Genomic DNA, 67,362 nt, shown 5'->3' on the forward strand with positions numbered 1-67,362 from the left:
GTGAATTTATCTTAAATCAAGTGGGAGGAGACATTTAGACTAAAAATAAGACAAACAGACTTGGTAAGATTTTGAGTTTTTGCAGTGAGAATGACATTGACTTTGTTCTAAATGACTTGAAAATGATCCCAAAGACACAAAAATGATCCAGAATGATGAGAAAGGCTTCAAGTTGACATAAAACTTGTTGAAATTGACAAGAAAATTGTCCAAAATGACTCAAAACTTGTCCAGAATGACTTGAAAATCAATACCTAGGTAAGTACCCCAGAACAGTACTGACTGGTAAATATTTTTTGTTACTTTCCACCACTGGTTGGCTGTAAATCGGACGTCTCTGGCGTAGTTTATGTAGAAGTAGAAGCTCAGTCCTGCAGCAACTTTCTGCTATAAACAGCTAAACCTGAAATGCTGCCACCCGGTATTATCTTCACAGAGCAGCAACCTGCTGAGCTTTATTCCAACATGTGTCTCTGTGAAAGTGTTTCAGAGCGGCAGGTTTTTAATGCATTGATGCTGGAACTGAGAACGCTGACAACACTTCTGTCTTCATTACAACCACATCAGCCTGGAACAACTGACTGACGGCCAGAAGCTGTCCAGACTTTAGGGACAGTCTGTATGTATTAGCAATAAGCTAGCTGACAGAGCTGGTGCTCCATATGTTTTGTTAACATTATATTAAAAGGCATTAGAGGAGATTTAATTTCCTACGACTTTGAACGTAGCATGCGCACATACAATCTCTCCCTCACCCCCCTCTAACCTCCCCCCTCTTAACATTTACGAAGAAACGCCCCCCTCCAGAAACTTGCGTAGCACTCGTGAAGTTGTCTTTTACGGCTGGGTCCCCCTGGATCTTTATCTGCCATTATGTCAAAAAAGATGAGCAAAACAAGTCGCCAGCTAACTACGAAGCTATACCAAAGCAACACATACAGAAAACACGTAAGTCCAAGGCGTACGTAATCTACGTAACTAGGCCTGAGCTGGAAGATTTTTGATTGACAGGAAAGGGAGCAAACCAAACGCCTCGGTCCGAGTGCGTTGATTGGCTGATGTTTTTCAGGTCCTGCCATGTCCACAGTTATTTTTTTTTTTTTTTTTTTTTTTAGAGACCATACATACAAGTCCACTAAAGGTCAGTATATTCATTTTATGTGAATCAGACAAATTAAACAAAAAAAACATCCTCCATAATGCCTTGAAGTAAAGCAGCTAGCCAAGATTCACTCTCACAGCTGCAGTAAAAAAAAAAGAAGAGGAAAACAAGGTAAAGGAAGAAATAAATGTTTTTTTTTCTATTTTAACACTCCAGTCCAATTATGTAACTAATAGTGTTGGACGGCTTCTGTAAGGACGTATTCACACTGAGGCAGATTTTAATTTTATATAGGATTAAAAAAACATGAGTTAAATTCCATTAACGATGGCTCACTTCCATGGGGCGTCCCAGCGAGCCGTGACAGTAAACCAGCTCCATGTAAGGACCCTGATACTGGCTCACCTCCATAAGGAGCCAGCTGTCCTAAATGTTTTTAATTAAGCGTGCTTTTCCTGCTATGACGAGCCAAAATGTCCGCTGAAGGTCTCGTGTAATCCCCAGAATCACTCCACACAGAGTACAGCTTTAATTAGCTTTACTGGAAATCCCTGCAGGGCCGAGCTGGACCTTTGAAAACGCACAAACACTCATCAAAACGCATGAACACAAACATTTCAGTAAAGAACAGCAGATACAGTATATAACTGACAGGACTGTATAAAAACTCCCATACCGGCAAATTGAAAACATGATATTTATCTCATTTCCATCTCAGGTTTTTATCGTATACCTGAGAATATGTGATTCAATTACGCTGCGACATAATTAAATGTTTTAAAGAATGAAATACGTTTGGCTGTCAGCAGTAGCTTGAGAACGACTGCTGACAAAATAATTAAATTATCGACATGTAGCAGCATTTACTGCACATAGAAGACACAGAGTACAGATAATACTGAGGATGGATTCTGTCCACAGCCTGACCAATACATCTCTTGGTTTATAACAGCCAATACTGGCATATATGTCGTACAATACGTGCAAATACAAAACATTTTGGTCTACTTTCAGTTTTACAACGCATACTTGTTCCTAGATTACAAGTGAGAGTCCTGAAGTACAAAAGTATTAGTAGAAAAATATAGTAAAAGTATTTTCCATGGCATAAAAATACCCTACATTACTCTACATTACATTGTTGGATCATTATTACAAATGTTTTTTTTATGTATAATGAGGATATTTCACGGTTGTAATTACTCATTTAACCTACTGTTGGATCATTTACCAGATATGATGTAATGATTTGTAAAGTAAAGTAACTACAGCCTTAAGTAAAGTATAAAGTAACTTCAAATAGTAATACTTAGGTAAAGTACCTCAGAACAGTACCAAATGGTAAATGTTTTTTGTTCTTTCCACCACTGGTTGGTCGTAAATCTGACTTATGGCCCTTTTCCACTGGTACCTACTTGGCTCGACTCTGCTCCATCTGTGAGGTTTTTCATGGTACCAGGTACTATTTTAGTTCCTACTCAGCTGGGGTTCCAAGCGAGCTGAGTGCAGTCGATAATGTGATGTCTACAGAGCGCAGGCCACTGATTGGACAGAGGGTGACGACACACCAGACCTGTACGATGGGCGAATGAAGAGGTCAAGACTTTTCAGTCTTTGACCAAAGAATCCAGAGGGAGCTGGACGGTGCAACGAGAAAGTTTATCAGGAGGTCTCCGAGCAGATGGACGCCCACGGATACAGCAGGACAATGAAGCAGTGTCGGTCCATCAAGGACCACAACGGCCGGAGTGGGTCAAACCGGAGGTGTTGGAAGTGGTTTAACCAAATGGACGCCATTTATAGGCACTGACCGGTGAGCAATGGGAGGGAGAGTAGAATCGAGACCATGTCTGAGGACGGTGAGAGTTTTGTGACTCCACCCACGATGAGGTGGTACTCAACTGTAAAGGAAAACGACCTCAATCGAATCAAGCCGAGTCAAGCCAAGTAGCTACGAGTGGAAGAACGCCTTTTGAAGCACATTTCCACTAGAAACTGGAATCATGCCGCGCTTTAGATTGCGCTAAATTGTGGCCTTTTTCAGACGTTGATTAAGAAAAGCTACCGACTGAGAGCGTAGATGTGGATATTAGGACAGACTTGGTGCCCAAGAGAGGGAAAAAAACGACATTATAAAAGACATTGATTAGCTGTCTTAAAATACCCCAAAACAGGGTTTGTGAATCACCAAATCCCCCTCTTAATGGCAGGATCTCCTCACCAGAATAAATACTGTTAGAGAGAGCAGGTGCACTTCCTTCCTGTTTGTAATTTAAAGTATGGCATCCTTCCAGTTCTGGCCTCTCTTTGTGTATCGTAGCAGCACTGCCAGGAGCACCTGGCTCTGGTTCCCCTGAGCGGTTAGCTGATGGGTGCTCCGGTGGTGACCAGCTTGTAGTAGGCTCCGTTCAGGGCCATCAGCTGGTCGTGAGTTCCCTTCTCGATCAGCAAACCTCTGGACATGACGGCGATGATGTCGGAGTTCTGGATGGTGGAGAGGCGATGGGCGATGACGATGCAGGTCCGGCCCTCTCTGGCTTTGTCTAAGGCTTCCTGCACCGTCTGTCAAACAACACACATTAATCACAGACTCACAAACACACCACAGGCAGGAATCATCATCAGTGCTCCCACACTACAACAGGCACACAAGCTAACAAATACAACAATTTCACAATCACGCGTTGATTGCTGTCGTTACTATCATTGCTTTTGTTGTTTTGTGTCATTTCTGTCGTTTTGTGTCTTGGTTTTGTTTTTTGTCTTATTTTGGTTGTTTTGTGTCTTCTTTTTGTCATTTTGTGTCTTGCTTTTGTCGTTTTGTGTTTAATTTTTGTCATTTTGTGTCTTGTTTTTGTCATATTGTCTTTTTTGTAATTTTGTGTCTTGTTTTTGTTGTTCTGTGTGTGTCTTTTGTATCTGTTTTGGTCTTTTGTGTCTTGTTTTTGTCATTTCGTGTCTTGTTTTTGTTGTTTTGTGTCTTGTTTTTGTCATTTTGTGTCTGTCTTTTGTATCTTTTTTGTTGTTTTGTGTCTTGTTTTTGTTGTGTGTCTTATTTTTGTCATTTAGTGTCTTGTTTTTGTCATTTGTGTTTTTTTTTTTGTCATCTTGTGTCTTGTTTTTGTCGTATTGTCTTTTTTGTAATTTTGTGTCTTGTTTTTGTTGTTCTGTGTGTGTCTTTTGTATCTGTTTTGGTCTTTTGTGTCTTGTATTTGTCATTTCGTGTCTTGTTTTTGTTGTTTTATGTCTTGTTTTTGTCATTTTGTGTCTGTCTTTTGTATATTTTTTGTTGTTTTGTGTCTTGTTTTTGTTGTGTGTCTTATTTTTGTCATTTAGTGTCTTGTTTCTGTCATTTTGTGTCTTGTTTTTGTCATTTGTGTCTTTTTTTGTCATCTTGTGTCTTGTTTTTGTCGAAGGCTTCTTGCACCGTCTGTCAAACAACACACATTAATCACAGACTCACAAACACACCACAGGCAGGAACCATCATCAGTTCTCCCACACAACAGACCCACAAACTCCCAATTATAGCAATTTCACAATCACGCCTTGATTACTATCATTAGAATGTTCCAGTTGCTCCTCAGCGTGGTTCAGACATTTGAGCTGGAAAAGCTACTGCCTCGGCCCACAGAGCACATTCATCCTAAAGAGGCTCTACTGGAGGGTTGCTATGAACTGTGAGCCGCTGCTGATAATAATAGAGATGATGAATGATAATGATGTTAATGATAATAATAATTAACTGCCTGCTCTCCTTGCTCTCTGCACCCAGAGAATATCAAGCAGCTGTGATGTGAAGCGTTTAGCATCAGCAGGCGAGGAATTTACTGGAGCGTACCTTCTCGCTCTCCGTGTCCAGGGCGGAGGTGGCCTCGTCCAGGAGCAGAATCTTGGGGTCACGTATGATCGCCCTGGCGATGGCGATGCGCTGCTTCTGGCCACGAGACAACTGAGAGCCCTGAGCGCCCACGTTGGTGTCGTATTTCTGAGGAAGGGAGAAAGAACGAGATCTGTAGCTGTGTGGAAATGATTTGTTCATGTAGTCAGCAGACCACACAAACGGTTTTGAGAGTTTATATTAACCTTCATGTTAATCTGGCTACTAACCTGCATCTATCTATCTAGCTATCTAGCTATCTAGCTGTCTATCTAGCAAGCTGTCTAGCTATTTTTCTATCTAGCAAGCTATCTATTGATCTATATGTCTAGCAAGCTACCTAACAAGCTATCAGTTTATTGAGCAAGCTATCTATCGAGCAAGCTATCAGTTGAGCAAGCTATCTAGCTATCGAGCAAGCTATCTAGCTATCTATTTAGCTATCTATATATCTAGCAAGCTATCGAGAAAGCTATCTATCTGGCAACCTGTCTAGCTATTTCTCTATCTAGCAAGCTATCTATTGATCTATCTGTCTAGCAAGCTACCTAGCAAGCTATCGATCTATCGAGCAAACTATCGAGCAAGCTATCTGGCTATCTATTTAGCTATCTATATATCTAGCAAGCTATCTAGAAAGCTATCTATCGAGCAAGCTATCTGGCAGGACACAAAATGACAGAAATGAGACACAAAATGACAGACAAAACAACAAAAACAAGACATGACTAAAACAAGACACGAAATGACAAAAAAAAAGACATACAATGACGACAGTAACACACAAAATGACAAAAACAAGACACAAAACGACAAAAACCAGACAAATAACGACAAAAACAAGAACACAACGACAAAAGCGAGAGACAAAACGAGACATTACTAAAACGAGATACAAAATGACAAAAACGAGAGACAAAATGACAAAAACAAGAATACAAAATGACAAAAACGAGAGACAAAAGGACAAAAACAAGATAGATAGATACATGGACACCACTTCAAATACAACTCTCTTAAAGGTGAGCTACAAAGGTGTGGATGATTGAGAATCTCAGTCTCACAGAGTTGTTTTTAAGTTGGAGTGTGGACAAACCCCTGCGGACTTCAGTAGATGTACGACTCCCTGCTGCCACACTGATACAGAAAGCATGAACTGACCTTATTCTCCAAATATTCTACAGTGATTAAGGCCAGAGAGCTCAGTGGGAACTTCAGCTGTCCTCAGAACTTGTTTGCAGACTTGAGATGCTGACTGATGTGATGAGGTGGAGGTAATGTCTTCTGTCTAATGTCTAATGACGCTCCATCACTCCTCTGTCAGCGCCTTTGAAGTCACGTGCATTTGCTTCTCCTTCCCATCTTTTCTTGACTCCCACACTTCCCTGCCTTTTCTTAATGACATTTCATACAGTGGAAACTGAAGCCGGAAGCACTTTGATGTCTTTTTATAGCCTCTGCTTTGTAGCATCAGTTAGCTTCATTTTTGTGATGCTCAGTCAGTAGCTTGGAGGAGACTATGGAGGCTGGAACGTGGGTCTGACAACAACCCTGTTGATGATGTTATAGTTGATTTGTGTCTCATTTTTGTCTTTTGTGTCTTATTTTGTCGCTTTGTGCCTTGTTTTTGTCATTCTCAGCGCTCGATTTAAGGCCGAGAGGTCCGGTCGCCCAAATGACATTTTTTGGGCCACCAACATACGTCAATGTAGACATTTTTAGGAGCCAAAATCAACTTTTAGTGGCCAAAAAAATTAATCCTACTTTTTTTTTTGGAGGGGGGGGGGGGGGGGTGGAGAAAAAAAATCCAGTTCCTCCTCCACGTCAACTTGTTAGCTGGAGCCGCCGAGTTATCACTGGTCGCTGGGCAAAGTGTGCCTTAAAACCCCCCACGGCCGTGAAAAGTCACCCACGAATGAGCAGCGCATTGTCCGGAGCTCCTAGCGGGCGACTGGGAGGTTGACAGCCAGAACAGGTGCGGTTTGTCCCGGGCAGATGAGCGGCGAGGAGCGGCAGGTGTTAGCCGAGCAGCTAGCGGGGGATAGCTAGCCAGCCGGGGAGAGCAGCCGGCGGACCCGCCGAGTTAAAAATGACAGCTCCGGTGGCTTGGTGCTTTCCGTTCGCGGTGCTCAGGCTCAGTTGGTGCTGTCCTCCGGATGCCGCCACCACATTCTGTTCTGGTTCTGGATCCGACGGAGTCTCGTGGACTCCCGCGGATGTTAACGACGTTAAAATCAGCGACAATAAAGTGTTCAAATTTGAAATTAAATCGGTGGAAATCCGCGGATTCGTGGAAAATTGCCATCCCTGAAACTTGGATTTGGAGGTCAGTAGCCCAAATCAAAATATTTGGGCCCCTAACCAGCGTGGTTTTTGTCATTTTTGGTTGCCAAAATCATTTTTTAGTCGCAAATGGCGACCTGGCGACCGTCTAAATCGAGCGCTGCATTCTGTGTCTTGATTTTGTCATTTTGTGTCTTGTGTTTGTTTTGTTTTTGTCATTTTGTGTCTCGTTTTTGTTGTTTTGTGTCTTTTATGTCATTTTGTGTCTCGTTTTTGTTGATTTGTGTCTTGTTTTTGTCGTTTTGTGTCTTGTTTTTGTTGTTTTTGTCGTTTTGTCTTGTTTTTGTTGTTTTTGTCATTTTGTGTCTCGTTTTTGTTGTTTTGTGTCTTGTTTTTGTTGTTTTGTGTCTTGTTTTTGTCGTTTTGTGTCTTGTTTTTGTTGTTTTTGTCGTTTTGTGCCTTGTTTTTGTTGTTTTTGTCATTTTGTGTCTCGTTTTTGTCGTTTTGTGTCTTGTTTTTGTCGTTTTGTGTCTTGTTTTTGTTGTTTTTGTCGTTTTGTGTCTCGTTTTTGTTGTTTTTGTCATTTTGTGTCTCGTTTTTGTCGTTTTGTGTCTTGTTTTTGTTGTTTTGTGTCTTGTTTTTGTCATTTTGTGTCTTGTGTTTGTTTTGTTTTGTCATTTTGTGTCTCGTTTTTGTTGTTTTGGGTCTTCTTTTTGTCATTTTGGGTCTTGTTTGTTTTGTTTTTGTCATTTTGTGTCTCGTTTCTGTCGTTTTTTGTCTTGTTTTTGTTGTTTTGTGTCTCGTTTTTGCCTTTTGTGTCTTATTTTGTCGCTTTGTGTGTTTTGTCGTTTTATGTTGTTTTTGTCGTTTTGTGTCTCGTTTCTGTAATTTTGTGTCTTATTTTTGTCATTTTCTGTCCGGTCTTTCTCGTTTTGTGTCTTGTTTTGTCGTTTTCTCTTGTTTTTGTCGTTTTGTGTCTTGTTTTGTCGTATTGATTCTCATTTTTGTCATTTTGTGTCTTGTTTTTGTCTTTTGTGTCTTATTTTGTTGCTTTGTGTTTTGTTTTTGTCGTTCTGTGTCTTGTTTTTGTCGTTTTGTCTTATTTTTGTCATTTTGTCTTGTGTTTGTTTTGTCTTGTTTTTGTCACTTTGTGTCTTTTGTCATTTTGCATCTTGTTTTGTCGTATTCCTTATCATTTTTGTCGTTTTGTGTCCTGTTTTTGTCGCTTTGTCTTGTTTTTGTCGTTGTCTTGCTTTTGTCATTTTGTGTCTTGTTTTGTTGTATTGTTTCTGATTTTTGTCATTTTGTGTCTCGTTTCTGTAATTTTGTCTTATTTTTGTCGTTTTCTGTCCTGTCTTTGTCGTTTTGTGTCTTGTTTTTGTCATTTTGTGTCTTGTTTTGTCGTATTGTTTCTCATTTTGTAATTTTGTGTCTTATTTTGGTCTTTTTCTGTCTGGTCTTTGTCGTTTTGTGTCTTGTTTTTGTCGTTTTGTGTCTTGTTTTTGTCATTGTCGTTTTGTTGTGGAGTATTACCAGACAGGAGAATTTATCTGCGCCAATCCTAACGATTCTATTGAGACTTGGGATGTGAAATTCAAGAACTTTTTTTAACAAATAGTGAGCTGGGCTAAATGAGCAAGACGTTCAGGCAGGACTATGTAATTCACTAAACTTTTAGGTGAACAAAAGTGATGAAAATAGGTCTAGAAGTGGCGAAAACAGAAGAGCAGTGAATGTGTCAGAGTGGCTGACTATCGCTACAGTGAGTTTATGCATGTGATTACAAGGCTACCTCCTTTATATGTTACACATCTAGAGTGTAAATATTGCCCATAAACCTTTGTAAAAGTCCATATTTTTGTGGACTTTCAGCAGCAGGGTCAGCTCCTCCTCAGCAGTAATTCTTCAGAGCAGCTTTGTGATTAGGTCCAAAGAGGAAACTAGTCAGGAAAGTTTATTGGCAGGTAGGAGGACTCGCAGGCCCAATCCAATCTCAGCACTCCCTGGCTCGGACGTCTGTTCCCACTAGATGTATGAGGGCTCAGGGCTGTCAAACTGTAAAACCAGGAAGGCTCTGAAGCAGACTTTTCTATGTCATGATGCACCTCTTCAGTGAGTTTGCATATCTGGAGGCTTTTATAGAAGAAATGGTGACATAAATGTGGTTGTTCTGCCAAGATAAACGGAGTAAACGAGCTGCTCGCTGTGGTGGTGCTTTAAGTAGTTTGTATTTTCAGTCACTGTCCATATAGAATTCAAAAATCTTCATGATTTTTCGTGACTTTTGGTGTCTAAGCATCGCAAATGTCACAATGCAGTGACACAAACGCGGAGCGACGGCGATGACGGCTTTCTTTGGAATGGTTTTCTCTTTACGCCTTCATGAACTCACACTGGCTGCACATGCAGTGTTTAGAGATCAGACCTAAAGGTGAGGACATGGACACACCTGCTCCTCATTTCCACATCGAGCCACACCTGTCCTTCATCCCAGCTGCCAGATCATCTCCTGCTTCTTTTGACGGTCTCTGACTGTCTTTCCCTGCTTCCCTTTTTTCCTTTTTGTTTGTTTTGCTGACCGACCGCCTGTCGCCAGCTAACTAAGCTTCACCTTAACCTCAGCCGCTCCGCTTTTGCTTTCGAGGCTCAAACGTCACACATAAAACGTCCACAGTACCTCGGGGAGAGACATGACAAAGTCGTGGAGCTGGGCCTTCTTGGCGGCAGAGATGACCTCATTCATGCTGATTTCCCGCGAGTTGTCGCCGTACTTGATGTTCTCTGCGATGCTGCAGTCAAACAGGATTGGCTCCTGCGACACGATGCCGATCTTGGAGCGCAGGAAGGACACATTGACGCGTGTCGAGTCGTGGCCGTCAATCAGCTGCAGGAAGCAATTGATTTCTCCATTAGTAGAAAGCAGTTTAATAATCAAAGACTGGAAATACAATCCACCTAATGAGCTATCATACGACTATCTCTGCTGTAATTTCTCTCTGAACTGTGTAGAGGTGATTCTGTCCTTTTTAAAGCTCAGACAGGGAATCAGGACGATGTGTTTCCAAACCACTTCCAACTCAATTAAGGCCATTTGAATCCTGGCAGGGATCCCTTACTGGCACAAAGGCAAACCTCCATCCTGAGTAGAGTGCCTGTTTTTTTTTTTAAAATACAGCACAGCGTCAGCAGAAATGTCTGAGTGGTAGATGAATTGAAGTGACATGAAATACCTCCATCACCACATACACCCAACGTCCAGCAATTATTCTCTGACTGTGACGAATTACACATTTCACTTTCACAGCGATGCTCAAGGTATAAATGAGCCTCATGAGAGTAGAAGTTAAAAGCAGTCGATACATAAGACTTTTTCATCTCAAAATGAGACGTCTGACATTTTAAAAAAGGTCGGCATCTGCTGTGACAGTCTAATGTTGGCTGGCAGAATGCCACAACTCTCAGTTGAACATTTTCCTGGAGAAAATATCCCTCCTTGCCTGGTTAAATTTTTCTAAACTTTACAGTATGTCGATGCAGCTGTAACGCTGTAAACAGGGAAGTAAAACTCATTTATTTCAGGTTCAACGTTCAGCCCAGTTTGATCTCCAGTGACCACCAAAATCATAACGTAACAACCTATAAATAACCACAACTCCACATTTTTCCTTTGCTTTAGTGCAAAATGGGCCGTTTTGAAAATGTTCACATTTAAGGAATTATCTTTTTATAAACAACCTGAAATTTCTTCACAAAAATAAGTGAAATTTCATCAACATTCTGCCTCAGTTTATCATTTCCACATTAGATTAGAGTGTCTACAAAGGAACACAACATTAAAGGCATTAGAGGAGATTTAATTTCCTACGACTTTGAACGTAGCATGCGGACATACAACCTCTCCCTCACCCCCCTCTAACCTCCCCCCTCTTAACATTTACGAAGAAACGTCCCCCTCCAGAAACTTGCGTAGCACTCATGAAGTTTTCTTTTACGGCTGGGTCCCCCTGGATCTTTATCTGCCATTATGTAAAAAAAGATGAGCAAAACAAGTCGCCAGCTAACTACGAAGCTATACCAAAGCACCACATACAGAAAACACGTAAGTCCAAGGCGTACGTAATCTACGTAACTAGGCCTGAGCCGGAAGATTTTTGATTGACAGGAAAGGGAGCAAACCAAACGCCTCGGTCCGAGCGCTTTGATTGGCTGATGTTTTTCAGGTCCTGCCATGTCCACAGTTATTTTATTTTTTATTTTTTATTCTTTTAGAGACCATACATACAAGTCCACTAAAGGTCAGTATATTCATTTTATGTGAATCAGACAAATTAAACAACAACAAAAACATCCTCCATAATGCCTTGAAGTCACAGCTGTCAAGAACTGAAAACAGGACAAAATATTACAGAAATGAGACAAAAAAAATGACAAAAACGAGACACTAAGCAACAAAAAATGAGAAAACGACATGAAACAAATCAAAAAAGAGACAAAAAATTGACAAAAAAGTTACAAAGCAACAAAAAAACGGACAACTGACACGAAAAATGACACAAAAAGGCAAAAACGAGACAAAAAATGACAAAAGCAAGAAACAAAATGACAAAAAATAGACAACACAAATGAGACTCGTTTGTTGTCTTACCCTGTGTTACAGATTAGCAACCATACACAGATACACCACTATGCCCCCTCACATCCACGCCGTGCAGCCCAGAACAGAAACCATTCATAATAATCAGCATTCGGTCCGTATGCAGCGTGCTCTGTGTGTTCTCACCACTCTGCCGTGGTCCGGATCGTAAAACCTCTCCAGCAGCTGAACACTGGTGCTCTTCCCACATCCACTGCTGCCCACGAAGGCCAGCGTCTGGCCGGGCTTCACCGCCACGTTCAGCCCGTTCAGCACCTGGATGTCTGGCCTGGTGGGGTAGGTGAACTTACAGTCAATGAACTCAATGTTGCCTTGGAAGTTATCCTGAAAACACGGCAAAAAAAGAGGAGGGGGGGAGGACAAACATGAGCGCAAAGGTTAGAACAGGTTCTCTGGGTGTAATGGTGCCCCCTGCTGTTCATAAAGGGCATTATTTGATTTCAATGTAACACAGGAGTGTCAAACTTGTTTAGTCCAGGTTCCACACTCATGATCTCAAGTGGGCCGGACCTGTAAAATCACAGCATAATAACCAAGAAATAACCACAAATCCATATCTTTTGTTGTTTTTAGTGCAAAAAAAATCACATTTAAGGAATTATTGTTTTTACAAAACACCGTGAATAACCTGAACCTCAGACAAGAAAAGACTAAAAAAGCAAAAACAAGACAAAATATTACATAAATGAGACATAAAATGACAAAAAAAGACACAAAAGAAGAAACAAAATGACGGAAACAAGACATAAAACAACAAAAATGAGATACAAAACGACAAAAAAGTGCACAAAAAAAGCTACAAAGGGTCAAAAAAAGGGCACAAATGAGACAAAAAATGACAAAATTGAGAAACGCAATGACAAAAAAATCGACAAACAACACAAGCGAGACGTAAAAAACATAAAAGAACAAAATGGCACACAAAACAACGAATAAAGCAGAAGACAAATCACGCAAAAAAGACAAAAAACACAAGCAAGACACAAAGGAAACACAAAATGACAAAAATGAGAAAGAAAACGACAAAAACATGAGACAAACAACAAAAGTCAGACAAGAAAAACACAAAAACAAGGTAAAATATTACAAAAATGAGACACAAATGACAAAAAAATGAGACAAATGACACGAAACAAAACAAAAAAGTGAAAAAAACTTTGAGAAAAAAGTTACAAACACACAAAAAAATCAGAAATTTGTCTTGTTTTTTGTTTGTTTTTTTTCTCTGACTTGTCATTTTGATCATAAAGTTAAATACTGTATCATTCAGTTCCAGATTGCTGGTTATTTCTAGGTTATGATGCTGTCATTTTACTGGTCACTGCTGATGAAACTGGGCTGAATGCTGAACCTGAACTACATTCAGTTTGACGCTCCTGTTCTGTACATTCTGTGTGATGTGGCAGGATTCTGGTTCGCACATCTTTACCCATTTGTCCCCCTTGTCGCTGTAGATGCTGATCTGAGGCACGCGGTCCAGCAGCTGGAAGAAACGTGCGGCCGATATCTTCGCCTTGGCGTAGTCCGGCGTGTAAGAGGAAGCTCTGCCGAGGGCCGTGCCGCTGGTGACGATGGCCGAGATGACCCTGAGCACAGACACACACTTATCTGTGACCAGGAAAACAGAACAGCTGACGCCGATGTCACCTGAGCTCCAGCAGATGAAGCCTTCAGGTAGCTCTCACTCAGTTTCAGGACTGATCAGATCCATTTAGTCTCTCTCTAGTTGGGTCATTCCACAATTAGAGGACATTTGGGCTTCAAATTTTCTCAAAGGTTAACCTTCTCTGCTCCATATTGATCAATAATAGGTATTGATTGGCTCAGTTTACACATCAGTGGTAGCATTTTTATTCCATGTTTTATGTGTTGTTGCTAACCCTACTCTAATCTATGCTAATGTGATCTTTTTCTCAGCAGTAGAAGCTACATGTTTAGCTAGCTGTTACTGCTGACCACTGATGGAAAACAGTCCAAAGAATGAGTCTGATCCTGATAATATGAGGTAGAGAGAGACGTTCAATCAAGACTGATAATAGGTTGAAAAGATGGAAAATAGAAGAGAGGACATAGCTTTGCTCTGCCCATAAACGACAAAAATAAGACATAAAATGACAGATATCAGACAAAATGACAAAAACAAGACACAAAACAACAGAAACGAGAAACAAAACAACAAAAACGAGAAACAAAACAACAAAAACAAAAAATAAAATGACAGAAATGAGACACAAAATGACAAAAACAAGATGCAAAATGACAAAAACAAGACATAAAATTACAAAAACAAGACACAAAATGGCAAAAACAAGACACAAAATGGCAAAAACAAGAGACAAAACAAGAGAAACAAGATACAAAATGACAAAAACAAGACACAAAAGGACAAAAGCAAGACACAAAATGACAAAAACAAGACACAAAAGGACAAAAGCAAGAGACAAAACAGAAACAATACACAAAAGGACAAAAGCAAGAGACAAAACAACAGAAACAAGATACAAAATGACAAAAACAAGACACAAAAGGACAAAAGCAAGACACAAAACAACAGAATCAAGGTGCAAAATGACCAAAGCGAGGCACAACATGACAGAAATGAAGCACAAAAGACAAAAACAAGACACAAAATGACAAAAACAAGACACAAAACAACAAAAACGAGAAACAAAACAACAAAAACAAAACATAAAATAACAAAAACAAGACACAAAAAGACAAAAACAAGAGACAAAACAAGAGAAACAAGATACAAAATGACAAAAACAAGACACAAAAGGACAAAAGCAAGACACAAAATGACAAAAACAAGACACAAAAGGACAAAAGCAAGAGACAAAACAGAAACAAGATACAAAAGGACAAAAGCAAGAGACAAAACAACAGAAACAAGATACAAAATGACAAAAACAAGACACAAAAGGACAAAAGCAAGACACAAAACAACAGAATCAAGGTGCAAAATGACCAAAGCGAGGCACAACATGACAGAAATGAAGCACAAAAGACAAAAACAAGACACAAAATGACAAAAACAAGACACAAAACAACAAAAACGAGAAACAAAACAACAAAAACAAAACATAAAATAACAAAAACAAGACACAAAAAGACAAAAACAAGAGACAAAACAACAGAAACAAGATACAAAACTACAAAAACAAGACAAAACAACAAACGAGAAACAAAACAAAAACAAGACATAAAATTACAAAAACAAGAGACAAAAAGACAAAAACAAGAGACAAAACAACAGAAACAAGACACAAAATGACAAAAACAAGACACAAAAGGACAAAAGCAAGACACAAAATGACAAAAACAAGACACAAAAGGAAAAAAGCAAGAGACAAAACAACAGAAACAAGACACAAAATGACAAAAACAAGACACAAAAGGACAAAAGCAAGACACACAATAACAGAAACAAGATGCAAAAGGACAAAAGCAAGACACAAAATGACAAAAACAAGACACAAAACAACAAATATAAAATGACAGAAATGAGACACAAAATGACAAAAACAAGACATAAAATTACAAAAACAAGACACACAATAACAGAAACAAGATGCAAAATGACAAAAACAAGACAAAAAATTACAAAAACAAGCCACAAAATGACAAAAACAAGACAAAACTACAAAAACAAGACAAAACAACAAACGAGAAACAAAACAAAAACAAGACATAAAATTACAAAAACAAGAGACAAAAAGACAAAAACAAGAGACAAAACAGAAACAAGACACAAAATGACAAAAACAAGACACAAAAGGACAAAAGCAAGACACAAAATGACAAAAACAAGACACAAAACAACAAAAACAAGACATAAAATTTCAAAAACAAGACACAAAAAGACAAAAACAAGATGCAAAATGACAAAAACGAGGCACAACGTGACAGAAATGAAGCACAAAAGACAAAAACAAGACACAAAACTACAAAACAAAACAAAACAACAAACGAGAAACAAAACAAAAACAAGACATAAAATTACAAAAACAAGAGACAAAACAACAGAAACAAGACACAAAATGACAAAAACAAGACACAAAAGGACAAAAGCAAGAGACAAAACAACAGAAACAAGATACACAATAACAGAAACAAGATGCAAAAGGACAAAAGCAAGACACAAAATGACAAAAACAAGACACAAAACAACAAATATAAAATGACAGAAATGAGACACAAAATGACAAAAACAAGACATAAAATTACAAAACAAGACACACAATAACAGAAACAAGATGCAAAATGACAAAAACAAGACAAAAAATTACAAAAACAAGCCACAAAATGACAAAAACAAGACAAAACAACGAAAACGAGAAACAAAACAACAAAAACAAGACATAAAATTTCAAAAACAAGACACAAAAAGACAAAAACAAGATGCAAAATGACAAAAACGAGGCACAACATGACAGAAATGAAGCACAAAAGACAAAAACAAGAGACAAAACTACAAAAACAAGACAAAACAACAAACGAGAAACAAAACAAAAACAAGACATAAAATTACAAAAACAAGAGACAAAAAGACAAAAACAAGAGACAAAACAACAGAAACAAGACACAAAATGACAAAAACAAGACACAAAAGGACAAAAGCAAGACACAAAATGACATAAACAAGACACAAAACAACAAAAACAAGACATAAAATTTCAAAAACAAGACACAAAAAGACAAAAACAAGATGCAAAATGACAAAAACGAGGCACAACGTGACAGAAATGAAGCACAAAAGACAAAAACAAGACACAAAACTACAAAAACAAGACAAAACAACAAACGAGAAACAAAACAAAAACAAGACATAAAATTACAAAAACAAGAGACAAAAAGACAAAAACAAGAGACAAAACAACAGAAACAAGACACAAAATGACAAAAACAAGACACAAAAGGACAAAAGCAAGACACAAAATGACATAAACAAGACACAAAACAACAAAAACAAGACATAAAATTTCAAAAACAAGACACAAAAAGACAAAAACAAGACACAAAACTACAAAAACAAGACAAAACAACAAACGAGAAACAAAACAAAAACAAGACATAAAATTACAAAAACAAGAGACAAAACAACAAAAACAAGAGACAAAACAACAAAACAAGACACAAAATGACAAAAACAAGACACAAAAGGACAAAAACAAGACACAAAATGACAAAAACAAGACACAAAAGGACAAAAACAAGACATAAAATTACAAAAACAAGAGACAAAACAACAAAAACAAGACACAAAATGACAAAAACAAGACACAAAAGGACAAAAACAAGACACAAAATGACAAAAACAAGACACAAAACAACAAATATAAAATGACTGAAATGAGACACAAAATGACAAAAACAAGACACACAACAACAGAAACAAGATGCAAAATGACAAAAACAAGACAAAAATTACAAAAACAAGACACAAAATGACAAAAACAAGACACAAAACAACAGAAACTTGATGCAAAATGACAAAAACAAGACAAAACAACGAAAACGAGAAACAAAACAACAAAAACAAGACATAAAATTAAAAAAACAAGACAAAAAGACAAAAACAAGAGACAAAATGGCAAAAACAAGAGACAAAACAACAGAAACAAGACACAAAACAACAAAAACAAAATATAAAATGATAGAAATGAGACACAAAATGACAAAAACAAGACATAAAATGACAAAAACAAGACACACAATAACAGAAACAAGATGCAAAATGACAAAAACAAGACAAAAAATTACAAAAACAAGCCACAAAATGACAAAAACAAGACAAAACAACGAAAACGAGAAACAAAACAACAAAAACAAGACATAAAATTTCAAAAACAAGAGACAAAAAGACAAAAACAAGATGCAAAATGACAAAAACGAGGCACAACGTGACAGAAATGAAGCACAAAAGACAAAAACAAGAGACAAAAAGACAAAAATGAGACAAAATGACAAAAGTGAGACAAAACTGAGACACAAAAGTGCCAAAGGTTTTGTGTGTCAGTTCTGTAGAAGTGAAAACAGCTGAGAATAAAGTGTTTGTGCAGGAACAACAGATCCAGACGTGGTCAGCTTCACGGCCTCCAGCTCCTGCCCTCACCTGAACACCAGGCTGAAATGGAGGCCCTCCTGCCTCACCAGGTAACCCCCAAACCGGTAGGAGGCGGAGTTGGTCAGGAAGACGACGCACTGGGCGAACCCGTAGCAGGCTCCGTACACGTTGGCCTTCTTCAGGGCGGCTCGGTACGGGGCGTCCAGCTGGGCTTCGTACATTTCCACAAAGTTCCTCTCCTTCCCCAGGCCGGCGATGGTGCGGATGTTGTTTAGGGCCTCGCCGGAAATCTGCAAAAACCAAGACAGGCTGTTTGTGATTCCATGCGTGAGGGAGGATAAGACATAGATAAAGGAGCTGCTCTTATCTATGTCCTGTTCTATGCTGCTGCAGTAAGCCAATATCCCCCCCACAGGGATCATTAAATTTTCATCTAATCCACTTCACTGGGATGGGTGGGGTTTACTGCATCGGGAAAATTAAGATAGCGTAAAGGAAGTTCACAGGAAATCGACTTCTCAACACTTTCTGTCTTTGTTTGAGAACTTTCTGGCTCCAGAGGTTTTTATCCACTCCACCTTTCAGTAGCGTTGGTCTCCCCTGGCAGCGTTAACTCCACGTCTAACTTCACAAATTAGCTAAAAAATGCTGCTGGACCCTGATGGAAAACAGTCCAAAGAATGAGTCTGATCCTGATAATATGAGGTAGAGAGAGACATTCAGTCAAGGCTGACGATGGATGAAAAGATGGAAAATAGAAGAGAGGACATAGCTTTGATCTGCACATTCTTTAGGAAAACTGTCTAATGAGGTACACAACAAAAACAGGACACAAAATGACAGAAAAGAGACACAAATGACAAAACAGGACACAAAATTACAAAACCAAAACACAAAATGACTAAAACGATACACAAAACGACGAAACAACGACACAAAATGACAGAAAAGAGACATAAAATGACAAAAATAAGACACAAAATGACAGAAATGAATCACGAAATGACAAAACAAGACACAAACGAGACATAAAAAGACAAAAACAAGACACAAAACACCAAACGACAAAAACGGGACACAAAATGGCAAAAACAAGAAACAAAATGTCTAAAACAGAAAACAAAAACAAAATGACAAAAACAAGAAACAAAATGTCTAAAACAAAAACAAAATGACAAAAACAAGAAACAAAATGTCTAAAACAAGAAACAAAATGGCAAAAACAAGAAACAAAATGTCTAAAACAAGAAACAAAATGTCTAAAACAAGAAACAAAATGTCTAAAACCGGATCTGCGCTGTCGAGCATTTCTTTACTGGGGAGAAGAAGATGAAACATGGAGCCTAAAATAGAAGCTGCTTCTGGTCTGCTTTCAGTCGATCAGCTGAAGTTTACCACCATCATCACCATGATTCTTTTAACTGGAAGCTAAAACTAAAACACAGATGGGTGAAGGCAGATGTTCTTCTGACCCGTCCGGCCGTCTCCATGGCCTGCTTGTCCTGCTTGGCGAAGCCGGTGAGCATGCTGGCCTGGAAGCCTCCTGAGAGGGCGAGGAAGGGCAGGAAGCAGAGGATGAGCATGGTGAGCTTCCAGCTGAAGTAGAAGGACATGATGACGGCCACGCCGATGTTGGTCAGGGAGTTTACGATCATCCCGATCTGTGAGCCCGTGGCCTGAGAGGAAGGAGAAAGGAAGGGGGAAACGCTATTACTTTTATATTCTGTCGTTTTAGTCATTTTCTGTCTCATTTTAGTCATTTTCTGTCTCGTTTTAGTCATTTTCTGTCTCATTTTAGTCATTTTCTGTCTCGTTTTAGTCATTTTCTCTCATTTTTATCGTTTTTTTGTCTCCCTTCTGTAATTTTGTGTCCTTTTGTGTCTTGTTTTTGTTGTTTTATGTCTTGTTTTTGTAAGTTTGTGTCTGATTTTTATCGTTTAGTGTCTCCCTTCTCTAATTTTGTCCTTTTGTGTCTGATTTTTATCGTTTTGCCTCTCCCTTCTGTAATTTTGTGTCCTTTTGTGTCTCGCTTCTGTCATTTTGTCTTTGTCATTTTATGTCTCACTTCTGTCGTTTTCTCGTTTTTGTTTTCTGTCTTGTTTTTGTCATTTTGTCTTATTTTTGTCGTTTTGTGTCATGTTTATGTCATTATTTGTCTTGTTTTGTATCTTATTTCTGTCATTTTATGTCTTGTTTTTGTCATTTTATGTCTTGTTTTTGTCGTTATGTGTCTTGTTTTTGTTGTTTTGTATTTTGTTTTTGTCATTTTGTGTCTTGTTTTTTTCATTTTATGTCTTGTTTTTGTCGTTATGTGTCTCATTCTGTCATTTCATGTCTTGTTTTTATTGTTTTTTATTTTGTTGTCATTTTGTGCCTTGTTTTTTATCATTTTGTGTCTCCCTTCTGTAATTTTGTGTCCTTTTGTGTCATGTTTTTGTCATTATTTGTCTTGTTTTGTCTTTTTGTGTCTTATTTCTGTCATTTTATGTGTAGCTTTTGTAGTTTTTAGTTTGTTTTTGTCATTTTATGTCTTGTTTTAGTCATAAATTGTGATAGCAGACAGACATACATCATACATCTACAGTTAATTAACATAAACTTCTGGTTTGTTCTTTTAACTTAACTTCCTGAGACATCAAACTAAGGCATTACAACTTTTCTTTAAAATGATTTTTGTTCTCAGCCTGAAGACCAGACTTAGGGTTAGTCCAAGGAAGCTCAGCGTATGGGGTCTCTTACAGACGTGGACAAAATTGTTGGTACCCCTCAGTTAAAGAAGGAAAAACCCACAATTCTCACTGAAATCACTTGAAACTCACAAAAGTAACAATAAATAAAAATTTATTGAAAATTAAATAATCAAAAACAGCCATTACTTTTGAATTGTTGATTAACATAATTATTTAAAAAAACAAACTAATGAAACAGGCCTGGACAAAAATGATGGTACCTCTATAAAAGATTGAAAACTATTTGACCAGAGTGACATGATTAACTCAGGTGTGTCATTTAATTGACATCACAGGTGTTTCCAAACTCATAATCAGTCAGTCTGCCTATTTAAAGGGAGACAAGTAGTCACCCTGCTGTTTGGTGAAAAGGTGTGTACCACACTGAACATGGACAACAGAAAGCGAAGGAGAGAATTGTCCCAGGACATCCGAAAAAAAATTATAGACAAACATCTTAAAGGTAAAGGCTATAAGACCATCTCTAAACAGCTTGAAGTTCCTGTGACAACAGTGGCTCATATTATTCAGAAGTTCAAGACCCACGGGACAGTAGCCAACCTCCCTGGACGTGGCCGCAAGAGGAAAATTGATGACAAATTGAAGAGACGGATCGTTCGAATTGTATCCAAAGAGCCCAGAGCAACCTCCAAAGAAATTAAAGGTGAACTCCAAGGCCAAGGTACATCAGTGTCAGATCGCACCATTCGTCGTTGTTTGAGCCAAAGTGGACTTCATGGGAGACGACCAAGGAGGACACCACTGCTGAAAAAAACTCATAAAAAAGCGAGACTGGAATTTGCAAAAATGCATGTTGACAAGCCACAAAGCTTCTGGGAGAATGTCCTTTGGACAGATGAGACCAAACTGGAGCTTTTTGGTAAGGCACATCAACTCTATGTTCATAGACTCAAAAACCAAGCATACGAAGAAAAGAACACTGTCCCTACGGTGAAACATGGAGGAGGCTCAGTAATGTTTTGGGGCTGCTTTGCTGCATCTGGCACAGGGTGTCTTGAAAGTGTGCAAGGTACGATGAAATCTGAAGACTATCAAGGCATTCTGGAGAGAAATGTGCTGCCTAGTGTCAGAAAGCTTGGTCTCAGTCGCAGGTCATGGGTCTTCCAACAGGACAACCATCCAAAACACACAGCCAAAAACACCCAAGAATGGCTGAGAGAAAAGCGTTGGACTATTCTAAAGTGGCCTTCTATGAGCCCAGATCTGAATCCCATTGAACATATGTGGAAGGAGCTGAAACATGCCATTTGGAGAAGACACCCATCAAACCTGAGACAACTGGAGCTGTTTGCTCATGAGGAGTGGGCCAAAATACCTGTTGACAGCTGCAGAACGCTCATTGACAAATACAGAAATCGTTTAATTGCAGTGATTGCCTCAAAAGGTTGTGCAACAAAATATTTAGTTATGGGTACCATCATTTTTGTCCAGCCCTATTTCATTAGTTTGTTTTTTTAAATAATTATGTTAATCAACAATTCAAAAGTGATGGCTGATTTTGATTATTTAATTTTCAATAAATTTTTATTTATTGTTACTTTTGTGAGTTTCAAGTGATTTCAGTGAGAATTGTGGGTTTTTCCTTCTTTAACTGAGGGGTACCAACAATTTTGTCCACGTGTGTATATAAAGCTGTAATGTTCTAGCGGCGTATGAGACTGAGTTTCTTTTCCTCTTTTTGTTTGCTCAGGCTTCACCTCACCCCTTGCACTTGTGAGGCGTCGGTGGCCAGGCGTGTGGTGAGCGCTCCGGGGCTGTTCCTGTGATCATCAAACCAGCCGATCTCCTGGCCCAGCATGGAATGGAAGCCGAGTCGCCGCAACCTGCGGGTCAGCAGCTCTCCAGACTTAGAGAAGGCGTAGCTCTGTGAGGAAAGTTTTTATTAAATCCAAAATAACCTTGCGGTGATCTCGCAGAGAGCATAATGTAATATATCAGTAATCTGAGAAAAGGGCGTCTTTATCGGTCCGTCCCAGCAGGAGGTCAGAACTCAGAGCTGATTATAGAGCAGCGTCTCTGCAGGGTGCAGGGAAATGTTTTCATCCTGGAAGATGGGATTAATTTAGTAAAATAAAGAAGGTCTCATGCGACTTTCCTTCCACCTTGAGCACCAGGAGGGGGGGGGGGGGGGGGGGGGGGTGGAGGAAGCAGAGAAGTCATCAGTCGTGCCAAAGAAGACTCTACCTGCAGCATCTGGGTGAAGAAGGAGACGATGCCGACCAGGACGAAGAAGACGCAGATGCCATCAATCTCCCTCCTCTGACGCACCGGGTCTGTTATGGAGAAAGTCTGCACACAAAAAACACACATATATGAACGTAAAAACATGTTAAGGGGGAGCTTTGATTTGGGTGAAAAAGTCTAATTTTAAAGAAGATGATTATCATTAAACATGTGTTCTTTCTCCTGATTAATTTTTTTTAGTATTTGATTGCTTATATAATGAGTCATCACCAATCATAAACTTTAAGTGCCAATTTCTCAAAACTTGATTTTCGGACACGAATAAACTGCCCCTTAATTTATCTTCTTGTGCTTTTGACCAAAACTTCCCATTTTTGGCATGCTGCTAGTGCAGAATGCACCTATTAGCCATTTTTTTGATATCTTCATTCTATGCTGAGTTATATACGAAAATCTTTGTAGCAATTGTTTGGTTTCATTACCATGGTAATCACAGTGAAACAGGACAAAATGCCTTATAGATGCACAGGTCCATACTTAAAGTACTGCGTGGTGCATTGGTATCATTTTATGGTAAATATTGCATGAGATTTTGCTTGGGGCAAATACAAGATGTAATTTCAGGTTCCATAATTCAGCAGTATTTAATTTCAATCCAGTTGTTCAAAATGGAAAAAAAATGGTTTCACAGTAAAGTTGGTGTTCAGAGGTCTCTAACAATGTACAGGTTGCAAACCTTATCTTAAAAAGTGTGTGCAATATGAAACTTTCAACATTGGTCATTTTTAGTACTAAAAGCTCCCCCTTAATATATTTCTATATGTACACTAAAGTTTGGGGTCATCCAGAAATGTCCTTATTTTTGAAAGACAGGAAGTGTCTGGATGACCCCAAACTTTTGAACAGTAGTGTATGTATGTAGAGTTTTGGATTGTTTAGATGGAAATGTGACCAGAAGCAAACCAACTGAGCAGCTTTTTGAGTGTTGTGGAGTCAGAAGCTAGTTTGTTTCCATGATTGTAGCTGAATTTAAGGCTGCTTTTGATGTGTCAATCCACAGCCGTGATCTTCAAACATTCATTGGGACTTTTTGAAACTAGCTCATTTGGAGTTTGTGAAATTGAACCTCACCGCCAGGATTTGACTGAACAGCAGAGCGTAGACGGGGTTGACGCCGCCGTTTATTGCCGCTCCGATGGATCCAAAAAGCATGTAGGGCCACTCGGGGAGGTTGTACTTCAGGATCCGAGCAACTGGAGCTGGCTCTACGGGTTCTTCGTCCTCATCATCAGGGATGGCATTCTGAACGTAGACACAGACCGGCACACATCAAGGAAGATTAAATGGAGCGTTAGAGTGTGGACAGAGAAAGACACTCTTGTGGTTTTGCACTCCACTGGTTTGCTGTTGGGCTTTTGTTAAACCGTCCACACATAAAACTGCACCTTGGATTTGTCTGCCTGTGACACGGCGTAGGCTCTGGGGCCGAGTTCTCCAGTGATGGGAACCGACGATTCTGGAACCAGGTTGGACAGCTGGGATCTGGACCGCTGGCGGATGGAGGCTCTGCAGAAATCAAATGGAGATAGATGACCTCAAACCTGAACTACACCGTCCACACACATCTATAATGGAGGGTTTGGGACTGTTTAGTACCTTAAACTGGCTCGGTAGCTTCCTGCTCTGGACAGATTCAGTCTCTCTGGTTCTTCATGAGTTTCGGCCACTAAGACAAGACAATCCAACAGAAGCATGATAACCTACAACTAACCACAACTCCTCATGTTTCCTTTGTTTTAGTGCAAAAAAGCACATTCTGAAAATGTTCACATTTAATGAATTATACCCCCTGTCAAAAGTTTTAGGACGGGTTCTCATTTATTTAAATGAGAAAGTGTCCCAAAACTTTTGACAGGGGGTGTATCTTTTTACAAAACATCAAGAACAACCTTAAATTTCCTTCGAAAAATAACTTCAGTTTCAACAACATTCAGCCTCAGTTTATCATTTCCACATTACAACTTCCAGATCACAGAGTGTCTGGACAAACAAGACAAAAAAATGATAAAAGCGTGCAACGAAAACGACAAAGTGATACACAAAACGATGAATAAAGCAAAACACAGAATGACAAAAATGAGGCAAAAAATACAAGCAAGACAAAAAGGAAACAGAAAACAACAAAAACATGAGACAAAAAACAAAAATGAGACAAAAAAACTGACAAAATATTACAAAAATGAGACAAAAAACACAAGCAAGACAAAAAGGAAACGGAAAACAACAAAACATGAGACAAACGACAAAAATGAGACAAAAAAAACTGACAAAATATTACAAAAATGAGACAAAAAACACAAGCAAGACAAAAAAGAAACAGAAAACAACAAAAACACGAGACAAACGACAAAAATCAGACAAAAAAAACCTGACAAAATATTACAAAAATGAGACAAAAAACACAAGCAAGACAAAAAGGAAACAGAAAACAACAAAAACACGAGACAAACGACAAAAATCAGACAAAAAAAACCTGACAAAATATTACAAAAATGAGACAAAAACACAAGCAAGACAAAAAGGAAACAGAAAACAACAAAAACATGAGACAAACGACAAAAATGAGACAAAAAACTGACAAAATATTACAAAAATGAGACAAAAAACACAAGCAAGACAAAAAAGAAACAGAAAACAACAAAAACATGAGACAAACGACAAAAATGAGACAAAAAACTGACAAAATATTACAAAAATGAGACAAAAAACACAAGCAAGACAAAAAAGAAACAGAAAACAACAAAAACATGAGACAAACGACAAAAATCTGACAAAATATTACAAAAATGAGACAAAATGACAAAATGATCTAAACAACTGTCAAGGTCTCAAAATTATTTTAAATTTATACTTTTACTAATCTACAAATTAGTAGAATTCTCTGTAATTTTTACACTTTGAGGGCCAGATTGGACCCTCTGGAGGACCACTTTTGGCCCACGGGCCTCATGTTGGACACCCCTGTTCTAAGAGCATAAATGAAAGCAGAGTGGAGTTTTCTCGGGTGACATTACTCCACACAAAGGTTGGACCTACTTTGCCGAGCCTTCTCGTTCAGAGCTTTGTCTCCTTGGCTCTGCAGAGTGACCAGAGTGAAGTAGACGCCCTTCCTCTCCAGCAGCTCGTTGTGTTTGCCCCTCTCTACCGCCTGGCCGTGCTCGAAGCCCACGATAACATCGGCGTTCTTTATGGTGGACAGTCGATGAGCGATGGAGATGGTGGTGCGGCCCAAACGTACCTACGCGGGAAGTTAAATAAGAAGTCATTGACAGGACTGATATTCCACATCTTCACCTAAAAACAGAATCTTTGAGGCATAAAATGGGTCCAAAGTGACCCAAATCCAATGGAAAATGGGTATCAAAGGGTTAATATAATTATGGTTCTGATTGTCCAGCCTGGAGGCAAGACAGAAAAGCCTCTTCACAGCCAACAGGGTGCAAGAATTGACAGGAAGTGGAATCAAACTTTATGTTTAGGCCAATAATTTGTGGAGATTCCATTCTCCTTTGGATTTGACCTCATCTTATGCATCAAAGGGTTGTTAAACCTGAAGCTAAATCAGCACACAGATGAGTCAGGCCTACTTTATCCAGAGCTTCTTGGACTATGGCTTCGCTCTCATTGTCGAGAGCAGAAGTCGCCATGTCCAGCAGCAGAATCCGAGGGTTCCTGACCAACGCTCGAGCAATGGCGATCCTCTGCTTCTGCCCGCCGCTCATCTGGCCTCCACCTTCTCCCACCAGGGTGTCGAATTTCTGTTGGATTAAAGATAAAAGAGAAAGCGGTCAGTCTGTAGCTGTAGCTGTAGCTGCGCTTGTAGTTTTGGTGCCGTTCCACCTGTGGCAGGTCCATGATGAAGTTGAAGGCGTTGGCCTCCTTTGCAGCCTTGACGATGTCCTCCATGGTGACCCCAGGTCTGCCGTAGCGGATGTTCTCAGCGATGGTGGTGGCAAACAGCACGGGCTCCTGCTCCACGATGCCGATCAGAGAGCGCAGCCATTGGATGTTGAGCCCTCTGATGTCATGACCATCCAGAGTCACCTGAGAAGAGTTCACAGAGAGCAGCTGCTAATGCTAGCATTGATGGATGACGCTATTAAAGAGCTTTGATGCTGCAATGTGTTCTTTTTGCAACGAGAGGCTATTTCCTTCTGAAGAAGATGAGAGGAATCTGGAAGTTAAAGCGCATAAGGGCCGGCGATTCCAGTAAAAGTGAAAAATGAGGCTGTTAGGATCCATTGGCTGAATAATGAAACAAATTATCATGCACCTCTATCGCCCTGGGGGGTGGTTATTTTTGAAACGACTGGAATAAATGGGAAGAGGTGGAGGCTCCAGTGGGTCGAGGAAATCTTCAGTCTCAAGATAGGCCAAAGGGGACCTCTTCTAGAAGAACTACAGTGGAGCTTGACACCTACCATGCCCTCTTTAGGGTCATAGAAGCGCTGGATGAGCTGAATGGCGGTGCTCTTCCCAGCTCCACTCGGCCCCACGAAGGCCGTGGTCTCCCCCGTCTTCACTGCAACACTCAGCTGGTCCAGGATCTGAGCAAAGAGAGGAGGAAGTCGAGGAGATTATGTGTGAAGATGAATGTAGAAAAGGGCTGTCAAACATGAGGCCCGTGGGCCAAAAGCGGCCCTCCAGAGGGTCCAATCCGGCCCGCTTTGTGAAGTGTCAGAGAGAAGATGTTCAATGCAAACTGTAAATATGTAAAACTATAAATATAAAATAATTCCTAGACCTTGATCATACAGTAAAATACTAAATTGTTCATTGTTCTTTTGTCATTTTGTGTCTCATTTTTGTAATATTCTCCCTTGTTTTTGTTTATTTTTGTCTGATTTTTGTTGTTTGTTTCATATTTTTGCCATTTTTTTTTGTTTTGTGTTTCCTTTTTGTCTCGCTTGTGTTGTCTACTTTCTGTTATTTTGTTTCTCGCTTTTGTCATTTTTTTGTCTCATTTGTGGAATTTTTTGTTTTTCATTTTTTGCCGCTTTAAGTTTTTTGTGAATTTTTTTTCTTTTTTGTTTTGTTTCATGTTTTTGTGAAATTATTGTCGTTTTGTGTCTCATTTTTGTCATTTTACACCTCACTTTTATTAAATTTTGTCTTGTTTTTGTTGTTTTTGTCCTTTTTTGTCGTCTTGTTCATAAATACTACATCATTCAGTTCCAGATAACTAAATATTTTGTGTCTTTTTACAAACTCTGTGATCTGGAGGTTGTAAAGTGGAAATGATAAACTGAGGCTGAATGTTGATGAAATTGAACTTGTTTTTCAGAATTTTCAGGTTGTTCTGAGTGTTTTGTATTAAGATAATTCCTTAAATGTGAACATTTTTGCACTAAAACAGGATAATTAGGAGTTGTGGTTATGTTTAGGTTACTTTGCTGTGATTTTACTGCTCCGGTCCACTTGACGTCAAATCGGGCTGAATGTGGAACCTGAACTAAGATGAGTTTGACCCCCCCTGATGTAGAGTCATGAAAGCACCTTCACTTCAGGTCTGGAGGGGTAGTGGAAGGTCACATTGTGAAACTCGATGTCTCCTTTGACCTTGTCGAGCTTATATCCAGCCTCAGAGAAACAGTCGATCTCCGGCTCCTGGTGGCGACACGTTTAAAAAAGTGAGGAAACGGTTTCCTGTGAAAATACATTAAAATATAACATGAGGAATCCTCACTCTGTCAATGGTCTCAAAGATGATGGTAGCAGCTCCACGGCCTGCGGCAAACGCCTCCAGACATGGGGAGGCCTGCCCCAAATTCATGGCTGCGATCAGAACACCAAAGAACACCTGGAATAGAAATGGAGAAGTCAGCATTTTAAAGCTGTAAAAGTTTCTCACCCTAAGAGAACGAAGCTAACACAAATCCAACAAGAAAACCCCACTTATACAGGGACATTACAATGTGTGATACCTGCAGTAGAGTTCCTGGTGTGTACTCCTCAGTGTCCACCACCAGAGTGGAGCCATACCAGAAGGCCAGACCATAGCACAGGAAGATGATCATCCAGATATATCCAGTGAAAAAGCCCATAATAAGACCCTTCCTGATGCCCCAGCGCTGGGCCGAGACCAGGTTCCTGTCGTACCTTTTGGAAGAGGAGAGAAACCCACCTTAGCTAAGCATAAATGGAAAATAAATAACTCGTGATCGGCTTTCTGTGTTTGTAATTTACCTCTGAACTTCTTTTTTTTCTCCACCGAAAGCAGCCACAGTCCTGATGGAGGTGAGGACCTCATCGGCTACAGCACCAGCTTTGGCGTAGGCCTGCAGCTCCATCCCCGTTAGCCGAGCCACAAACTGGAGATGGAGACAAGGAGAAGTCAGTCAGGTATGTTACGGCAAGAGACACCACATCAAAATATGAAAAGTCCTGTCATGTGGAGTTGAGTTAATTTATGTCAAGATAACAAGGCAAATCAATTTACCAAGTCAAACCGAAAGAAGTGAAGCCAACAAGTCAACAAGTTGGTTAAAAGACATAAGAGAAATCAGTTTGACAACTCGAGAGATGTCAAGATCAATCATGAGCCTGAAGTTAATGAAAGATCTCAAGATACATCTCATCAACATATCAAGTCAATTCATCGGCAGTCAAAGTTCCTCACGGGAAGTCAAATTCACAAGTCCAGAGTAGTGAAGTCAACAGATTAAGTAAATAGAAGCCAGGAGAAACTGGGTTGAAGTCAAGGTAAGCTGAATCTAGTCAACAGGTGGAAAACATTCAAGCTCAATACCAAGACAACCCATGGATTTTATAAGTAGTAAGATGTCAAGACAAGTCAATTGACCAAGCCAAACCAAAAGACGTGAAGCCAACAAATTAGGTCAGAAGTGTGAAGAGAAATCAACTTGACAGGTCAAGTCAAATTAAGAGAAATCAGTTTGATAACTCGAGAGATGTCAGGGTAAATCATGAGGCGTGAAGTTTATGAAAGATCTCTCGATACATCTAATCAGCAGTAGTAGTAAGATGTCAAGTCAAGAGAATCCGAGTCTCACCAAAGCCATTAGACCGGCTCCAACACCAATCAGCGGACTTGCTGCAATGATGACAAGTGTCAGCTTCCATCCTTTCACGAAGCCAACGCAGAAGCCACACACGAAGGTGGTGAAGCGCTGCACAAAGATGGCAACTTGGTCCGCGATGGCGTCATTGATCTTGTTGATGTCGCTGTAATGCAGACAGAACCGCTGTAACGCCGACACTCCAGCGGACAGAAGTCACGTCATCGCTTTAACACTCACTCTGACAGCCGAGTGTTGAGCTCCCCCACAGAGGTGCAGTCGAACCAGCCGATCTCCATCCTCATCACTTTGCTGAAGTACATTTTCCTGATGAGCTGAACCTGCCTGGCAGCGGATGTCACCCACAGGGAGATCTGTCGGTTGTAAAGGACATTTGTTAATTGTTGGATGTAGAAGCAAGTAGGGCAGGAGGAAGTTATCACAACCGACACACTGAGCTCTGACCTCATTTATGAAGAGTAAAATCCTACAGAAGGGGCACAGCACTTACAACAGAACACAGTTACATGATCCAGATTGTTTTCTGCATCTCTGGAGTCCAAGAAAAAAAACCCTGGTAGTCTGAAATGATGTTGTCATTTGTCCAGAATGAGGGTGTACTGAGGAGATATGACTGGGTTGCATTGTGGGAAATGTAGGATCCTCGTGATTTGTTAGCAGACCCATAGCAGAGGGGACTGAAAGGTGAGAATATCTTCTTTAATCTGTCTATTGAGTGGAATTGTTGAGTGTTCAGTTGAGGCTGTTGGCCAAAGTAAAGAGACAAAAAAAGCTACAAAGCAACAAAAAAATTAACAAACAAAACAAGCGAGCCAAAAAAAACACAAAATGACAAAAACAATGCACAAAACAATGAATAAAGCAAAACACAAAATGACAAAAGGCAGAAAAAATGACCAAAAATGAGCCAAAAAACACGAAACAAAACAAGAAAGAGACTAAAAATTTGACAAAAGCGTTACAAAGCAACGAAACAATGGACAAACGAGACAAGAAATGACAGGAGCGAGAAACAAAACAACAAAAAAGTAGACAAGCAAGACAAAACAAAAACACTATACGACAAAAACAACACAAAAACCAAAACACAAAATGAGATAAGAAACACCAGCGAGACAAACAGGAAACACAAAACAGCAAAAACAAGAAACAAAAGGACAAGAGCATGAGACAAACGACAAAAGTCAGACAAAAAAAGACAAAAAACAACAAAAACAAGACAAAACGACAAAAGAACAATCCAGTATTTAACTTTCTGATCCAAACAACTTGTCATGGTCTAGAAATGATTTTAAATTTATAGTTTTACTAATTTACAATCTGCAGTTAATGTCTTCTCTGTAATTTTTACACTTTGAGGGCCGGATTGGACCCTCTGGAGGACCACTTTTGGCCCACGGGCCTCATGTTGGACACCCCTGATCAAATTAGAACTGCTCGATCTTTTGATAGCTTCAAGCCTTGACTGAAGACACTCGTGTACTCTCTGGCTTTTAACTGTAGCTGTTTTTGTTGTTTTCTCTCTAACTTTTGTTGTTTGTCTCATGCTGTTGTCGTTTTGTTTCTCATTTTTGCCGTTTTGTCTTTCCTTTTTGTCTTACTTGTGTTGTCTATTTTTTGTCGTTTTATTTCTTTTTCTGTAATTTTTGTCTTGTTTTTGTCCGTTTTTTGTCGCTTTCTAACTTTTGTTTCATGTTGTTTGTCTCATTTGTTGTCATTTTGATTCTCATTTTTGTCATTTTGTGTCTCATTCCTGTAATATTTTGTCTTGTTTTTGTTGTTTTTGGTCTTTTTTTTTGTCTGATTTTTGTCGTTTTGATCCTCACGTAAAATACTGTACCATTGAGTTCCACATGACAAAACGTTGTGTTCCTTTGTAGACACTCTGTGATCTGAAAGCTGTAATGTGGAAATGATAAACTGAGGCTGAATTTTGGTAATTTTTTTAACAGGTTTCAGAGTCGACAGGATCAAACGGTGTCATGTCGAGTGGATCGGCTCTAAGTGGAGGCGACGGTGACTCGTGACGGGTGAGTGTTTTTTCTGAAGACGTCGTGACATTTTACGACCGACCTGAAAGTATCCCAGCAAGAACACAGCTGCTCCAATTCCAGTGTAGTAGAAGGCAAACAGGGTCATTTCATATTCAATGTTGAGAATCCTGAAAGTCAGCACACACACGGTTAATAAATCATTAAAACTCCACGTACGTACAGTAAATAAATCATGCAGAACAACTGCAAACCACACAGGCACTTAAATACAAAGTGGCTGGATTCTGGTTGATTTTTACTGACATATACACCCCCTGTCAAAAGTTTTAGGACACTGTCTCATTCAAACAAAGTAGAACCTGTCCTACAACTTTTATTTCATCATATGGATGTGATCAGGGCAGGACTCTGATCATACATGTAAAGTTTCAGGCAGATTGGAGCATGTTCAGGGCATTTACACAGCATTTGAAATTTCATGGTGAAGTATCAGAATTCCAGAGGCCGCCACGGACACGCCCTTTGACTTTGGAAAAAGATTTTAATAACTTTGGATCATTAAGGCCTCCTGTATGTACTGGCCCAATTTGAGGGGAATTGGAGTTTCCCCCTAGGAGGAGTTCGCTCTAGAAAAACATGAAAAATGGGCAAAATCTGACATTCAACGCAAAATAGCTCACTTCCTGTTGGGTTTGGAATGTGGCTGTCACTGACTTTTTTGTTCAGCCTGATGTGCTGCATATGTGTACCACATTTGGTAGATACACCCCCTGTCAAAAGTTATAGGACAGGTTCTACTTTATTTGAATGAGAAAGTGTCCTAAAACTTTTGACAGGGGGTGTATGTAATCACTTTAGATATTTTCAGGATTTTTTTCAAAGGCTTTTACTCATTTTTTTGAAAATATTGACAAGAGTGTTCCTGCAAAATTTGGGGGATTTTTTAAAATAAAACTTTGAAGGGAAACTTTTCAGGAATTATTGGAATTTTCTTCCTGAAGGTTTTGCAAATTTTCAGACATTTGGGGATTTTTTTGCAGATTTTTTGGATTTTATTCAGACAAGGAAACAATATTTTTTGGTGCTTGTAAATGAGGACAACAAGAGGGTTAAAATCGCATCTTGGGCTATATTTCATGTTGAAAAACGGCCCTCCACATGCGTTTCTCACAGCCCACTCACCCACACGTCCTGTTTGGCAGCGGTTTGAGCATCTCCAATGTTGAATTGATGAGGTCCCAGCCCGACTGGTTCTGAGGCGCTGTGGGGTCGTGCGCTGCAGTGTAGTTCCTCTTCCACTGGATGGTGTTGTTCACACACTCCTTGCGGTCGTCCATCAGCTCGTTGAGCTCGATGTCGTACTCGATGAAGGTGTCGGTGAGCAGGCCGAACACCAGCAGCATGAGGGGCTGGGCCGAGCCGTGCAGAACGGCGCAGACGCCACCGACCACCATCATCACCACGTCTCTGCAGGTGGCGAAGCGGAACTGGACACAAAATAACCACACACGTGGATCAGGCAGGAGAATCTCTCAGAGAGGGGAAGCTGTGAACACTGGAGGGTGTTTTTACCAGCTGGAAGAAGCCGACTCTGATGGCTGGTAGCTGCTTATTTCCCTGAGCGCTGTTTGAAATAGAATTCCAGTCAGTTTATTTATATATAAGGTGAATGTGATAAAATATTCTAGACCTCTGTTGCTTTTTGTTACTCACTTATCATTCTCTTTGGAAGCTGCCGTGTTCCTGCATGAAAGAAAAGAGTGACACTTTGCAGTACGACTACTCAAAAAAAATGCTTCAGAAATGACTGACTCGAGAAGATTTAATGAAAGATGTATGTAGAATTCCAACTGCTCATGATTAAGAGATCAATAAGTCATCATGTGCATGAATTAATGCTTAATGGGTCATCAATTAATGAACGCTAATTCACTGTACTTCATATTGTACATTGGCTTTTAATTTAATTGAAGAAGCTCTAAGAGTTCAATATTTTAAAAAAACAAGAGGCACAAAGTAAGATTCAAAGCAAGGATTTCATTTATCTTTCAACATGTCAAGAGGACTTTCAGGTGCAGTATAGTGTGCTTTAACCCTTTGGGTCGTCCTGTGGGTCAAATTGACCCGTTTTAAAGTTTGAAAATGTGGGAAAATGTATATATTTTGACAGTGACCCGCAGGATAGCACGAGGGTTAAAAGACTCAAAGTGTTTCTGATATCTGTCACTGTAAAGAGAATATCTAATATATTTACATGAGATGCCAGTCTGGTTGCCACTTTTTAATATTTTCTGCTTGCAAAACAGTTCATTTATAAAATAAAAAAATGGTTGACAAACATAATTGTTCAAATCATTCCATGAAAATTACACAGAATTATAAAATAACTTGCCGCTGATCTAAATACGGTTGATTTGATGCATAAAATACTCCATAAAATGCTAAACTTACATGTAGGAGCCCGCTGGTTCTGCAACACAACAACAGAATAGACATTACAGGTTAAAATCAATCCATGTTTATGTTCAGTTATTGATCATTGCAGGATTGATAAACTCTCTATATTGTCTAGTAAATTACCTTCATCAGAAAACACATAGCTGTGGTTTTCCTGTCCCAGCTTTTTAATGCTTTGCAGTTTTACTGATCCTGTCGGCATGTTGAGTCATCTGGGAAAAGCAGAAAAAAAGAAATAAAAGTTGTTGTTCTTTTAAAAGTCAAATATTCAAAGAAAACGTGTATTTTTTTCAAGCACAAAGCTTTCTAAAAGGCACAAAGTGTGATCCCAAAGCATTATCTTACCGATGTGTTATCTTTGTTATCCTTGACGTGCAGCTGGTACATCCCTCGGGTTCCTGCAGTTGTGGCAGCTCGTCACTTGGGTGCAATCAAAAAACTGCTGGGTTAAAAAATAACCCAACCTTAACCCCGCCGACACGTCACAATAGGACGGAACACCCTGTCTCATTCACTGCATACTTTTTTATACAGGAAATAAAATAGAATTTATAATCAGTGGAACCACCTGATGGTGAGATGAGAAGCTCTATAAAAAATTCCAAAAGTAATAATTACCTAATGGGTATAAATAGATGGGAACAGACTCAATCAAACAAGATCATTATTTCATTTCAGTTTTCACACTGTTTAATTAAGGTAGCACTAATTAAATATAATGAGCAATATCTGAAAGGTGGTGAATAAATTTGCTCTGTAAACTGTGAAAGCTGCAGGAGGGCAGTGAGTCTGTCTTAATAGTTAAATTCTTACTAAACTTTTTATCAGCTTTAGATACAAATTCAGTCACATACCTGGAATGAAATGAATGAAATTTCTCATTAAATAAATTAGAATCTTACAAAATTGTGCAGTTTTCAGTGACTTTGCTGTTTTCCTTCCTTCCTTCCTTTTATCTTAACTAACAATTTTTTTTTGCAATTATCCTCTCAATTTAGCATTATCAATGGATAAATATCCCACTATTCACACTTAATATTCACATAGTACCATCTTGTTTTAACTTATTTCTACTTGCTGCTGATTTTAGGTTCACTTTTTATTTTTTTACATAATTGTATGAACTCTTTTCTCTTACACCTCAATAACATTACAGCCTGAGAGACTTCAACATACAAATATGTAACGTTAGCGCGCTCGCTAGCTAACGTTAGCGCGCTCGCTAGCTAACGTTAGCTAACGGGTTAGCATGACATACAAATATTAGATCAAATGTTATTAATGTTAGATTGCGAGTGTAAGGAACTGCTAGCTAGTTAGCTAGTTCATAAATGTTAAAGGATTAAAACCACTACCCCTCAAGCGACTACTATGAACCCAGGATGTATTTTAATAGTGAAATTAGCTTAAAATGATGAAGTGACTACAACTTATTACAGATAAAGTGAAATTATTCATATTAACAGTGCAAAACGGCTGCAGATATAGTGGCTATTAGCTAACATTATACCTAATGTTGGCGAGCAGCTGGTTGGCTAGTTAATAAATGTCAAAGAATTAAAACAACTACCCCCTCACTCCACCACTACTATGACCCCAAGTTGTATTTTAACAGTGAAATTAGCTGAAAATTATGCAGTTACCACAACCTAAAATAAATAGCAAAAGTATTCATTTTAAGCTATCGTAAAATACTGCCTTGTCTGTGTTGTGTGAAACTGTAACTGGAAGAGAAGAATCTAGAAGGTTCAAAAGTAAGAAACTAAATAAATACCCAGATAGCAAACTATGGGTGAATCAATGTTGAATCTATGTTGAGACCTAATGTAGAAATTATACAGAAAGCGCAAGGTTGATAAAAATGTTGAGTCAACGTTTGCTTTTCAACCATAAATCACACTTTACCCAGATAGCAAAAGATGTTAAATCAATGTTGAATTAGGGTTAAAATGTCAACATTTTGTTAACATTGAAGTTTGTGTTTAAAAGATACCATTGAATCTACATTGTATTTTGGCTTAATTAAAATGTTTGACAGGTCAATGTTTAATTAATGTTGAATCTATGTTTGCAAACATGTAATCTATGTAAGCAAAAGTTGACTCAACATTTTATCAACCTTACGCTTTCTGTATAATTTCTACGTTCGGTCTCAACATAGATTCAACATTGATTCACCCATAGTTTGCTCTCTGGGTACGAATGAATAAACCAACAGCTGATGTCAAAAAGCCTCCTTTGAATCCAGCATTAACAGCCCAACAGTGTCTTTACAGAACCCCTAACAACCCAAATTATCACCCCACATAGTCAACTACAATTCACAGAAACAGCCCAGCATTTTCCTCAGTGTTCTGATCGACACACGGTCTACTTTAGCAGTGACTCACGTGCTGTTATCGATCAGATTTGGGCTTGGCTGGAACTTGGGGTGAGATTGGTTTGTTTAGAGGTGAGTGTCCTGCCGGTTTATGCTGCTAAAAAGGCCATTGACCTTACAGGAGCAAATATTTTACCTGCGGAGGCTCAGCACTGTTTCTGCATCAGCACAAGTTGAATGTGACCGATGTCATCGCACAAGTGGACACATTAAATGAGTATTATACAATCCTGTGGACAAATATATTCTTCACATGAGAAATGATTTTATTCTACAAATGAAGACGCCATTGTGTTGAGCTTTATACACAAAAACCTTGTTCAAACTGTTTGTTTACTTTGCGTGGAGTATTGTAGTGCTGTACACTGGATTATTACGCTAGCTTGCCTCTAAGTCAACTGAATAATGGTAATGAACTGGCTAACATCATGAGTGTTGGACTGTGAAAAGAGTTCAGTTCTCCAAAACTTGGACAGAACACTTCATAAGCACCTAATTAGTGCAGGGATTAAATAGTTTTAATTAAGGAGCAAACACTTTAGTGAACACACATAGTTTAAGAGGAGTCTGAGAGCTGTCCGTTGTGGTGGAGTTGGAATCTGACTACAACCTGCATCGCCACATTGTGTGCGAATGTCTTTGTATGATTTTGTGTACATTCAAATCTCATATAATGTTTGTTTTCTCGTACATCGCGCGATTAAATCATGTTATGGCTGACAGAATGTGTCCTGGCAAGCACAATGACGCACAGACAGCTCACAAAACATCCTTATCAAGGCTTCTTTTCAGTCTTCACATATCTACTTCATGAGTCACACATGCAGCCTTTTCTTACAGGCATGCGTCACCAGCACAGTTTACTCTAACAAAGATGATCATAGGCATAATGAAAATTCTGCTCAACTGTGTCAAACGTGAATTGATTATGGTTCTAAGTTGGAGGGTGGATTATCAAGGAAATATAAAACTATATATTGTACTGGATGTGTCTATTGTTTTGATTCTTCTAGCAAGATTTAGAATTAGAAATTCATAGTCATTATTAAACAGGAAAATCAAGGTCTAATTTAAAAGTCTTCCCCAATGTAAAAGCGCTGTGTGATTCTCTTTGTTGATTTATGTTGGATTTAGATTTACTATAAATAATAAGTGCAATAAAGTGAGTTCATTTTCTATTTAAAGCAGGGGTGTCAAACTCATTTTAGTTCAGGTTCTACATTCAGCCCAATTTGATCTCAAGTGATCAGTAAAATCACACCATAATAACCTACAAATAGCCACAACTCCACATTTTACGTGTTTTAGTGCAAAAACATGCATTCTTAAAATGCTCATATTTAAGGAGTTATGTTTTTACAAAACATAGTAAAAACAGGAGATTTCTGAAGAAAAATAAGTTCAATTTAACAGTTAAAATACACAAATGCAGTGCACTTTTGCTGGGATGGTTGCTCATGGTTTTAAGTGTTAGCTTATTTAGCTAGTTTTTAGATAAACTGCTAGCTAGTCATATTTAGATACATTTTGTTAAAAATCAAACAATCAGTTCACTGACCTTATGACTGTTTACTACTGATGCTACTGTAGTATTTTCATATAAATAATGTTTTAATTCAGTGCTCTTTTATAGATAAATGAAGCAGTTTTTCTTCTCTGAAAACTCCACAGGGAATGATAGTCAGAGCTACACATCACACTGATGTAACGTCAGCTTCTCCAGACTTGAGCAACATTTTCTGTCAGTTTGCTGATTAATAGATGACTAAGTTCATCTGAATGATTTCTGCCGAACCAAAATACAGAAGTAAACTAGAGTGACAGGAATCATGTACTGATTCAGTCGTCGCTGCACTTTTTAAAGTTTCAACACTGCAATATTTCTTGTGGAACATTAATGCAACAGCCTATAATCCTACTGTCTCCTCACCTCAGTGTCAAAAGGACCACAATAGGTACATAGAAAAATAGAAAGTTAACGACTCAACACTACACACATCTGGAGCTGTTTGCGTAGTTAACACATTAAACCAACAAGAGCAGAGACGTCTCATGAAAGATAACTGAACCGGAGTTTAATTTGTGTTACGGCGTGTTCTGCTTCTCTGTTCTACTTCTCTTTTGCTGGGATGGTTGCTCATAGGTTTTAGCATTAGCGTAAATAGCTGATTTTTAGATAAACTTTTAGCTAGTATTTAGATACATGTTGCCCTTAAAAATCACAAAATATTACACCATCAGTTTCACCATCACTGACCTTATGGCTATTTACTACTGGTGCTACTGTAATTTTTTAATACAAGTAATATTTTAATTCCATGTTCTTTTGCTCGGATAGTTGCTTGTAGTTTTTAGCGTTAGCTTAGCTCGTGTTTTTTGCGTTAGCTTAGTTAGCTGGCCAACTTTAGCTACATGTTGCTGTAAAAAAAACAATCTAAAAGTACAGATAAGTACTGGATCGACAATATAATAAAAAGTAGTATTATTGGACATGTTTCTTTTAAATATATTTGTACGTATGTATGTTTGGGGGTTTAATATTACCTCATAACTACAACACTGTTCAGTTAAATATGTTAATAAGTAATCATGTTGTGCTTCATAAATAATATGTAACTTTTGAAAGGACAAATGAGATTAATTACATTCAGGAGGTCTAAGAGTTGCTACTGTTTGCTAAATTAAAGTTATATTAGTGTTAAACAGATGTTACTCAATCCTTTGGCTGACTTTTCAGTATCTCATAATCACTGCACCGTTCCACGAAGGTTCTGCAGACTTTAAAGCTGAGTTAGAATGTGTTGACATGTTGTGACATCTGAACTGGAGGTCTTTGCCCTCTTCTAGTTTGGCTTCCTGCTCAGCTCCAGGTTGTATCCAAGCAATGTTGTTCATTCGACTCAGCAAAGCACTGCGAGTTCTCAAAGGTTGTAGAATAATGTCTTCAAGCCTAATAACAATTCAAGATTTTTTTAGAAAAATGCACGATGCAGAATTTAAGCTAAAAATAAATATAAAATTAAAGTGCAGATTACAGCCTGCATGTAATCCCTCGCTGCTATGAGTATTCCCTCTTTGTTTGAAGTACAAATTCTGATCCATCAGTGAACAAAAGGGAAAATCAACAGCTTAATCTAATATTTATGCTTTCTGGTGCTGCTGATGGTTGGTTTAAATCATTAAAGTTTGAAGAACAGGAGTAAAGAAGGTCTATATTTTAATCATGTGAGACAAACACAAAATGTTTTTTTTATTGATGAGTCCAACATCAGTTATGTATGAGATTAGGCTTGTGATTTATATTATTTATATTAAAACCACTGACTGGATATGCATGCTTGCACATGAAAACAAGCGTGTGCTGGTAGGTGGTGGTGAACCGTCGGTCGTTCACCGCTGCCTCTAAACGTTGTCAGGAATCTGCAAAGAGAAGGACTCTGTCGAGGATACAGTGATTCACAGGAGGAGGACATGGTGACATGTCTGCACTCATGGAAAGGTCACTTTTTGAAAATTTAAAGATGAAGGTAATAAAACTTAAGTCGGGAAACATGACAGGAAAAATGCACCAAATGTAAGACAGCGATCAGTAGAGATCCTGCTGCTTCTTCTGCAGTCCCTCCATCCATCCATCATCCATCCATCCATCCTCCATCCATCCATCCATCCTCCATCCATCCATCCATCCTCCATCCATCCATCCATCCATCCATCATCCATCCATCCATCCATCCATCCATCCATCCATCCATCCTCCATCCATCCATCATCCATCCATCCATCCATCCATCCATCCTCCATCCATCCATCCATCCATCCATCATCCATCCATCCTCCATCATCCATCCATCCATCATCCATTTATCCATCCATCCATCCATCCATCCATCATTCATTCATCCATCCTCCATCCATTCATCCATCCATCCATCCATCCATCATTCATTCATCCATCCTCCATCCATCCATCATTCATCCATCATTCATCCATTCTTCCATCCAACCATCCATCCAGTTGTACTTGCAGCAATCAGATCAGCATTAGGCACCAAATGCAACAAAGGCTTATGGGCAAATTAAAAACATCCGTCTATCCATCCATTATCTATACTAGGGGTGTCCAACATGAGGGCCATGGGCCAAAAGTGGTCCTCCAGAGGGTCCAATCTGGCCCTCAAAGTAGAAAAATTCCAGAGAAGACATTAACTGCAGATTGTAAATTAGTAAAACTCTAAATTTAAAATCATTTCTAGACCATGACACGATGTTTGGATCAGAAAGTAAAATCCTAGATTGCTCATTGTTCTTTTGTTGTTTTGTGTCTCATTTTTGTAATATTTTGTCTTGTTTTTGTCCATTTTTTTTATCGCTTTGTAACTTCTTTAATCACATTTTTAGGCATAGTGTATAGGTGGATGGATGGAACCAGTTCTTCTCGGAGTGACTGAAAGCAGCGTCTCCAGACCAAACAACACCGCTACCACCTGGTGGTAAAAATGTAGAAATGCTCACATGACCCTCAGTGAGCTGCATGTGTTGTCATGGACTTTACGAAACATCTCCTCACCAACAGGTCGCTGTCTGGTCCACACCCACGCTGGACAACCATCATTAGACAATGTAGAGCACTGAGTCTAGTTTGTTGACAATCTATAGCAGCAGTAAATTAGTAGGACTGAAAACAGTTCAGCATTTCACAGGAGAACTATCGGCAATATTTCATCCATTCAGCAGAACAGGAAACAAGTCCCTGAGACAATGAGAGGAAACAGGAAGCAGTTTGATTTTCCTCATCAGCGCTGCCTTTGCTAACACTGTGCAGGACCTGGTCCTATCAGTCGTTCCATCACACTTTGTTTGTTTTGTGCTTTTTATCCACAAACAAAGTCTGTTTTACACCGATTGACCTGCAGCTAAAAGAACACAGATTAGAAAGTTAATTAGTCTGTTGCTCTTTCTCACAGAAAATATTATTTTACTTTGATTTGGTCAAAAGCTAAAGTAATTAAAATATCAGACAGCATCAGGCCTTGCTTGCTTGGATCTTTTCTCATCATTTTGGATCATTTTTGTGTCTTTGGGATAATTTTCACGTCATTTAGGACAAATTTCAGGTCATTCTGGACTAATTTTCTGTTTTATGGAACATTTTCAAATAATTCTGGATACATTTTGACTAATTTTGGACAATTTGAGTAATTTTGGACAATTTTCTTGTCATTTTTACGAGTTTTATATCAGCTTGGATCTTTTCTTGTCATTTGGGATCATTTTTGTGTGATATTGGACAATTCGAGTCATTTTGGGCAAGTTTTGAGTCATTTAGGACAAATTTGATGTCATTCTGGACTCATTTTCTGTAATTATGGGGCATTTTCAAGTCCTTTTGGACAATTTTCTTGTCATTTTCAAGTTTTAAGAACAGCTTGGATCGTTTCTCATCATTTTTGCGTCATTTTTTGTCTTTGGGATAATTTTCAGGTCATTTTGGGCAATTTTTGAATCATTTTGAACAATTTTCGAGTCATTTTGGACAAATTTCATGTCATTCCGGACTAATTTTCCGTAATTATGGATGATTTTCAAGTCATTCTAGACGGGTCTATATATAATTAAGGGATTTCAAAAGTCCTTCAATTATATATTGACCTGGACAATTTTCTAATCATTTTGTACAATTTTCTTGTCATTTTGTATAATTTTTGTGTCTTTTGGATAATTTTAAAATATTGTCATTATCATTAGTGTTTTTAACTCCTGTTTTTCCAGTTTAGTTTAATTTTCCTGTGTTTTGAATTCCCATTTTTCAGTGTCTAGATCGGATTTATCATTCATTTCATGTTATCCTCATTAAAAAAAATTGCTTTTCTTTCAAAAATGAAGACATTTTGAACGGTAGTGTAAATCATAACCATGTTTCCTTTAAGAAGCTGCTCCTCTTCCTGCCCCCAGGCGGCGCTGTTGTCCTCAGCTGTGGATCACATGGACGTTCAGATCAACGACCTGCGGCTTCCCCCTCCACAGTGAACAGACCGGAGCTGGCTGACGGACTGAACACCTCGGATCTGCAGGTAAGACTCGCTACTGGTGGTAAAACACTAAAAAAATAATAAGTTTCTGTCTGAATGTTTAGATTCTATCGTCAGTTAAAATCGGATTTGTTAAAGAGGTGAAGAAACTCCGGGTCGGTGAACTTGATCAGTCACTTCCAGTAACCTTGTCTGTGTTCTGGCGCTCTGAAGCAACCCCGTCGAAGAGGGGATAAAGTCTGAGCAGGCTTGTCAGGACTGAAAAACACCATCGGCAACTAAAGTTTCAACACATCTGCAGTCGGAGCATGCAAAGTAACAGAAGCTCCCCAGTGATCCTGCTGCTGTGTCTGTTTCAGTCTCATTTCTAGTCACTGAAACCACTGGGGCCATAGAAGGGTTTGTTGACAGCATGAGCATACCTTACATTCATCTGATTTCAGCTTCTTCAGTCCTTTCCCCCCCCCCCCTTCTCCATGATAGTGAGGATCATTCCAGAACTGGAGGACATTTGGGCGTCAGATGTTTTCAACAATTTACCTTCTTTGCCCCATATTCATCAGTAATAAACTATCAAAGGCTTGATTGGCTGACCTGCCACATCAATGACAGCGTTTTTATTCAATGTTTTCTGTGTTGCTTGAGGTCACTGAGAAATGTCCTTATTTTTGAAAGAAAAGCATTTTTTCCAATGAAGATGACATTAAATGAATGATAAATCCAGTGTAGACATAGTTAATGTGGTAAATGACTGTTGTAGCTGGAAATGTTTAATGGAATATCTCCATGGGGTACAGAGGAACATTTCCAGCAACCATCACTCCTGTGTTCTAATGCTACATTGTGTTAGCTAATGGTGCTGAAAGGCTCATTGATGATTAGAAAACCCTTGTTCAGTTATGTTAGCACATGGATAAAAGTGGGAGTTTAATGGAGAACATGGAATTGCCTGAATGACCCCAAATCTTTGAACACATTAAAATACATACAAAATGCAGCAAAAATATAGTAGAATAGTAGAAATATGTTAACAATGTCTCGACTGGATTTCTGATTTATTTAGTGTCATCTTCATTGGAAAAAAGCTGCTTTTTTTTCAACAATAAGGATATTTCTAAGTGACCCCAAACTTTTGAACGGTAGTGTATTTACTGTAGTCTTATGCAAGAGTGAATACCCGTCTGTTAATAACTACAGAACTGCATACACACGTGGACAAAATTGTTGGTACCCCTCAGTTAAAGAAGGAAAAACCCACAATTCTCACTGAAATCACTTGAAACTCACAAAAGTAACAATAAATAAAAATTTATTGAAAATTAAATAATCAAAAACAGCCATCACTTTTGAATTGTTGATTAACATAATATTTAAAAAACAAACTAATGAAATAGGGCTGGACAAAAATGATGGTACCTCTATAAAAGATTGAAAACTATTTGACCAGAGTGACATGATTAACTCAGGTGTGTCATTTAATTGACATCACAGGTGTTTCCAAACTCATAATCAGTCAGTCTGCCTATTTAAAGGGAGACAAGTAGTCACCCTGCTGTTTGGTGAAAAGGTGTGTACCACACTGAACATGGACAACAGAAAGCGAAGGAGAGAATTGTCCCAGGACATCCGAAAAAAAATGATAGACAAACATCTTAAAGGTAAAGGCTATAAGACCATCTCTAAACAGCTTGAAGTTCCTGTGACAACAGTGGCTCATATTATTCAGAAGTTCAAGACCCACGGGACAGTAGCCAACCTCCCTGGACGTGGCCGCAAGAGGAAAATTGATGACAAATTGAAGAGACGGATCGTTGGAATTGTATCCAAAGAGCCCAGAGCAACCTCCAAAGAAATTAAAGGTGAACTCCAAGGCCAAGGTACATCAGTGTCAGATCGCACCATTCGTCGTTGTTTGAGCCAAAGTGGACTTCATGGGAGACGACCAAGGAGGACACCACTGCTGAAAAAAACTCATAAAAAAGCCAGACTGGAATTTGCAAAAATGCATGTTGACAAGCCACAAAGCTTCTGGGAGAATGTCCTTTGGACAGATGAGACCAAACTGGAGCTTTTTGGTAAGGCACATCAACTCTATGTTCATAGACTCAAAAACCAAGCATACGAAGAAAAGAACACTGTCCCTACGGTGAAACATGGAGGAGGCTCAGTAATGTTTTGGGGCTGCTTTGCTGCATCTGGCACAGGGTGTCTTGAAAGTGTGCAAGGTACGATGAAATCTGAAGACTATCAAGGCATTCTGGAGAGAAATGTGCTGCCTAGTGTCAGAAAGCTTGGTCTCAGTCGCAGGTCATGGGTCTTCCAACAGGACAACGATCCAAAACACACAGCCAAAAACACCCAAGAATGGCTGAGAGAAAAGCGTTGGACTATTCTAAAGTGGCCTTCTATGAGCCCAGATCTGAATCCCATTGAACATATGTGGAAGGAGCTGAAACATGCCATTTGGAGAAGACACCCATCAAACCTGAGACAACTGGAGCTGTTTGCTCATGAGGAGTGGGCCAAAATACCTGTTGACAGCTGCAGAACGCTCATTGACAAATACAGAAATCGTTTAATTGCAGTGATTGCCTCAAAAGGTTGTGCAACAAAATATTAAGTTATGGGTACCATCATTTTTGTCCAGCCCTATTTCATTAGTTTGTTTTTTTTAAATAATTATGTTAATCAACAATTCAAAAGTGATGGCTGATTTTGATTATTTAATTTTCAATAAATTTTTATTTATTGTTACTTTTGTGAGTTTCAAGTGATTTCAGTGAGAATTGTGGGTTTTTCCTTCTTTAACTGAGGGGTACCAACAATTTTGTCCACGTGTGTATCTGAACTGCATTGTTTCTACATACCTGCTTTGTCCATATTTGTCACGTGCAGCAGGTTAATGTTTCACTGAGCCCTGCACAGATTAAAAAGGAGCTCCTACAGTCAAGTTCATCAAACAGGCTACTCCTGAAACATCCAGAAAACATTAAGGGTGCTTTAATACCCCTACTACCGGAAAAAGAAGTCGTAGATCCAACCACTCGTGATGGGCCTAAAGGATGTCTCCGTTTTGTTCCTCCAGTCATGTTTCTCTGCCTGCTGGGCCTGGTGGTCCTCTTCTTGGTCTACCGCTGGATCAGAGAGCTGCCCAGAGTGTCCGACAAGGGCAGCAAGTATGTCTACATCACCGGCTGTGACAGCGGCTTCGGGAACCTCCTGGCCCGGCATCTGGACAAGAAGGGCTTCAGAGTGATCGCCTCGTGTTTCACTGAGAAGGGAGAGGAGGACCTGAAGAAGGCCTGCTCCAGCAACCTGACCACCACGCACCTGGACGTCCGGTCCAAGGACAGCGTGGAGAAAGTGGCGACCATGATCAAGGCCAAGGTTGGGGAGAGTGGTGAGTAGACTGAAATATCTGAAGTAGGGCAACGTGGAATGGTTCCTCGATGTGGTCCACTTCCTTGACGTAGTCTACTTCCTGGATGTAGTCTACTTCCTGGATGTGGTCTCCTTCCTGGATGTAGTCTACTTCGTGGATGTAGTCTACTTTGTGGATGTAGTCTACTTCGTGGATGTAGTCTACTTCCTGGATGTAGTCTCCTTCCTAGATGTGGTCTCCTTCCTGGATGTGGTCTACTTCCTAGATGTATTCCGCTCCCTATATGTAGTCTACTTCCTGGATGTAGTCCGCTCCCTAGATGTGGTCTCCTTCCTGGATGTAGTGCGGCGGGGTTATGTGACGATCAGCGTTGGTTTGTCTGTCTGTCTGTCTGTCTGTCTGTCTGTTAGCAACATTACTCAAAACCAGAGTAATGGATTTAGATAAATTTTTCAGTGAAGTTCAGAAATGACACAAGGACCAAGTGATCAGATTTTGGCAGTGATGCTGCTTATAATCTGGATCCACAGATTTGTTAAAGATTTCTGTATCATTGTGAGATAGCAGCACGGTGTCACTGTAACCATGACAACAAGTGAACACTACTTGATCACATGATTGTGATCCTGCTACAGATCCACCTCTGAGGACCACGGATGTTTATAAAACTATAATTGTGAATAATTCCTATTTTTTAAAGAAGTTTTTCATAGTTTGAAGATATTTTAAAGTTATTTTGGATCCATACTAGGACTGCCCTCTCTGGGGGGTTGTCTTGTTTCTTTTGTGCTAAGTGACAAGTCAAAGAAGACAGTGAACATTAAACCTGCTTCTTTTCTGATGTTTTTTTCCCCCCATTTAAGGCTGCATCAACACTTTGTCCCAGGGAAAGTTAAACCTTGTTGGGTTCTTGAATGATTAATTTTTTCTGGATTAACTTGCTGTTCTTTCTAAAACACACCTTGTTATCTTAAGTCTTTTCAGTGTGTACTTATTTGCTTCAAACTGCCCTCGTGAAGGAATTTGTGTGGGCGAAGTATGTCATTGACTGGTCTGCTGTAAACCGCCAGGCCTGTGGGCTGTCGTGAACAACGCCGGTGTTTCCGTTCCCTCGGCGCCGTGGGATTGGCTGACCATCGATGACTCCAAGTCCATGCTGGATGTGAACCTGGACGGGGTCATCGCTGTGACCCTGAGCGTCCTGCCGCTGATAAAGAAAGCCAGAGGCAGGGTGGTGAACGTGGCCAGCGTGTTTGGGAGGATCAGCCCTACCGGGGGTCCGTACACCGTCTCCAAGTACGGCGTTGAAGCGTTCAACGACGCCCTCAGGTGAACTCACGTTATTGAGCCTGATGTCAACGTTCTTAGTTTGCACACAGACCCAGACTAAATGAAATGTCCTTCTCAGGATAAACATGGCCCCCTTTGGTGTCAAAGTCCTCTGCATCGAGCCGGGCTTCTTCAAAACCAATGTGACCGACACTGCCATCCTGAGCAAGAACGTCAAGATGCTGTGGGAGCGACTGCCTCAGGACGTCAGGGACGACTATGGCAGTGAATATCTCCAGAAGTGTACGCATTTATCTGGTTTTTCTTCATTTATGTGACTGCTTAGCTTATTATTTAGTGATCGTAATGCTTTCATTTTCCCTCCTAGCGCTGGCATTGATATCAGACAAAGTTGCGAAGATGAGCGATGGAGACCTGATGAAGGTGGTCCACTGCATGGAGCACGCTGTGTCGGCTGTCCGGCCTCGCACTCGATACTCCCCCGGCTGGGATGCTAAGCTGTTCTGGCTGCCGCTGTCATACATGCCAACATGTGTCAGCGATTACATCCTGCTTTCACAAGCCATTCCTGTCGCCAGGCAGATACAATAAGTCTGTATGTCTCCATCTAGTTCAAGCATTACCTTGTATGTGCTGCTTGTATGGAATTCAAAGACTTCTTTCTCAGCCTGTCTGTAGTTGGGTTTCCATTACAGTTTTTCGCAAAATAAAAGCAATATTTCTAAAATTTCGACAAAGTATGTTTGTGCTTTGAACGTGTTTCCATTGAAGGTTGTTCTGGGCAGAAGCATCGTAACTCTCGTAAAATATCATCCCGCGAGATTTCACTGCAGGAAGATGGACGAACCCTTTCTCCCTCATTTCCGCTTCTATCTCCTTCTAACACTCTGCATTCCTCTGCTGTTTGCTGTCTGGTATGGCAGTGATGTTTTTCTCAAGAATAAGGGCAAGAAAAGTCTGGGTCTCCTCTTTGTCCACACGTACCGCGCCATGTTTACTCCGAGAGAACTGGTCATGTGACCAGGTACGTCACGTCCAGTGACGTATAATTGTGAAAAACGTGTTTCCATTGCACTTTTGCGATATTTTTCAATGTCGAAACGTCTGAAGAACCACCTCATGAGACCGTAAAAACTTTTTAGCGATATTTTAGTCCTTTTTCGAAATTCAGGTGTTTCCATTACCAGTTTTTTATTGCGCTAATTACATTTTGCGCATATCTAAGGGTAATGGAAACGCAGCTAGTGTCTCTTCTCTGATTTCATTCTGTGGGCTCGGTCGGCTGTTTACAAAGCCACCTTATCTACGATCAGATAGATCAGTTCAGGCTAATGTCCTTGACATTGTCGATTAGGCGTGTGCGAAAGGTTTAAGGACGAGCAATAAAAGCGCTGGTAAGTTTGGCCTTGATTACAAAGTACACAGGGAGCAGGACTGTTCTGGTTTCTGCTCTTCTGAGGTGGAAATTCACAGAATTTGAATTGCTGGTGTTGAAGAAATTTCACTCTGAGTCCTTGGAAGTTTGCTGTAGTCAAGTGTTTATTGGTATTCTAATGGGTCTACCAACACAGAGCATGAGTCTGTGGAGGGAAGAAGACCAAGAACATTTGCAGAGGATTTATAGGGATGATTGGAGGGTAGCAGAATGGAAATGCAAGGGTGAATAGTGGTTAATTTGGGTAGGGTTGCCAATCAGTAACATGGATAGATGGACAGATAAATACTTTATAATCCAGAGGGAAATTTAAGATACAGCAAAGAACAAAAGGTGGTTGAATCAAGGAGTCTGGCAGATGGTAACAAATAACAAAAGGTAAAAGAATAGTGGAAATCTGTTGGAAATGGAGTGACAATAGAAGGTATCTCAAGCAAAAGGAGTGATATTTTCTTCATCACTGGTAGAACAGACAGTTTCTGTGTAGTTTTTTTTTCCAGAAACAGGACTGTAATGTCTGCTGGGACATCACAAGTAAACCAATTTCCTCTCATGATGCCATGAAAAAGTATTTGCCCCCCTACAGATGTCTTCTATTTTTGCACACATGAATGTTTAAGATCTTCAAACTACTTTTAATATGAGAGAAAGATACAATTCAGGTAAAGAAGGTAAAATGCTGTCCTTTTTGCCCTGTGTGTGATATGTGAACTACCAATCTACCAAATGACCAAATTCATGTGTTAGCTGGTTCAATTCCATGGCCACACCCACACATGATTACTGCCAGGCTTGTTGGAGCTAAACATCAGGACGTAGAACCTGTCTGGTGTTGTGGAGCAGCTAAAGGCTCTCAAAAAGCAGCACATGATGCCACGTTCTAGAGAGATTCAAGAACAGATGAGGAACGTTGACATTTATCAGTCAGGAAAGGACGACACCACAGTGAGAAACGTTATCCACAGATGGAGAACCTTCCCAGGACTTCTAATCCAGGAAGTCATAAGACAAACATCCAAAGATCTGCAGACCTCACTGACCTCAGTTAAGGTGAGTCTACAACAGCAGTGTCCAACATGAGGCCCGTGGGCCAAAAGTGGTCCTCCAGAGGGTCCAATCCGGCCCTCAAAGATTAAAAATTACAGAGAAGACATTAACTGCAGATTGTAAATTAGTAAAACTATAAATTTAAAATCATTTCTAGACCATGACAAGTTGTTTGGATCAGAAAGGAAAATGCTAGATTGTTCTTTCGTCATTTAGTGTCTCCTTTTTTTCATATTTATCTTGTTTTTGTCTGACTTTTTTCATTTGTCTCACATTTTTGTCCTTTTGAGTTTTGCTTTATTTGTTTTTTTTGTCTCATTTCTGTCGTTTTGTGTCTTTTTATCTTGCTTGTCCGTTTTTTTTTGTCGCTTTCTGTCTCGTTATATTGTGTTTTGTTGGTTTGTCTCATTTTTTTGTCTAACTTTTGTTTCTCTCAAGTTTTGCTGTTTTATAATTTCATTTTGTCTTGCAAGTGTTTTTTCATTTTGTATTTTGCATTTTTCATTGTTTTGTGCAGCGTTTGCGTTTTTTTTGTCTCACTTGTGTTGCTTGTCCATTTTTTGTCACTTTGTAGCTTTTTTGACTCCTTTTTTGTTTTGTTTTGTGTTGTCTCATTTTTTGTCATTTTATGTCTCGTTTTTGTAATATTTTGTCTTATTTTTGTTGTTTGTTTTTTCGCATTTAAGGAATTATCTTTTATAAAACACCATGAACAGCTTGAAATTTCTTCAGAAAAATAAGTTAAACTTCACCAACATTCATCCTCAGTTTATCATTTCCTCATTATAACTTCCAGATCACAGAGTGTCTACAAAGGAACACAACATTTAGTCACATCTGGAACTGAATGATACAGTATTTAACTTTATGATCACAACTCCAAAAACACGACAAAAAAACAAGAACAAGACAAATTATTCCAATAATGAGACACAAAATGACAAAAATGAGACAAATGACAGGAAATGAAACAAAAAAGAAACAACAAAATAGACGAAAACGTTACAAAGTGACAAAAACTCGACAAAAAAATACACAAATGAGATCAAAAATGGGACAAAAAACACAAGGGAGACAAACAGGAAACACAAAACGACAGAAGTCAGACAGAAAAAGACAAAAAGTAACAAAAGCAAGACAAAATATTACAAAAATGAGATACAAAACGGCAAAAGAACAACGGAAAATCTATTATTTTACCTTATGATGAAGGTCCAGGAATGATGTTAAATTTATAGTTTTACTAATTTACAATGTGCAGTTAATGTGTAGTTTTTACATTGGACCCTCTGGAGGGTGACTTTCCTTGAGAAGAACCCTTAGAATCAACTGAAGTCCATATTTTGTCCTTATTGCAGTCTGCAGCCTATCAGGAGGTATTTATGCATAAACAAAGGGTGTGACGGTGGATTTTGCTGCAGAGTTTTTCTCTATTTATCTAGTTTTACTCTGCACTATCAGACTGAATAGCTGGGAAGTCAAGAACAAATGAATTCATCGGGTGTACTTATCACCTGTTTCTGCTGCCTTTGTGGGTCCAGCCTTCATTCATTTAATTGTATCTCTATTATTTGAGTATGATAAAAAATGTGATGCAATAATTTGCTGAAGGTTTTCTGATCCCTTTCTGCCATACTTTGGTTTAGTGTGACAGTGAATTAGATCTTATCTTGCAGTGTTTGTGGTATTAGTTGTGTTCAACTTGGTGATCTATTCTAAATCCCTGCAGCAGAACTGTGTGCTATTTCATGAATGTAAAGTATAGTTTTTTAATCATCTGGGTCAATATATAACTGCATGACTTTATGTATCATAGTTGACATTTTTGCTGTTTTCAGGCCTAAAATCAACATGGCCACCTATAACCAAACACCACATGGCATTTTTACAGAAACATTCTTTTAAATAATATGTACACACGAGTTGTTTTTTATTTTTTAATAAAATGTATGCAAGATATATCCCATGGACTTCAAAAGTACCTCAATTTAATATTAACCCGCACAATTTTTGAGTCTTTTTCAACAAATTTTGTGGCTGAATCTTTTCGGATATTTTTTTGTCTTTGGGATGATTTTCCAAGTCATTTAGGACAATTTTCATGTCATTCTGGACTAATTTGGTGTAATTATGGTGCATTTTCAAGTCATTTTGGACAAATTTGTCATTTTCAACAAGTTTTATATCAGCTTGGATCATTTTAGTGTCGTTGGGATCATTTAGGACAAATTTCATGTCATTCTGGACTCATTTGCTGTAATTATGGTGCATTTTCAAGTCATTTTGAACAAATTTCCTGTTATTTTCAACAAGTTTTATATCAGCTTGGATTGTTTTTGTGTCAGTGGGATCATTTAGGACAAATTTCATGTCATTCTGGACTCATTTTTCGGAGTTATGGATCATTTTCCCATGGACTTCAAAAGTCCCTCAATTTTATATTGACCCATCTCATTTGAACGTTTATTGTTCCCCAGTAATTCTTGAAACTTTTCTAATGCACACGACTGCTAATCTGCAAATTTAGGTATTTGTAAAGGTGGATGTGCCGCCCCTTAAACAAATTCAGGTCAACGTTGCTGCGCTTTTTTGACCATATTGACTTGCCGTAATTAGTTTTTCCACTGAAGAAAATCTAGAGGCAAATTGTTTCTCGTTAATTTGACCTCTGTTGAACCGTAAAAAGCACGTATCTGTAAGTAATACGTATGCTTTGTGTTCAGCTTACTCGTGGTGAAAGTTTTTATAAAGTTCCTTGTTGGTGTGGCAAACTTAAAAATGGGATCGATGCTAATGCGTTAGCCTGCCTATGGCGTTTTCACTGTTAAACTAGCATTAGGCTAATCGCAAGTTTTCTGTACGTGATGCTAATTTCACAATAGTTGATTCTTCGATATTTATTAAAGGATCTGCCAAGCTAGATATCAGCTCTACCTATGATAAGGGCAGAATAGTGTGTTAAAAACACCCAGTTGTTAGTTTTGAGCATTAATTTCCATTAAATCTTTATTTTTCCGTCTGATTTGGACCGTCCCAGCTGTGAATGTTCTGCTACTAATGAGCTGAAGTTCAAACAAACACGCATCCAATTATTTGTCCACCGTTTTATTTCAGTATGTGACAAAAGCTGCAACACAGTTCAGAAAGCTTCACATGGCTCCAGAAGTCCATCTAGTGGTCAGAGTAGATGAGGACAGCCATTTTAATGAGACTGCTCACTAGGAACAAGATCAGGAACTACAACTATGAGGAAACATACAGTTGACAAGTAGTTTTGTGTAAAGACAGCGTTTATTCCATCTTCAATTGGAAACATTAAATAGAACTTTCTTTTCAGGATGACGAAACAGGTACATTTGCATTTTGACATGTTTTACAAACCAAGTGCTCCTAACCAACAGAACCCCTCTCTCTTTGTTTTTCTCCTCCCCTCAGATTGTTTACGAATGCTCCTCGGCCAGCTTCTCGGCTTTCTGGACCACCTCCTCGATGGGGCCGACCATGTAGAAGGCCTGCTCGGGCAGAGCGTCGTACTCCCCTAAAGAGGAGAAACGGTAATATTAGTAAGAGTCAAACAAGTTGGAGCTCACAAATCACATCCTGGATCTCCAACACTCACCGCCCAGGATGCTCTTGAAGCCCTTGATGGTCTCTTTGAGGGGCACCAGCTTGCCCAAGTGGCCGGTGAAGACCTCGGCCACCTGGAAGGGTTGGGACAGGAAACGCTGGATCTTGCGGGCGCGAGCCACAGTCAGCCTGTCCTCCTCAGACAACTCATCCATACCCAAGATAGCAATGATATCCTGCAGGGATTTGTAGTCCTAAAAGAGGAAAAAATTCAACCGGTTACCATGATAAATGTTCAGTTTGTCTGATTAAACTGAAAGCAACCATCAAGTCACAAACCTGGAGGATCTTCTGCACGCCACGGGCAACGTCGTAGTGCTCGGATCCGACGATGTTGGGGTCCATGATACGGGAGGTGGAGTCCAGGGGGTCGACAGCGGGGTAGATGCCCAGCTCAGCGATGGCACGGGACAGCACAGTGGTGGCATCCAAGTGAGCGAAGGTGGTGGCAGGGGCAGGATCAGTCAGATCATCAGCGGGCACGTAGATGGCCTATAGAGAGAAATGAAGCTCGTTAAGCTTTAGTAACCCCACCTAACCCTCGTGTTGTCCAGTGGGTCAAATTTGACCCGGTTTAGTTTGAAAATGTGAGGGGGAAAAAAAAAAAAAAAAGTTTCAGACGACTCGCTCACACACTAAAATTATACCAAAATCCAGGAAATTTTTACTGGTTTTGTTTGATTTTTATTGTGAATGTTCTTAAAGAAAATATGTAATCACTTCAGATATTTTAGGATTTTTTTGAAGATTTTTACTTTTTGAAAATATTTACATGATTTTTTTTTTTAATAAAACCTTCAAGGAATTTTCTTCCTAAAGGTTTTGCAAATTTTCAGAAATCCGGAGATTTTTTTTTTTTTCCCCCAGACAAGGAAACAAATGAGGACAACAGGAGGGTTAATCTTCTTTCATTAGCTGCCTGGATCAAGATACCGTTCTGAACCTCACCTGCACAGATGTGATTGAACCCTTCTTGGTGGTGGTGATTCTCTCCTGCATGGTGCCCATGTCAGTGGCCAGAGTGGGCTGGTAACCCACAGCAGAGGGGATACGACCCAGCAGGGCAGACACCTGAGGGGATACCGGTGGATTCAGTCAGTTTCAAGCGTGGCTAACCTGAGTGGAATCCTCTTAGCTGCTGTTCGTCTCCGTGTGACTGAAGTTTACCTCAGAGCCAGCCTGTGTGAAGCGGAAGATGTTGTCGATGAAGAGCAGCACATCCTGACCCTCCTGGTCACGGAAGTACTCGGCCACAGTCAGTCCAGTCAGAGCCACTCTGGCACGAGCACCGGGGGGCTCGTTCATCTGTCCGTACACCAGCGCCACCTAGCAGGGAGGCAAATCAAGGTAAGTGGTGAGATTTGAGCAACTATTACTGACATTTTCACTGTTCTTTTCCCCCCATAATCGCCTACCTTGGAGGTAGTGTCCTTCAGGTTGATCACACCAGACTCAATCATTTCATGGTACAAGTCGTTTCCCTCACGGGTTCGCTCTCCCACACCGGCAAACACGGAGTAACCACCGTGGGCCTTCGCCACGTTGTTGATCAGCTCCATGATCAGTACAGTCTTGCCGACGCCAGCACCACCGAACAGACCTGCAAACACAAAGGTAGGGTTAGAACGAGCAGCTTTAAAGTCTCTAAAGTCAAATAATCACCCTCAGTGATTGATGCTTTAGCTCTTACCAATCTTTCCTCCCTTGGCGTAGGGGGCCAGCAGGTCCACAACCTTGATGCCGGTAACCAGGATCTCCTGTTCCACGCTCATGTCGGTGAATTCAGGAGCCTCAGCGTGGATGGGAGCAGTCCTGTGAGAGGAGCAAATGGTATTTATCACAGCACAAGCAAAACATCGGTACACCCCTTTATTAAAGTAAAATATGCTGTACTTATTGTTAAATTCATCAGTTCCTTCATTTTCTACTCACTGTTTGGTGGTGATGGGACCCCTCTCATCGATGGGCTCTCCGATGACATTCATAATCCTGCCCAGGGTCTCAGGACCCACTGGGATTCTGATGGGGGCACCGGTGTCCAGAACTTTCTGTCCACGGACCAGACCCTCGGTACCGTCCATAGCGATGGTACGCACTGTGTTCTCCCCTAAACACACACAGTGATGTTAGTTTAACTGGAATGTTTTCAGCGTGTGTTTGTGTTTGTGAAGGTTACAGCAGCTCACCAAGATGCTGTGCCACCTCCAGGACTAGCCTGGACTCGCGGCCAGCGACCTCCAGGGCGTTGAGGATGGGAGGAAGGCCCTCATCGAACTGGACGTCGACCACGGCACCGATGACGGCCACGATGCGCCCGGTGGTGGCGCTGGCAGCGGCGGCAGGTGCGACATAGTCTCTGCCTGTAAAGTAAGACCCACACAGTGTGTACATTAAGCCTTAAGTCCTACATACCTGCTGGAGCTGTGACCTTGTTACGGTGCTTGTGTTGGTTCGTCTTTAGTGGACTGGTGCTCTGCAGTGGGCAGGACCGTCTCTACTAGCTACGTTACAATGTCAAGTAATCACAGAAGCCTCAAGTATTAGTCAGCATTTAATAACATCCACAATAATGCAGTGACACCAACAACAACAGTGCGCTTGCATGCATTAAAAGTGTGTTTTGATTACTGCACAGTCTAGCAAAGCATTTCCTCTAAACACCGTTAGCGTGCAAAGTGACAGATGAATGAGCTAATGTTGCTAATCCTGCTACTGCTAACGACGCAATCGTGAGCATGTAAGTTTACAGGTCATCCTACTAGTGGTATTGTTGTTGCCAGAAAGCTCTAAACCGTTTGTTGGTAAACTCTGAGGACGACCGTCTAACCTTGCTAATCTCCAAGTTGCGATGCTAACTTAGCAGGCTCCACTCACACAGCGCCTCATGTCATTACACAAAGGTCATTCCTGCTAGCGCAAGAAAAAACAGAGTCTGCTCACTAAGCCACATTTGACATGACTCAATAGTACCTTAGGTGCATATGTATATCATTTTTGTGCTCTGGTGTAGCTCCAGTGGATCTCAAATTTCACATTTTAATGTTAAGGCCTGCGTCGCCGGCAGGGCAGCCAGCGTGTTGCTAGCAGTAGCTAACGTTAGCATCGGCGCTGCCCTCTTCTGACAACTTCGTTAATGCGTCATTTCTTCGTACGATTTCGCTTAAAAACACCAAGCATGCGGGACTCACGTGAAAGAACGGCTGGGGATCCGACGAGGGCCTTCAAGGGCTGGACCCCAGGCTTCAGAGCCTGCAGAGCCCCGGTGCAGCAGCGTCCCACAGCTCCTAACATGGTCAAAATGGCTGAAGGTGGAAAGAGACGGAGCAGCTCAGGGCTTTATAATGAATGACCGCGGAGGGCGACTGCGCAGGCGCGCAACGTCAAACGACCACACTGAGCATGCGTGGTCGTTATACTTGGCCAGCTGACATTCTGCCCTCCACAGAGCTGCCTGTCTGACAGCTGAATGTCAGTCCAAACAAAAGGTTACACGTTTTTAAAGTTGTCGTTTAAATAAACTAAACTGCGTTGGAACATACAGTAGTTCTAATTTTATTTTGCACAGTGTCCTCAGTGAAAGGAATTCTGTTTTCTGCTGTTTCTGCAGCCTGTGACATTTGTTGTCTGAGTCTGGAGTGTGGGTTTTGCCAACTGTAGGTCACTAACGGAGCTCTTATTCACCAGTCTTTCCAAATGAAAACGATAAATCGCCATCATCATAACATTTTACTTCAACGTAGGCTGTCAGTAGTCTTCCTGCCAATGTTAACACTTAAAATATATGATTGAATTATTGCATTACCTCAAGTACTATCCTTAAATAGAATCTTACTGCTCTCACTTTGAATATTTTATGGTATTTCATCCTTTTCCTCAACTGCAATTGAAAGAGAAATTGTATACCCTACACTTTAATGTTAATAGGTACTTTGCCAGTTAAGATTTTTCAGGTAAAAGCTTGCACTTGACACAGCATCAGCCTCAACTTAACGCTTGATGCCTCAAAGCATTTATACATTGTCGTAAATCAATGAGCCAGTTTATAAAATGATATCGACTCCAAAGGGGCTTTCTTGTCATCTTTTAATATATTTCTGTACTTTTTTGATGCAAGACTTCAACTTGTTTTGAAGTGCTTTTACAGTTTAGTGTTGCTGCTGTTACCCTGCTCGTGGCTCAGACTGTTTCTTTCACCACCGCTAAATATATCGTACATATGCACCAAAAACACACCCACGACAATGCACACCTGTAAGTGCAGATATGAACCATGTGGGTTGCGTAGAATATGCAGACTGTTAAATGGTGCATTATTGCAGATATTACACAGCCTGGCCAAAAAAAGTCACCATGTTGGAAGACATGTGGTCATGGAAAGGATGTCAATCTGTCTCAGAAGGGTCAAATTATTGGTCTGCATGCAGCAAAGAAAACAACAAAGGAGATGAAACGACTAAAATCAGGTTAAGAACCGTCCAACGCATCATTAAAACCTGAAGGATGGTGGAGAACCATCATCTTCAGGAACAAACTCTTAGATGATCGTAGGAAACCAACAGAAGAACTCACGGCTGTTTAATAGAGAAAATAAGAGCATTTCCACATGAAGGGAACTGAAAGAGAGCCAGAGCTAAAGGCAGTCCAATGAAATGTTAGTGTGCAGCTTTTTTATTGGCCGGGCGGTGCATCATACTGGATTATCACTGGTGATGTGAGAGCAGCATTTTAATGTGAATTTGATCTTTTTAAATCCCTGGCTACCTTCAGCTGTGCCAATCATTCTTTAATAATCATAACTTGCAGTGTGATCCTGTGTTTAAAATGTGAAAGATAACTGCAACTGCAACAAAATGTTTTTGACTGTTCTGTCGTGCTTCTCTCTGCAGTGTAGGCTGAAGTGTGTATTGCAGTTCTGACATCCTTACACTAGAGGGCGCTGTTAGACCAGAAGAGACGTCAGATCTGCTGGTTTCGTGCTGGCTTGTCAAACAGAATGGATATTACAGCTGAATCGTGTATTCATGTCACTCAGTTTGAAGCAAAATGCAGGCCCTCTTTCTTAAACAAACACTTCTCTGTGGTCCTCTGTTATCTTCACATTTTATCAACACATTATTCTAATAAACTCACTAGTATTTGTTTTCTCCCACAAACCTGCAAACAGGAGTGAACGTGTCTCTGAACTGATCCATTGTCTGCTTTAAGTCTGTCTGTGTGGATGATTACTGCGGGGCTGCTCATTAAAAATGACAATCATTTCAGTGTTTGCAGCAGATTAGATGCAGTCATTGTGTTCCTTTGACATTCCTCCTGAATGTGTTTAAAACACACCTACTGTTTTGGATATTACTGTATCTGACTGAACAAGACTTGGCACCGCTCACCCGTACCCACAGATGACAATCTGACCATCTGCAGGCAGAAAATGCATCTCTGCTAGTCTGAATCTGTCTGCGAAAACAGAGCACATATTTGAATTAAGCATCTTGAGCATGCCTTAGAGTAAAGTCTGATGAGTGATGGCTGAGATTACGGCGCTGCTTTTGTGGTTTGTGTTGCAGGTACATGCAAGTGTGGTCGCAGATTGCCAACAGTATTTAAGGATTTCTTCGTTTAGTGAGTAGAATACTGCGAGGCAATGATTCCTGAGTGCGGGGGTGTCAAACTCATCTTAATTCAGCCCAATTTGATCTCCAGTGACCAGTAAAATCACAGCATGATAACCTATAAATAACCACAACTCCTAATGCTTCCTTTGTTTTAGTGCAAAAATGTTCACATTTAAGGAAAACATCATGAACAACCTGAAATTTCAGAAGAAAAGTAAGTTAAATTTCAACAACATTATGCTTCAGTTTATCATTTCCACATTAAAACTTCCAGATCAGAGTGTCTAAAGGCACAAAACATTTAGTCACAGCTGTCTGGAACTGAAAAATGTAGTATTTTACTTAAAAAAAAAGACAAAAAAAACAACAAAAAGAAGGCACAATATTGCAAAAACGAGAAACAAAATGACAAAAACATGAGACAAACGACATGAAACAAAAAAGTGGCAAAGCGACAAAAAAAGGACAAAAAGGTGAAACAAAACGACAAAAACAACACACAAAACAATGTATAAGGCAAAACACAAAAGGACAAAAATGAGAAACAAAATGACAACAACGTGAGAAAAAACAACAGAAGCGAGAAACAAAATGAGAAGAAATGACACAAAACAACACAAAAAAGACACAAACAATTAGACCAAGAGGTTACAAAGTAGCAAGACAAACGACAAAAACGAAACAAGAAATGACAAAAACGAGAAACAAAACAACAAAAATCAAATACAGATAAAAAAACAAGACAAAATATTACAAAAAGGAGAAATAAAAACGAGAAACAAAATGACAAAAACATGAGACAAACCACATTAAACAAAAAAGTGGCAAAGTGACAAAAAATGGACAAAAGAGACAAAAAAGGACAAAAAGGTGAAACAAAACGACAAAAACACACAAAACAACGAATAAGGCAAAACACAAAATGACAAAAATGAGAAACAAAATGACAACGTGAGAAAAACAACAGAAGCGAGAAACAAAATGAGAAAAAATGAGAAATGACACAAAACAACACAAAAAGACACAAACAATTAGACCAAGAGGTTACAAAGCAGCAAGACAAACGACAAAAACGAAACAAGAAATGACAAAAACGAGAAACAAAGCGACAAAAATCAAATAAAAAAAGATAAAAAAACAAGACAAAATATTACAAAAATGATACGCAAAACGACAAAAGAACAATGAACAATCTAATATTTTACTTTATGATCCAAACAACTTGTCATGGTCTAGAAATGATTTTAAATTTATAGTTTAAGTTGTAATTTTTCCACTTTGAGGGCCGGATTGGACCCTCTGGAGGACCACTTTTGGCCCTCGGGCCTCATGTTGGACACCCCTGCCTTAGTGTTTATAAAGGCTGTGTTCCTGGAGCTACTGTGATGTGAAACGAGAACAGACATGTTCCTCCAACAGGCCGATGTGGCTGCTGCTGCTTCTTCTGTCGTTAGAAGAGTCTGCTGATGCTCGTTATGGAGGATCTGTTGTGTTTTCAGTGCATAAAAACCCTCTTTATGCAAATCTTTCCCATCCCAAACCAAAGCTGGTGTTTCATCTCATTCAGGACATCAGGCGGCCTCTGACCTTCCACAGACGTGCACGAGGAATTATTTTCTGTTTTCCGTTCTTTGCTCAGAGACTTAATGAGGCAATAATAGTGGCGTCTGTAAATGCTTTTCTTCCATTTTTCTGTAGGGCTTTGTCAGCCCCGCTGGCGGCGTGGCTTCAGGGAACGGAGTCATGTCTGTGTTTGTGGTCGCTGAAGACCTTTTGTTCAGACTCGCATGTATTTACATGAAAGTTTGCATAAATATTGATGACATCCAGATTATGAACCTGATGAGGATGGATGGATGAAGATGGATGGATGGATGGATAGATGGATGGATGGAGATGGATGGATGGAGATGGATAGATGGAGATGGATGGAGATGGATAGATGGAGATGGATGGAGATGGATAGATGGAGATGGATAGATGGATGGATGGAGATGGATGGATGGATAGATGGATGAATGGATGGAGATGGATGGATGGATGGATGGATGGATAGATTGATAGAGATGAATGGATGGATAGATGGAGATGGATGGATAGATGGATGGATGGAAATATGGATAGATGGATAGATGAAGATGGATGAATGGATGGATGGATGGATGGATGGATAGATTGATGGAGATGGATGGATGGATGGATAGATTGATGGAGATGGATGGATAGATGGATGGATGGATAGATGGAGATGGATGGATGGATGGATGGATAGATAGAGATGAATGGATGGATGGATAGATAGAGATGGATGGATGGATGGATAGATTGATGGAGATGGATGGATGGATGGATGGATAGATAGAGATGGATGGATGGATGGATGGATAGATAGAGATGGATGGATAGATAGAGATGGATGGATGGATGGATGGATAGATTGATGGAGATGGATGGATGGATGGATGGATAGATAGAGATGGATGGATGGATAGATTGATGGAGATGGATGGATGGATGGATGGATGGATGGATGGATAGATAGTGATGGATGGATAGATAGAGATGGATGGATGGATGGATGGATAGATAGAGATGGATGGATGGATGGATTGATGGAGATGGATGGATGGATAGATTGATGGAGATGGATGGATGGATAGATGGATGGATAGATGATGTTTTCGATTCCCCTCTTTATTGTATTTGGTGTCTAAAGCTGATCTAAGTTGTACAGCTGCATTGAATATATAAGAAAACTATATTATTGGATTGTTGAATGAATTCTTTTTGAGCCATTGTGGGATTTTTTAGAGGCGGCAAAAAGTTCTCTCTAATTAACTCAGTAAATAACATCATCCAGAATAGTAATGGGTAGTGATGCCAGGATGAATAGTAATAAATCTGAAGCAAAGGCTTTTCTTCTAGTGCAAAGTGTCATTTTAAAGCAGCTTTAACTCTTTTTAGAACAACTTTACCTCATATGGAGCAACTTTAACGCCTTTTAACTCCTTTAGAGCAACCTTAGCTCATTTTAGAGCAACTTTAACTCCTTTAGAGCAACTTTAACTAATAAAGAACAACTTTAATTCATGTGCACTGCCGTTAAAAAGTTTGGGGTCACCTACAAAATGACCTTATTTTTTTAGAGAAAAGCAGGTTTTATCAGTGAAGCTAGCATTAAATTAATCAGAAGTCCAGTGTAGACATGGTTATTTGCAGCTTTTATGTTTCTCTCCTTCACTGGTATGAAAACTTGTCGGGACACACATCGTTTGGTCGCTCCGAGTAATCAACAAATGCGGGAACTGATACGACGGTGAAGAGCCTCAGTTGTCTTCTAATAACACGTATTATCTTGTAAAAACAGTGGTTTGGACAGTCACAGGAAAGATACCTGGAGGGGTTTACGAGTATCAGAGTGCTCGCTTCTTCACTCATTTGTTTTACCTCCTATTTTTATGCCACACACCTTTTCCAAGGAAACCATTTGCTCATTAGCATTCCGTTGTGCTACGTTGTATAAACAATGCCGTGCCCTGCTCTTTATTGATGCCCTGTATTGGGTCAGTATATAATTGTGGGACTTTTTGTACCATAGTCGACATTTTTGCTGTTTTCAGGCCTAAAACCAACATGGCCGCCTCTAACCAAACACCACATGGCATTTTAGAGAAAGATTCTTCTAAATATTATATACACAACTGAGCAAAATTAAAATTGAAAGTTATTTAAAAAGATATTGTAGTAAACCTGCTGACATGCGATAAATCCACACTTGACTTCCACAATACTTGATATTAAAAACTCAGAAAGCCTCGGAGTCTTGCCAGTCTTTTCTTCAGGAAGAGATGGCCACGCAAAATGCCCACTAAAAAGACTTAAATTCTCACAAAAAGACCTAAAATGCCCACAAAAAGACCTAAAATGCCCACAAAAGACCTAAAATGCCCACAAAACAGTCTGAAAATGACCAAAAAACAAACCAAATGAGTGCAGACACACAAAACAACCACAAAAATGCAGAAAAGACCAAAAAAAATGCAAAAAAATGACAAAAAAACACAAAATGAGTCAGTGAATCAGATAGTTATCACATAAAGTGATGAGAGACAAATAAAATAACTCCAAAAAATTGCAGAATGACCACAAAACACAGAAAATTATCACAAACAGACTGAAAATGGCCACAAAGCAGTCTGAAATAACCAAAAAACATACAAAATGAGCACAAAGACACACAAAACAACCACCGAAAGACACAGAACCACAAAACGCGCATAATGACAAAAATGACACACAATGACCACAGAAAAACACAAAACTATCCCATAATTATCATATAACAACACAAATAACCCAAAGACACCGAAAACACGGATTTGCAGTACAAAATAGAGTGAAAACGGCCACCGAGGGGCGCAAAATGACAAAAAAAAAACGCACAAAATGACCAAAGGAAAACACAAAATGACTCAGTGAGACACATAATTATCATATAGAGACACAAATGACAAAAGAAACACAAAATAACTCAAAAACACCGATTGCAGCCAACTTGTTTAGGTTTATAGAAGATTTCTTTGGAAAATTCCGTGGTTTTCCATTTTTATGAGGCATGCCGTGTTGAAGTGTTTTCCCACATGGTGTGCATTAAGCAGAAACGACTAAAGTTTGATCAGTTCGTGTGAAATACCCTGAGCTTTTTTGTATTTCTCACAGCAAACTAGTTCCTAATACACACATATTACTTACAAATGGCAAAAGTAATTCCCAGAAATCCTTTCTTTGTGTAATTGTCAGTCGACACGGAGCAAAGGGAGCAGAACAAGATTTAGGGACGTCCATCTTTTCAGGGCAGCATTCTTGAGTGACAGCTCACCTTTCCCTGCTTTCAGTAATACAGCAGGCAATAAAACACACACCGTCATCCCTGCTGCACACTGATGGGATCCTCCTTCAGCTTTTACCGTCTGCCTCTGATCTGAGTCTGCACAGGAATTATAATAAAAGAAACTTTTCTGAAAAGGATTTGTACCCGGTTTCAGTTTAAGTTGCTCTATGTTAGGTTAAGCTGGTCTATATGAGTTATTGTTGCTCTACAGGAGGTAAAGTTGCTCTAAATGAGTTTAAGTTGCTCTATGTTAGGTTAAGCTGGTCTATATGAGTTACTGTTGCTCTACAGGAAGTAAAGTTGCTCTAAAATGAGTTAAAGTTGCTCTAAAATGAGTTTAAGTTGCTCTATGTTAGGTTAAGCTGGTCTATATTAGCTAAAGTTGCTCTAAAGAAGTTAAAGTTGCTCTAAAGAAGTTAAAGTTGCTGTAAAATGAGTTAAAGTTGCTCTATGTTAGGTTAAGCTGGTCTATATTAGTTAAAGTTGCTCTAAAGAAGTTAAAGTTGCTCTAAAGAAGTTAAAGTTGCTCTAAAATGAGTTAAAGTTGCTCTAAAAATGAGTTTAAGTTGCTCTATGTTAGGTTAAGCTGGTCTATATTAGCTAAAGTTGCTCTAAAGAAGTTAAAGTTGCTCTAAAGAAGTTAAAGTTGCTGTAAAATGAGTTAAAGTTGCTCTATGTTAGGTTAAGCTGGGTCTATATTAGTTAAAGTTGCTCTAAAGAAGTTAAAGTTGCTCTAAAGAAGTTAAAAGTTGCTCTAAAATGAGTTAAAGTTGCTCTATGTTAGGTTAAGCTGGTCTATATTAGTTAAAGTTGCTCTAAAGAAGTTGAAGTTGCTCTAAAGAAGTTAAAGTTGCTCTACAGGAGGTAAAGTTGCTCTAAAATGAGTTAAAGTTGCTCTATGTTAGGTTAAGCTGGTCTATATTAGCTAAAGTTGCTCTAAAGAGTTAAAGTTGCTCTAAAGAAGTTAAAGTTGCTCTAAAATGAGTTAAAGTTGCTCTATGTTAGGTTAAGCTGGTCTATATTAGTTAAAGTTGCTTTAAAGAAGTTGAAGTTGCTCTAAAGAAGTTAAAGTTGCTCTACAGGAGGTAAAGTTGCTCTAAAATGAGTTAAGTTGCTCTGTTAGGTTAAGCTGGTCTATATTAGCTAAAGTTGCTCTAAAGAAGTTAAAGTTGCTCTATATGAGTTAAAGTTGCTGTAAAATGAGTTAAAGTTGCTCTATATTACTTAATGTTGCCCTAAAGGAGTTAATTAAAATTGTTCTAAAATGAGTTAAAGTTGCTTTATATTAATTTCAGTTGCTCAATATTGGCAAAAGTTGCTCTATATTAGCTGAAGTTGCTCTACAACTTTAAAAAAGAGAGCAACTTTAGCTAATATAGAGCAACTTTAGCTTCTTTAGAGCAACTTTAGCGACTACAGAGAAACTTTAGCTCCTTTAGAGCAACTTTAGCTAATATAGAGCAATTTTTATTCATTTAGAGCAACTTTAGCTAATATAGAGCAACTTTAACTCTTTTAGAGCAACTTCAGCTAATATAGAGCAATTTTAATTCATTTAGAGCAACTTTAGCTAATATAGAGCAACTTTAGCTCCTTTAGAGCAACTTTAGCTAATATAGAGCAATTTTTATTCATTTAGAGCAACTTTAGCTAATATAGAGCAACTTTTAACTCTTTTAGAGCAACTTCAGCTAATATAGAGCAATTTTAATTCATTTAGAGCAACTTTAGCTAATATAGAGCAACTTTAGCTCCTTTAGAGCAACTTTAGCTAATATAGAGCAATTTTAATTCATTTAGAGCAACTTTAACTCCTTTAGAGCAACTTTAACTCTTTTAGAGCAACTTCAGGTAATATAGAGCAATTTTAGCTCCTTTAGAGCAACTTTAGCTAATATAGAGCAACTTTAGCTCCTTTAGAGCAACTTTAGCTAATATAGAGCAACTTTAGCTCCTTTAGAGCAACTTTAGCTACTATAGAGAAACTTTAGCTCCTTTAGAGCAACTTCAGCTAATATAGAGCAATTTTAATTCATTTAGAGCAACTTTAACTCCTTTAGAGCAACTTCAGGTAATATAGAGCAATTTTAATTCATTTAGAGCAACTTTAACTCCTTTAGAGCAACTTCAGGTAATATAGAGCAATTTTAGCTCCTTTAGAGCAACTTCAGCTAATATAGAGCAACTTTAGCTCCTTTAGAGCAACTTCAGCTAATATAGAGCAACTTTAGCTCCTTTAGAGCAACTTCAGCTAATATAGAGCAACTTTAACTCCTTTACACAGGGACATGAACAGTCATTAAAATGAAAAACCCACTGAAGAAACACATAAATGTTGTTTTAATTGACAGTAGATTTTGAAAACGGTATGTAGATGGTGGCAGGAGTAGAAGGGAAGGATGAATCCAGCAGAAATGAGCAGCCAATGACAGTGATTATTTTATCCTCATTGACACCCAGCACTTCATCATCCATTCATGTTTGTGTTTGTCTGATTCACCCTCACTGAGCTCTGATTTTGGTCTCCACCACCACCTGAGGGGAATATTTGTCTTTGTACTCATTAATGCCCTCCGGCTACCTTCTGTGTAGAACTTTCTGCTGACAGCTGTGGTCATTAGGAGCACAGCTACACAACGATCCTCTGCAGCTTCAGCACAACAAGCAGCTCCTTTCACATCACATAAAGCCGTTAGCTGTGGTACAAATACTCAGTGTAGCCGCTGTGAGTATCTTTGATTTATGTTTTCTTCAATTGTACCTCCAGAGCCTCGCCCGCCCGCACAGTAATCCAGAAAAGTTCGGATCGGGGATTTGTACCTGAAGGCAACACACCCTGCAAAAGCAGCAAACCATGATTCACCTGTAAAAACACCCGGGGCAGTCGTTTGTTACCACAGCTGCTGCCGTGATTTACTGTAAACACACAATTCCAGGAGTCAAGAAGTAAATTACAGCCAAGATAGGGTTTACAAGTAAACAGATAACATTCTGGAACTGACCAGAAACATTCTTTAACTAATATAGAGCAACTTCAACTCATTTTAGAGCAACTTTAACTAATATAGAGCAACTTCAACTCATTTTAGAGCAACTTTAACTAATATAGAGCAACTTCAACTCATTTTAGAGCAACTTCAACTAATATAGAGCAACTTCAACTCATTTTAGAGCAACTTTAACTAATATAGAGCAACTTCA

General features: G+C 39.4%; 3 protein-coding genes across 3 annotated transcripts; 1 reads left to right on the forward strand and 2 right to left on the reverse strand.

The window, feature by feature from the left end:
- Window positions 1-1,623: 1,623 nt before the first annotated feature.
- LOC110961683 (bile salt export pump-like) lies at window positions 1,624-34,891 on the reverse strand. Its single transcript, XM_051943288.1, has 29 exons — window positions 34,817-34,891; window positions 34,595-34,683; window positions 34,466-34,484; window positions 33,728-33,757; window positions 33,587-33,638; window positions 33,197-33,501; window positions 32,094-32,181; window positions 30,240-30,373; window positions 29,994-30,165; window positions 29,167-29,291; window positions 28,905-29,079; window positions 28,667-28,780; window positions 28,477-28,587; window positions 27,402-27,527; window positions 26,821-27,024; window positions 26,568-26,738; window positions 26,017-26,218; window positions 24,577-24,646; window positions 24,366-24,486; window positions 24,052-24,222; window positions 22,921-23,025; window positions 22,439-22,600; window positions 19,459-19,662; window positions 18,035-18,276; window positions 13,349-13,505; window positions 12,046-12,243; window positions 9,943-10,149; window positions 4,944-5,090; window positions 1,624-3,664 (listed from the first exon to the last, which is right to left on the reverse strand). The coding sequence occupies exons 2-29, from the start codon at window positions 34,671-34,673 to the stop codon at window positions 3,464-3,466; spliced, it is 4,092 nt and encodes a 1,363-aa protein (XP_051799248.1). The 5' UTR covers window positions 34,674-34,683; window positions 34,817-34,891; the 3' UTR covers window positions 1,624-3,463.
- Window positions 34,892-42,782: 7,891 nt separating this feature from the next.
- On the forward strand, window positions 42,783-48,279 carry LOC110961684 (retinol dehydrogenase 7-like). Its single transcript, XM_051943379.1, has 5 exons — window positions 42,783-42,922; window positions 45,966-46,280; window positions 47,333-47,591; window positions 47,671-47,834; window positions 47,920-48,279. The coding sequence occupies exons 2-5, from the start codon at window positions 45,968-45,970 to the stop codon at window positions 48,141-48,143; spliced, it is 960 nt and encodes a 319-aa protein (XP_051799339.1). The 5' UTR covers window positions 42,783-42,922; window positions 45,966-45,967; the 3' UTR covers window positions 48,144-48,279.
- A 4,844-nt stretch (window positions 48,280-53,123) lies between these two features.
- atp5f1b (ATP synthase F1 subunit beta) lies at window positions 53,124-57,006 on the reverse strand. The gene is made up of 10 exons (XM_022209388.2): window positions 56,850-57,006; window positions 55,848-56,021; window positions 55,594-55,768; window positions 55,352-55,473; window positions 55,077-55,261; window positions 54,829-54,987; window positions 54,610-54,732; window positions 53,941-54,153; window positions 53,654-53,855; window positions 53,124-53,572 (listed from the first exon to the last, which is right to left on the reverse strand). The coding sequence occupies exons 1-10, from the start codon at window positions 56,950-56,952 to the stop codon at window positions 53,475-53,477; spliced, it is 1,554 nt and encodes a 517-aa protein (XP_022065080.1). The 5' UTR covers window positions 56,953-57,006; the 3' UTR covers window positions 53,124-53,474.
- Between the last annotated feature and the right edge of the window lie 10,356 nt (window positions 57,007-67,362).

The sequence above is a fragment of the Acanthochromis polyacanthus genome, chromosome 22, assembly GCF_021347895.1.
Source record: "Acanthochromis polyacanthus isolate Apoly-LR-REF ecotype Palm Island chromosome 22, KAUST_Apoly_ChrSc, whole genome shotgun sequence".
NCBI lineage: Eukaryota > Metazoa > Chordata > Actinopteri > Pomacentridae > Acanthochromis > Acanthochromis polyacanthus.

What these genes read in the sequence shown, in the direction of transcription:
- LOC110961684 (XM_051943379.1), top strand. Translation starts at nt 45,968, where the DNA reads ATGTTTCTCTGCCTGCTGGGCCTGGTGGTCCTCTTCTTGGTCTACCGC. An exon ending in GGCCAAGGTTGGGGAGAGTG is followed by an intron (nt 46,281 to 47,332) that starts GTGAGTAGACTG and finishes GTAAACCGCCAG; the next exon opens with GCCTGTGGGCTGTCGTGAAC. An exon ending in CAGTGAATATCTCCAGAAGT is followed by an intron (nt 47,835 to 47,919) that starts GTACGCATTTAT and finishes TTTCCCTCCTAG; the next exon opens with CGCTGGCATTGATATCAGAC.
- LOC110961683 (XM_051943288.1), bottom strand. Translation starts at nt 34,673, where the DNA reads ATGCCGACAGGATCAGTAAAACTGCAAAGCATTAAAAAGCTGGGACAG. An exon ending in CTGCCAAACAGGACGTGTGG is followed by an intron (nt 32,182 to 33,196) that starts GTGAGTGGGCTG and finishes GCTGACTTTCAG; the next exon opens with GATTCTCAACATTGAATATG. An exon ending in CACCAGGAACTCTACTGCAG is followed by an intron (nt 28,781 to 28,904) that starts GTATCACACATT and finishes TTTCTATTCCAG; the next exon opens with GTGTTCTTTGGTGTTCTGAT.
- atp5f1b (XM_022209388.2), bottom strand. Translation starts at nt 56,952, where the DNA reads ATGTTAGGAGCTGTGGGACGCTGCTGCACCGGGGCTCTGCAGGCTCTG. An exon ending in CGCCAAGGGAGGAAAGATTG is followed by an intron (nt 55,262 to 55,351) that starts GTAAGAGCTAAA and finishes TTGTGTTTGCAG; the next exon opens with GTCTGTTCGGTGGTGCTGGC. An exon ending in GCGTGCAGAAGATCCTCCAG is followed by an intron (nt 53,856 to 53,940) that starts GTTTGTGACTTG and finishes TTCCTCTTTTAG; the next exon opens with GACTACAAATCCCTGCAGGA.